Raw genomic sequence first — 60,948 nt, forward strand, 5'->3', positions numbered from 1 at the left:
ATGCGTTTCGATTTGTTCACTACTTTTTCTCTCGTATGAGACGCGTTTGGATTCGTTCACTATTTCTCCTCTCGCATGAGACACGTTTGGACTTGTTCACTATTTCTCCTCTCGCATGAGACGTGTTTGGATTTGTTCACTACTTCTCCTCTCGTGTGAGATGATTTTAGATTCATTCACTACTTCTTCTCTCGCGTGAGACACGTTTGGATTCTTCACTATTTCTCCTCTCGCGTGAGACGCGTTTGGATTTGTTCATTATTTCTCCTCTCGCTTGAGACGCGTTTGGATTTGTTCACCATCTTTCCTCCTTTCGCGTGAGACGCGTTACGTTGTTGATTTACTCAATTAAAAACATCAAGTGCGCCTAATGTTCACACCATCTTTCCTCCTTTTGCGTGAGACGCGCTAGGTTGTTGATTTACTTGGTTAAAAACATTAGGTGCACCTGGTGTTCACACCATCTTTCCTCCTTTCGCGTGAGACACGTTAGGTTGTTGATTTACTCGGTTAAAAATATCAGGTGCGCCTGGTGTTCACACCATCTTTCCTTCTCTCGCGTGAGACGTGTTTGGATTTCAAGTTCATCATTTGTGTTGTGGCACTTTTGTATGCGATGCACCCTTCTTTCAATTGTGCGGTATGCACATTTGTATGCGATGCACCCCCTTCTTTCATTTGTACGGTATGCATATTTGTATGCGATGCACCCCTTCTTTCATTTGTGCGGTATGCACATTTGTATGCGATACACCCCCTTTTTTCATTTGTGTTGTATGTACATTTGTATGCGATGCACCCTCTTTTGTTTCATATCATTTGCACGAAGCTTGCCTCTCATGTTGTTATCTTCATATCTTTATCATCACTCCATGACATTGCATTGCATAATCATGAATTTTCAAACAACTGGCTTCGCGAAGCGTGTAAGTCCAACTTTCAAATTGCATTTTGAGCATGTCATTTTGCATGCTGCCCCTGCACTACGCAGGTTTGATTCCTTGCAAAAGGATACGTAGGCAACCCTCAGGTTCAACCACTTACATTGCATCTTGTTTGTTTGCCCAAGTCTTATGGCCTTGTCAAAAGGGTCGTGTTCAGGCTTTGACATTCACTTACGTCATGAAATGACTTCGAGCTCTGTCAAAGAGGGACAACTTTAGACACCCCATTTTGACTAGCCCTAAGACTTGTGTGCTTTCTGTTGATTACCTGATAATGACAATCAGAATGTGTTTCTCATAAAATCCTCAGTAAAAGAGATGGAATTTGAACTTTAATTTCAACCTTTACACATTTTTTTGGCCAAACTATTTTAGTCCTTAAAACCCTCTTTTCAAAATATTTTCTCAAATGTTTCTACTACGATGTTCCGAGGCTCCCATTTCAATTAAAATATTGCACTTTTCCGTAAACCAAGTAAGGACAAAGTGGAAATAAATTTTTAAAGGGAGGTGAACTCTTTTAAAAAATATTTAAAAAACATCTTCTTTATTGGTTTGGATAGGTTTGGATTTGAAAGAAACAGGAGAGGATGGAAGAAAACTGGTTTAGGGAAAGAATGAGCATCAAATCATTAAGAAGGAAATGAGCAGCCTTTACTAAATTAGGCATATCTCTTTGTACACTTTGAATTTAGATGTGAGGCTATCACCATTAGAAATTAGACTTCTGGGGCTTCAATTTACACCCAAGAACCACCTAAAACCAAGTCCGGATAAGAGAGATATGCTCATTTGAAGTTGGGCTTAAAAGCAGATTTTGTTGACCTGGCCCGGGGGAAATGAACAGCCTTCACTAAATTAGGCATATCTCTATGTACACTTGGAATTTACATCTAAGGCTACCACCATTGGACATTAGACTTTTGGGGCTTCAATTTAGACCCAAGAACCACCTAAAACTAAGTCCGGATAAGGGAGATATACCCATTTGAAGGCTTAATAGCAGATTTTGTTTACTCGACCCAAAACAGCAGCATGCCCGTTTTCCTTGGTTTTGGTTCGGTTGGGACACCCCATTTACCTATTTCTTGATCCATTCAAGTGCATCCATTTATCCTCCATTATACCTAATCATCCCCCATTGTCAAAAAAAGGTTTTGTTTGCATCTATAAAGGAATATCCCATGCAACCACCTTAAAAATTTGCCCTCCTATCACATTCTTGTCTCCCACCTTCTTTTTGACCTTCACTCTCCCTCATTGCCTATATAGAATGATCATATTGTATAAGAGAGAGAGAGAGAGAGAGAGAGAGAGAGAGGACCACGAAATTGAAGAGAAAATAGTGAGAAAAGAGTGAAAAAAAAGAGAAATTTTGAGTTTTTGAGCCAAAAATACTCCTACCTTCCATATACACCCCATACCCTCCATAGCTACTGAAATTCCATCTTTCATACACCTAAAACTCCTCCAAAAATTCTGAAATAGCTAAATTTCAGTAGTGATTGATCAAAGGATAGAGTGAGTGTTGTTGCAAGTGAGAAAAAAATAAGAGAGTTAACCACTTTTTCCACCATATATACCCAAAGTTCCATTCTAGTTTCAAATTGAGGATTGAGAATACACTTCCTAAACTTGAGGGTGATCAAGAGGAAGTTTGGAAATCAAGAAGTTCAATTTTTATTTGGCAGGTGAATTTCTAGCCTTTTATTTTCTTATATTTTCTATCTCATATTTATTTTCTTACTTCTTATTTCATGGTGTTTTGTTATAATCCAAGTGGTTTGTTTATCTCATATTTATTTGCTTATTTTATATTTCATAGTGTGTTGTTATAATCTAAGTGGTTTTTTAGCTCATAATTATTTATTTATTTATTTATTTATTTTTATTCACTTGCTTTAATTTCGTATTAGTTTTGTTGTAATCTTGCATGTTCTACCTCATATTTGTTTTGTTGTTTTAAGTTCATGTTGTACTCTTGCATGTTTTGTCTTATATTTTCTTTCTTGTTTTAGTTTCATAGTAATTGTTTTGTAATCTTATATTTCCTAACTTATATTTTTCTTATATTAGTCTCATATTAGTTTTGTTGTAATCTTGCATGTTCTACCTCATATTTGCTTTTTTTATTTTAGGTTTATGTTAGTTTCGTTATAATCTTGCATGTTCTATCTTATATTTGTTTTCTTGTTTTAGTTTCATAGTAATTATGTTGTGATCTTGCATTTCTTAGCTTATATTTTTCTTATATTAGTCTCATATTAGTTTTGTTGTAATCTTGCATGTTCTACCTTATATTTGTTTTCTTGTTTTACGTTCATGTTAGTTTTGTTGTAAGTTTGTACTTTTTTTATTTTATATTTGTTTTCTTGTTTTTATTCTAACCGGTAGTGGTTAGTTGAGCCACCTACATATTTCTTGTTTGTTCCTTTTCTTGGTTTCGCAATAAGACAAGTTTTGCTAGGCCTAGTTGACCGGCCGGTTAGCTTTACAAGATGGCGTAATCTCCCAATGTTGACCAATTTCCACCGACGATTCCAAGGAACATGAAACTTTTATTTTATTTATTTTTATTTTGAGTGTTTTGCGAGGTTTTTATTTTGATATAATATTCTCCTCATCCCTCTCTATTTTGATTTGTAATTATTATTTCAAGTGTTGTAATAATTCTTCATCCCCACTTCTTATCTATCCCATTCTTTAATCGTTTTCCATAACTGTGCATATGTATATATCTTACATACCATCTATGCTTATATATACATGATTCATGCCTAGATCCGGCTAAATTTGCATCTTTGTGCTTTAATTGATTATTACATAATTTTGTGTGCTATTGCATGTTTTGCAATGTTTCACATGTCATGTTTTAAAAGTCGGATCTTTAGAAGCATTCTTGTGTATGTATTGCATTAGGATTTTGTATATAGGATCATGCATATTTTACTAACTTTGTTCTGTAGCTGTTCGCGGGACGTCGGTAAATATGTAAGTTGTTATGCTTTAACATCCCACTTGTACATAATTTTTTTTATTATGTTTAGCATCTTACCATGTGGCTATTTGCTTATGTGATATAATTATATGAATGCCAGTGGATGGAGGTTGTGTCGCTTAATTTGTAATGATCCTGATTTTCATGTTTGTAAACTCAATTTATTTGGATTGTACATCTCCAAAACTCTTTCAAAACTACATGAAATCAAGTTGTTCCAAAGTGGGTGACATAGTCTATACTTATATGCTTCACATAGTAAATTTTAGGATTTATTAAATTATTAGAAAGTAAATTCATATCATGGTTAATAAAGGCCGATCTTTTGATCGGGTGAGCGGGGGTGCTCAATTAATGACCTTCCCTTCTCATACCTAAGGTTCCGAACTGAGACAACTTTGGTTATGACGAACAGTGGCCTTGGCATGAGTCATGAGTTTCCTAATTTCCCAAAATATTAGGTGGCGACTCTGAGATCTAATGACGTAGTCCATTTCTGGCAAGTGATTTTTGCAATAAAATGAATTTTTTAAAAGTTGCCAAACCTGGACTCTCATCTATGTTTCACATTGCACTCGTGAGACTAGATCAAAGTGATCTCGGGAGTCCGAACTGTTTAACGCGAACGGGTGCCCCCCAGGCATGTTACAACGTCCTATTCCAAAACCAACATAATACTAAATAAAATGGGTAAATCTCCAAAACAAATACACCTTTCACGAAAATTTCGTCCGTGGGAAACCGTAAGCCGGCACCCATGTAAACATAAACTATACAAGCACTATTATTGTTATTTTACGGAAATTTCGTCCAAGGGATTGATACACATGTATACACACGGTTTTTAGGACTTTCACCATGGATACTCAGGCCAACTTATTTCAACGAGACAATACTTACTTCCCAGATTCACCATTTTATTTACCCTTTACAATAGTACAATACATGTAACTCTAAATATTATTTTTTTTTTTTTCAAAACAATGCAAATGTTCCAAAACATAATGTGAGAATTTTCAAAACCTCTTTCTAAAACATATAGTTTCCATTTTCAAAATTCATTACATGCTCCATGATATGAATGATTTCAATTTTCCTAATCCACATGCAATTTCTAACACACGGTACTGTTGTCCTCCACTGATAACCAAAACAGTTATCACTAATATAATGGTTAAAAGATAACAACACAGATATATTTTTCCAAAAGAGTAATAATGCCCATTGTTTCAAAATCCAACAATCATTCCCTTTTTATCTCTTTCCAACCAAACCACTTACCAAAAATAACTTCAACTCCCAAAACAATATCATTTAGGGTTTTTTACAAATTGGGGTTTTTCTCTTTTAGAAAATCAAATGCAAGTTTGTTTACTAAAAATAGATTTAATAGCAAAATCATAACCAAACAACTCCCAATTTGTACAAACCCTCAACCCACAATAGCATTTCAAGATCAAGCAAATGACTACCAAATATAAATAACAAAATACGTCACAAATATGCTACCAAATTCATATTGAGTTTAAGAAATAGACTCTACCTCTTGAAGTGAAGAGGAGACAAGAGAGAGAGAGAAAGAGAGAGAAAATTGAGAAACCTCAAGGATGCCGAAAACAAACTTTCCTATGATCAAAAGAAAGCTCTCAATGTGCTCTACCTTTCTGTCAAAGAGACTAGGGTGAAGAAATCAGTGGATCTAAGTGTATTTTTAGAGAGAATGTGAGTTTTAGAGAGAGAAGTTCTAGATCTAAGATTTTTAGAATGTTTAGAGAGAGAAAGAGAGAAATGAAAAAATGACTCAAAAAGGTGATTCTGCGATTTGATATACATGCAGACCGCTTGAGCGCAACAAATGTTACTCGAGCGTCCAGACACAAAAGTGTGACCACTTGAGCGCAGGAAGCGATTGCTCGAGCATAGAATACAAACTCTCAGAAGTTTTGCAGACAGAAGACCATCGCACGATCACAAAAAGCACTGCTCAAGCGAAAAATGCCAACTCCCAGTATCTCTGTAAACCTGCAAAATTACTGAAAGTTCACAAAGACCGCTCGAGCACAAGAAATGCCGCTCGAGCAGAGAGGCAAAATTCTGGGTAAAACGGTTTTGAAAAATAAGCTACCAACCTGTTCCAAATGCAACCAAGACACTCCAATAACCAAACTCAGTGAGGAATAAAGAGAAACAAGGCATGAACAACCATATAAGACAATGTAACCCGGATTCAAAACATCAACGGGTCGAGTCTAAACCAGAATCACTATAAAAATGAAACACATAAATTAATATAATCAAAGAAAAAATATAATGAAAAATAAATGGGATTAAACAAAAACTTCCTTCAAACTCGAGAATGTGTCTCAAATACTCTTCTCAATTGGTAAAATTTTTCTAAAAAAAACAGTGTGAACTCCAATTTTGTCGCAAAACATCACTCTTTGTGTTGATCTTTCAGCCCATTCATTTCCACCACTATTTTTTTTTTTTTTGTACGTTGTACTTGTAAATTTTTTTAAAAAATAAACAATAGATTTTGGAGGCACAATCGCATCTACTACATTATTATAATTTCAACAACTAACTTAGATTAAAAAAATTAAAAATTAAAAAAAAAAACTAAAACTAGAACTAAAACAAAGTAAAAATGTCTGCAAAAGAAAAAAGAGAGCAAAAAAACATTATGAGATTTCAAACATGTGTTTATTTTCATATAAGATGTTAGAAATTTTGCATAATTGGTCAAATCACCTGTTTAAATGCTCTGCAAGATTATTTTCTTTTCCAATCTTTTTACCCAATTTCATATTGTCATAGAAGTTGGGTTTTGAGATTTATAAGTTTAATTTTTTGTGAAATATATTTGCTTAAGATATAAATCTGATAAAGGAATTTGAATTAGAATCAAACTGATTTTTTATCTCTAAAATATTTTGAAAATCTCTTATCCATTTTGAATTTATATTTTGAAATGAATTATTATACTTTCCATTTAAAAGTCATGGCATATAAATGTATTACTTACTATTTTTTTAAATGATTCAATAAAAGCTAGCCAATAGAAGATTTTTTTAATTATTTAAAAAATAAGAATTCTAGAAAAATAGCATGAAGGTTTTAAACTTCATAAGAATCTTCTCATTAGACACACTCTTTTTCTTAATATATATATATATATATATTATTTACTACAAAAGTCTCGTGTTACTCTAGTGGCATGGTGTAAGGATATTATATTAGAGGTCTTGGTTTCGAGACTCTATAGAATGATGTTTGCAATTTTTAAGAACAATTGAGCACATATTTAAGTTAGGCCGATTCTTTCAACACGCTACTGGTTGGTCGGTTCATGTGACATTTTGTTCCAAGCGCCAGCTAGAGCGGAGGAAGTTATGCTCGAGCGGAGAATTGTAGCTCTTAGAATCTCGCGAGTTTGCAGGTGGGTCGCTCAAGCGCAGGAAGTTGCGCTCGAGCGGAGAATGTTGGCTCCCAGTAATTTAACTGTAGCTCTAAAAAACTCTTGGGATTTGTCATTTTATGCTCAAGTGAAAGATTTGTCGCTTGAGCTTCCGAGTTTGTGTCTTATGCTCGAGCGGCCTGCACGATATCAACAATTTAAAAAGGACATTCTAGATCATTTCTTTACCTTTTTATCTTCCATCTTCCCCCCTCTCTCCCCATTTCCAAAAAACCCTATACTCTTACTCTAAATACCATCCATTTCACTAAGATTTGGCCAAGATTGCTTAAAAAGTGAAGAAGACTTGAAGATATCACTTTTATATAGATTGAAATCTGGAATTTGTGAAGGATTCTCCTAGAAGCTTTGCTATCTTGCTTGATCATTGAGGTAGGGTTACCTATAACCTTGTATTTCCTTGTTTTGAAGAGGTAATGGTGATATTGTTGTGGCTTAAGATGAAATGTTGATGTTGAATTGAAATAAAACCTTAATTTACCTAAAGTAGATTTTCCCTCACTTTTAATTGAAATTTCTCAAACTCTTTTTTTTAAATATGCATACTGTGGTAGTGAAAACATGTGTAAATGACGAAGCGGAGAAAACCCTAAATGTAGTAAAACCCTAATTTTGAATTTGTATAGAGAATGGTATTTTAATTGAAGATTTTCTTTAAAGTACTAGGATATTATGAGATATATGGATATTATTGTGGAGACGAAATTGTGTTTTGGGTAGTGGTTCCATTACATGTTATCTGATGGTGAATGCTTGACAATGTTGAGTGTTGATGATTGAATGGAAATTTGATGAATTGTTTATTAAGTATGAGTCAGGGTAAGAGTCGGTTTTGATGTTGTGTAAGTTGTGTTGGTACCCACGCGGGGGAAAGTTAAACGTGCCCAATTGCCCTGTCTAGGCTTATTGGTAGACAATGTGGGAAAATGTTTTTAGGTATCCACTAGTCCTACCGTATTGTAGTCGGCAAAAGTGGGAAAACGGATGATTTTGGCTGCCCACTTCCTGCTGTATAATAGTCGGTAAATGTGGGAATGGTTTTTAAACAAAAGAAACTTGTGTTTTGACATAGACTCTTACATGGGACTCATGGGTTATTTTCTCTTAATGTGATGATAAATGATGTGGAATGTAAATGTAATTATTCAATTGTTTTGATGTTTACATGGTTGACCATAACTACATGTATACATAAACTCCTTCTTGTGTTTTGTCTCAATGATGTCACATGCTTGCTCAACCCTATTTTATTTTCAAGAATTAAGGATACACGACATCATTATTAAGTTGGAAAAGACCAGCAGTAGTTCAATTTGGGGAAGATTGATTTGAGGATATTTTGTTGTTAATGTAGAAAACATTGTACCTAAACTTTTGAATTTTTTTTGTTATTTTGTATGCCCTGGAGGCTTATTATTTTTGTAAGGCCATCTAGTTTATGGAACAAGAGAGTGAACTCAGGATGTTTTGGGGAATGTAAATGTTGAATCATAATCTCTTAAACCTTAGTTCAATGAGAAATATGACCTTGGGGATATATTATGGTGTTTGCCTTAGTATGTTCCGGTATGTTTTAGCAGGGCGTCACAGTTCAACCACTAGTTTCATCGATTATTGGCAACTTTAGCTTTTTTTTAGTTTTTAACTTTTTTAGGTCACATTATTTCTCTACTTTTTTATACGCTTTTTCAAAATAAAATAATAATAATAATAATGATGATTTGGGAAGTTGGTTAAAAGCTGGTTTTTTGACTCTTTTTTTTTTTTTCTTTTTGTGGGTAGAAAATGTGAGAGGGGATGTGACCCAAAATGGTTGCCAAAAGATCCCAAAAGTCAAAAAGTCAATTTTTAACCTACTTCCCAAAACAACTCAAAATTAAGTTAGTTTCGAATTAAAACAAATTTATGAGTTAATCCGGATTAAAGCGTAGACAGGTTAATCGGTCAAACAGGTTTGTTTAGTCCAATTTTCAAAACATTATTAGTACATTGTGAATTGCAACTATATTCTCTTTCTATAAAAGGGAAATTACCCCTTAGAAGTACCTTCAAAAATTAATTACAAACTCATAATAAAGTTTATGATTTACATTTTAATGTTTACAAAATTTATCACTAATTTGAAAATATTTTTTCGTGTAAACTCTCTTTGATTGACGATGAAGAATGCCCACGCTTATGAACCCCCTTGATCCGTCAATTGGTCACAATGGGGGAAATCAAAATGGGTTTGGGGCCCAAGTTGTATCTCTATTGGGCACAAATGTGTCCAATTTGAGTAATTGGGTTGACATCCAGGCAAGAAAGTCGCCGGCCGGGCTGGTCATTGGTGCTACATGTGGCTTCTTCCCCAAATACTAACAGTAAGAAATTTGAGGAGATAAAACATTATTTATTTAAATTATAATTTTAAACTATAAAATAAATGAGAATCACACACAAGTATAAATAATTGAATAATATTAAAATTAAAAAAAAAATTCTCAACAAAGACATGTAGTTATTATCTTTAAGAATGAATTTATGTTTCTCTAAGTACGTGATCCAATAGAATAATTTAATGATGTCTTACTAAGATTCAACTGTCGTTTTTTCATAAATGTACACTCACAATATAGAGGTATAAGGAACGATTTATTTGATTGTCTCAAATATCAAATAAAAATAATATATATGAGGAAATATTTCATGATCTTCTAAATGGAGGATGAGAAGATAGAATAGAATACATCAAATGAAGGAGAGCACGAGAATTTATAAAATTGCTTGAATAGAACAAAATTTGATTAATATTGGATTTGAAAGCATAAGTTACACAATGTTTTGAGACCCAACGATAGAAGGATATAATTACAGAATTACGGTCTCAAACGGTGAGAATAATAATATATTAAATTCATATTAAAAATCAATATTATTTTATTTTTTTAAATACATTCTTTTGAAAAATTATAACAATAACATGTTTAGTATTCTTAAGAGCCAGAGCCACATTGAGACAAGAAGGTCACGTGCACCTTGAGTTTTTCATATTTGTACTATTTTCCTTATATATGAAGTTTCCATCTTATTTGTCCTTTATAAAATATAATAGTATCTCTCCTTAAATTATGTAAAATTCTTTTATATTTTAAAATTTTTAAAAGTCCGCTATTATATATATATTTTTTGTCATTATTTTATACTTTAAGTTGGAAAGTTATTGGCAAGAATTGAATTAATTGAATATTTCTTTTATATTATGAGATTTGTTTAGTTGATTATTTTTCTCTATTCCAGGTTTTTCTTTTTTTTTTTTAATTGTTGATTGTGGATTTCTAAACTATATTGATAAAATTATCATGATAATTATAATATTGAATTTTAACAACAGATCCAAAAGAAATATATAAATTTAATATTATTTCAATATTTATTATCATTTTTTTTTCTTTTCAATAATATGAGTAATATGTACCTTTCTATTTTTAATTTTTGACTCCGCCACTAATATTCTTAGGCCCTGTTTGTTTTGGGAGATAGAGAAAAGATTGAGATTGGACTGAGGTGAGACTTACTAATATTGTGTTGTTTTAAGAGATGGAAAGAGGATTCATAATCCCCTTCAGATTAAGATGGGCATCGGGGAGAGGATTAGGATGGAGGCTTAGGACTTGGTATTACAAAATAGTCTATCAGAGTATTTTTTTTATTTATTTTTTATTTTTTACATATTGGGTATTTTTTTTTTTTTTTTGAACGTTAATGTTTAATTTTTTACATTTTTGGTTAAGTAAAAATTATAGTTTTATTTTATTTTTTATTGTTTTTTACATGTTAGGCATTTTTTTTGAACATTAATGTTTAATGTTTTTATATTTTTTATTTATTTTATTATTTTTTATTTATTTTATATAAAAATAATTTCACAATTCCTATATTAATAACTATCATCAAAAAAACACAATTTTACTTAATATCTTTAATATCAATTCTTTCATTATAAATTCTCTCACTGTTAATCACTTTTATTTTAAAACGAACGGCCCTTAATGCCTTATCTCATGAATTAACGTCATGACAGGATTGTTGGTGATGACCCCAAAAAAAAAAAAAAAAAAAAAAAAAAAAAGTAAAAAATGATGCTTGGCTTGTGAAAAATCCTCCACCTCACAGTCTAATAAGTCAAGTCAAGCTCAATTAAATGCTCAAATCTAAATAGGAGTGGACTCGGTGTTTTAGGACCCTGTCCATGGCCTACCAATGAATGGTGTGGTAGATATCACATCGTATTGAATATATTTTGCCAAAACATGAACTTTCTTCATTTCAATTAATCTTACGCTAGAATCTTCAAAGGAGGAAGATTGGTGAGGGATAGGGTGGTAAAAATTGTCTGCGAGTTGTAAGCGGTCTAAAACTCATCCATAGTTTAGGGTGGGCTCGGCCCAATTAGGCTCAGGCCTGAACGTAGTTCGAGACTCTAGACTTATGCATGGATCATCATTTTAAAACCTGACCCAATTTATCAGCCTGAGACCTGGCTTGCCTAGGACCTAGTGCCATTTCTATAGAAAAGAATAAAATTTTGATAGAAAAAATTTAAAAAATATTAAGGCCCAGCCCGCCCGAGACTTGAATACTCCTTGGGCCTGAATTTAATTTTTTGGCCTATGGTCCAGTCTAAATTTTAGCCTCGTAGTCGAACATGGATCGAACCAAGCCAAGCTAAATTTACACCCCTAGTAATGGGTGATGCTCAATTTGTGATATGGTGTTTTCATTGTCTCAAATGAGCCAGAAAATATAGAAAGGAGAATGTTTAATACCCATAAAAATTCTCGTAATTATATCTACAATTCATGTGATATCATGTGTATTAATTTTTTATTTGTTATACATACAACAGTGAAGTGTTTTGAAAAGTTGGTAAAAAATTAGTTTTTAATTTTTTACCAAGTTTTTTGACTTATTTAGAAAGTAGTTTGGAAGATTGATAAAAAGTTACTTATTGCCTTTTTGAGTTAATATTTGCTTATAATGTCACATCATAATAAAATGACTAAGATATCTCCACCCAAATTAAGAAATTTACCCTTAACTTCTAAACATGGAGTACCGTCTTGTAATTTTACAACCTGCGTTTTATGATTTTCCCAAATGATCAACCTGCGTTTTCAGCTGCTACATGCTGCGTTTTTGAGCTGCACAAAATGCAACTTTTTTTGAAGTTTCCAAATCACCACAATATAGTGCCGAGTTGCCTACTCTATTATCATATTACTATAGATAAATTTGTCAATTTAAAAATGCAAATCGCTAACCTTGCTAACATACCGTTAGTTTTAAGTTGTCTAACATTCATTCTCTCAAATGATTGATCAAAATGGCCACTTATTTCCCATACTAAACCCCATTTTAAAACAATTTCTAGCCATTTCCACACTTACAAATGACACAAAACATTGATCAATTTCACGATGTATGATTCATGAATCCACCGTCCACAACAAGGTCATGGCCGGAGACAAACGCAGAGTCGTCGGAGGCGAGAAACAACACAGCATCAGCAACATGCTCAACTTTCAACACAATCCCTTTCAATGGATTCATCGCCGCAAAAGCCTCCTCGACCTCCTCCGCCTTCTTCCCGTGATTCTCACACATCAACGGCGTCGCCACCGCGTACGGCGACACACTATTCACCCTAATCCCATACTCCCCAAGCTGCTGACTCGCTGCCCGAACCAGCCCCAACACCGCGTGCTTCGACATCGTGTAATCCACGCGCCTCTTCGTCCCCTTACTAGCCGCCACACTCGCCGTGCACACAATACTCCCCCTCACGCGCCGCTCCACCATCACACGCGCTGCGTGCTTCACGCAAGCCGCCATGCCACGGACGTTGACGGCGAAAAGGCGATCGAATTGTGGAAAATCGAGGTCGAGGATTACCTGATCGGAGCTGCTTACGATTCCGGCATTGCTAAACATGATGTCGAGCTGGCCATAAATCTGGACCGTCGATTCGACCGTGGATTTGACTTGGTCTTCGTCGGTGACGTCGCAGTGGAGGTAGATGCAGCGGTGTGAGCCGATGGTTTCAGCGAGTTTTTGGCCTTTTTGGTCTTGGATGTCAGCGATTACGACGGCGCGTGCACCGTGATGGGCGAAGAGACGTGCTGTGGCTTCGCCGATGCCGCTTGCGCCGCCGGTGATGATGGCAACTTTGCCTTGTAGCCTGTTTGTGTGAGATAGAGTAGTAGTAGTATTATTGTCCGCCATCTTCGCAATGGTGTGGAAGATGGAGGCTTGTGTTTTCTTACTCTTCACTGCTGCACTATGGCCAATAATACAAGACTACGGTGTAACAAATTTTGGACTAACACCATCTACCTTACGTATGATTGTAATGAAAAATGTCTATTAGAGCATCTTTTTAAAAGAAGTAGGTTAATTATTATAGTTAATTTTATTATTTTCTATTCTATTTAAGAGTTGACTATTCTAATAGTTTTTTTTTAGGGGTTTTTTTTTTAAGGTCCTTGATATTATGATTTTATAGCATAAAGGACATCAAATATTTTTATGATGTCTAAGGTCCATCAACAATATTTTCATAATGTCTAAGGTCCCTCAACCTTGATCCAGAGAAATTTCAGTCCAGAGAAAATTGGTTCAGAGAAATTTCAATCCAGAGAAAATTGGTGCAGAGAAATTTCAATCCAGAGAAAATTGGTGCAGAGAAATTTCAGTCCAGAGAAAATTGGTCCAGAGAAATTTCAGTCCAAATTTCTCTAAAAAATCTAATTATTCTCAGAAAATTTTCAGATCTGCTGCTACTTTTAGCATGCAAAATGCCCATGATTTTGTTTGGTGTTGATTAGTACTCTTTCTCTCTGGCAGTTTTTCCCCCTTGTCTTAAGTTTATGTCCAGAGAAAATCTGTTGGTTTTATAGGAAATCAAAAAACTAAGGATAATGAAAGAAGCTAATTTTTGAGACTGCAGAATGTTACTGAGAACAAGATCATCTTGTTCAAATGGTAAGCTAACATAGATCGAATGCGATGAATCGGATACTTTAACGTAGAACCCATGTTTCGGCCATAGATTCTTCTCATCAAGATCCGCGGGGACAATGTCGGTCAGCTGCACAAGCGAGCTCCGGTGCTCACTCGTGGGTTTGACCCCTGTATTCATTCCATTGAGAAGCTTCAGCAGAACTCCAGGGGCTAATGTTGCCATGGTCGGTTTTGAGTTAAACCCAGAAACAATTGAGTGATAATGACAGTAACAGAAAAGAAAAAATCCCCCAAATTGAGGTGTGAAATCAAGAATTCAATCAAGATTCGATGTGAAATGGGATAAAGTAAAAAGAAACCCAGAAAAGTAAGAGCTAAAAAGCTTATGAATTTCAACTCCAAACAACTACAATATCAAGAAAGAAGAAAAGATTGGATCAAAGAGTCAAAGGGGTAAAATCTCAAGAGAAATTTTGTACTTGAGAGACCGAACTAGGGTTTCAGTTGCTGAAGCATCTCTCAGTGCTTGAAGGGCAATCTTTTGTGCTGTTTCCCTTCAACACAGCTGAGAAGAAAAGCTCGACTCCACCACCGAGTTTGCGGAATGCAAGAGTGGCAATTTCTCTCAACATGGGTGGAGATGCACAGAATTCATCAAACTCAAGGGTGACTTCACAATCAGAGTCGTCCCAATCTGCTAGTTTGCCCTCCAATGACAACAACACTAGTCTGGCCCTGAATTTACCCGAAAAACTAAGCATTCTGGGCAATGGCTGGAGGAAGTTGAGGAAGCAGCTTATGATGCGGCTGATCTATTGGATTTGATGATAGCAAACAATAATTTTTGCAAAACCTTGTTATCCGGAAGCTTAATTCTATCACCTGTGTCTAATTTATTGGGTATGGGGGGTGAGGGACCTTAGATTACAAAAGAATATATTGTGGACCTAGTCCATTACTAAAAGGTGGATAGGGACCTTAGACCGATTTTCCCTATTTTTTATTCTATTTTCAATTTTTTTTGAAATATGAATAAATGCAATTGAAAAGAAATATTAATAGTGAAATTCTATAAATATAAAATAAAGATAAAAAAATTAAGTTTAAATTTGAAGATAAATTATAAAAATATATAAAGAGAAAATCAGATAAATTCTTAAAAAAGAATATACTCAACTAAAAATCAAGAGCAATAGTAGACTCTGTAACTTTTTAACTTTTAAACTAAAACTATTACTTCTCAAACGAGGCCTAAATATAAGATAAAGATAAAAAGATTTTAAAAAAAAATCAAGTTTAAATTTTAAGATTAAGTATGAGAATATAGAAAGGAAAAATTAAATAAATTGTAGAAAAATAAGGTAGAGAGAAATTTAGTAAATATCAAATGAAGATTGAAAAAAAAAAATCAAGTTTAAATTTAAAATTCAAAAATAAAATAAATAAACTTGCAAAAAAAAATCTTAGTATGACTCTAATTATAGAAGAATAGAAGAGGATATCAATTTAAAAATTAGATAAGAGTGAAATGTCACATATAATTTTTAAAATTTGTAAAAAAAATCTCAAAAATAAGAACTGAGGTGTAGTAAGTTAAAAATTAGATAAAAGTTAAATGTCATCTATAATTTTTTTAAATTTAAATTTCGTATAGTTAAAAAATAAGCATTTATGATATTTTATTATATAACTTTAACTCTATTTTGTGTCTAGTTCTTATAATTTTTAACAATTTTTGTATTCCAAAGCTACTTAATTAAAAAAATAAATCAAATCAACGGATCATCTTTTTATTTCATAATTTCGTTATGTGTCAATTTTTAAAATAAAATTAATTTTTGTATTCTGCAGCTACTAAATAAAAAATAAATAAATAACATCACTTTCTTTTTAAATTCTCAGTTAGTTTTATTTATATGATAATATAATCATTCATTTTAATTTTGTTTTGTGTCAATAACCTATAAATTTCAAAAAAATTTGTATTCTGAAGCTAGTAAACAATAAAATAAAATAAAAAAAATAACACCACTATTCTTTTTAAAATCTTAGTTAGTTTCATTTTTACTATGTATTATATGTTAATATAATCATTCATTTTAAATAATAAGGTCTTAGGCATAGATGCGCATGACTTGAATGTTTCTTTGGTAGTGACAAGCATTATGCATGTGAATATAAAATTCAACAATCATTAAAAATAAAATAAAAAATAAAAAATAAAAAACTAAAAAAAATTTATTACCTATGATTTTTGTCTAAATACATAAAATATATTTATTTAAATAAAGTATTAAAATTTTGATTGTAAATATGTAATGTGTTTATAATTTCAACCCAACATAGTTGAATAATAATTTTGTTTATAAGAAATTAATCAAACTTTTATTGAAGTACTCACATATTGAATTTAATCTGTTTAAAAATTACATGACCTTCAATAATGTAATTAAAATTAACTATTCAATAAAAATTAAGTAAAAAATATATATATTGAGTTTTTGTTCTTCAAATGGGTCCAAAAGACCCTGTCTACAATTGGTTTTCATTATATATGTAACGACTATTATGAGTTGAAAACAATATAGTTTATTTGTATATTTATTAAGAAATTTGAGATTCATTCATTTGAAATGCTCCTTTGTACAGATGATTTTTTATTGTAAAAGAGAAACCTATCATTTAAAAACCTAGTTAATTAGTGTACTCACTCCATATATGCAAATAGACAAATTTAAACCCATGAAGATCTCAAATAAAAAAATAAAAATGTAAGCAAAAATGTTATAGAGTCATATAATTAAGTTTAATTATATTTGGATTTAAATCAAGCATCCTCCTTATATATTACAACAAAATGGAACACATAAATTAATATAATTGAAGAAAAAATATAATGAAAAGCAAATGGGATTGAACAAAAACTTCCTTCAAACTCGTGAATTTGTTTCAAATACTCTTCTTGATTGGTAAAATTTTTCTCAAAAAAAATGTTTGAACTCCAACTGCATCTCAAAGCATCACTCTTTGTGTTGATATTTTAGCCCATTCATTGCCACTGCTACTTTTTTCCTATACATCGTATTTGTAAATTTTTAAAAAAATGAACAATAGATTTTGGAAGAACAATCGCATCTACTACATTATTATAATTTCAACAACTAACTTAGATAAAAAAAAATTTAAAAATAAATAAATAAACACCAAATAAACTAAATCTAAAACAAAGAAAAAAAATCTACAAAAGAAAGAAAAAAAAAAAAAAAAAAAAACCAATATGAGATTTCAGACATGCATTTCTTTTCATATAAGATGCCAAAAATCTTGCATAATTGGTCAACTCACCTCTTTAAATCCTCCTCAAGATTATTTTTTTCTCCCCTCTTTTTACCCAACTTCATATTGTCATAGAAGTTGGGTTTTGAGATTTATAAGTTTAATTTTGTGTGAAATATATTTGTGTAAGATATAAATCAGATGAAGGAATTTAAATTAGAGTCAAACTAATTTTTTATCTCTAAAATATTTTGAATTTAATTTTGAAATTGATTAATATACTTTCCATTTGAAAGTCATGGGATATAAATGGATTAATTACTATTTTTTTTTAAATGATTCAATAAAAATTAACCAATAGAAGATTTTTTAATTATTTAAAAAATAAGAATTTTAAAAAAATAGTATGAGGATTTTGAATTTCATAAGGATCTTCTCATTTAGAGGTTTGAGATGAACTACATAAGTGCACTTTTTGACTTTTTAGATTAAAAAAAACAGAGGAAAAAAAGATAATTGTGTGGGATAACTTTTTGAATTTTTACGAAAAAATGTATATTAAAATATTATATAAAAAATCAAAATTACCATATTACCCCTATGCCTTATGCTACTGACAATGACGGTTGAATAGTGCAGTACAGATTGCTTTGAAATGAGATGGTGCCTTCAGAAGATATATATATATATAGGATGAGGCTTCCCTCCAGTCCTTCATCGGACTGGAGGGTACTATTGGGTCCGTAAGGGTCTACCACAGGTCCCATTTCAATAATCCGAACTGTTCAATGTGTAGAACTTGTCGAGTATCATATGCTTATAAAAAAATAAGTTGATCGGATATCGATAGCTATGTGATCAAATCAGTTTTGTATGAAAAAAATGAATAGTGAAAAATAAATGGCTGACAAAAATCTGATTTGATCACATAGCTATCGATATCTGATCAACGTGATTTTTTTATAAGCATATATTACTCGACGAGTTCTACACATTGAGCGGTTCAAATTATCAAAACGGGACCAATGGTGCGCCCCTACGGGCCCAACAGTACCCTTCAATTCAATGAATATATATATCTAATTTTTTCATAAGATATATGAAAAGTATCCCACGAGCCCACACGTGAGTGGGGTACAATTTTGGCTTGTACTTTTTTTTTATACTTTTTTTAGTGAATAGTGATAACTTTTAGACTTTTTATCTTTTATAGGCTATGCCAAACAAGCACTTAATATATATATATTATTTACTACAAAAGTTCCGTGTTGCTCTAATGGAATGATATAAGGCCATATTTGTTTGGCGGATTAAGTTAGATAGGATTGTTAATGAAAAGATTGTTAATATGGGAATTGCGAGTAGGGAGATTAAGTAAAAGTGTGTTTGTTTTGATGATAGTGTGGGAGATGATTACTGATGGGATTGTTAAATTATTTTTATATAAAATAAATAAATAAATTATTTCTATATTAAAAAATTAAAATAAATATTAAAACACACAGGTGCAATTGGTAAAAAAAATAAAATTTTAAAAATAAAATAGACTAAATCCCTTTACTATTTTCTTAATCCCACCTAAAATTCACTCAAACTAATCTCCTTAGGGAGGGGGATTACTAAGCCCCTCCACACTAGCAATCCCCCCTCCCAAATTAATACCAAACAAGCTATAGGTGAGATCCACAGTTATCTTAATCCAATCCGGCCTCCCACTCCGCCAAACAAACATGGCCTAAGGGTATGTTTGATTGGACGGATTGGATAAAGGGGGATTAGAATCTATCGGACTTGAATCTTAAGACTGTGAATCTCCCGAATTATTTGGTTAGATTGGATGTGTATCCCGTGTTTGTTTTCTCAAGGGATTAGATGTCTGGAAATGACTATTTTTAGTGAATCCAATATTTGGTTGGACGTACTAAATAAGGATAAATGTTCAAAAGACTATTTTACCCTTGTAATTTATAATTTATATATTTTATTTAATATATAATTTGTAATTTGTAATCTATAATTTATAATTTATAATTTAACAACACTAAAAAAATTTAATTTATAAGACCATAATTTATAATTTATATTTTTATTTAATATATAATTTTAAATTAAACAACACTAAAAAAGTAATTTTATTTAATATATAAATTTAATTTTTTAACAACACTAAAAAAATTTAATTTATAAGGTCATAATTTTTAATTTATTATTTTTAATTAAATTAAATTTATAATTTATACTTTTTTATTTAATATATAATTTTAAATTAACAACACTAAAGAAATAATTTATAAATGTTCAAAAGACTATTTTACCCTTTTTCCAATTATTTACTAAGTAATAGCATGAGGGTAAAATGGATATTTCACACATTAGTCCCATGGGATACCAATCCCAGTGAAATAATCCCAACCCCCACCCCAAGATTGTTTAGTCCCGCATATGGGGGATAAGGAGTCCGGCCGGACTCCATGTTCAGCAGACTGGAAAAAAAAAAAAAAAAAACAAAAACAAAAAAAAATTGGAGATAAGGCTTCCAATGGATTACAATCCGCACAGTAAATAGTCCGCCTTTATCCTCCCAATCAAACAGTGTGCTTGATTGGGGAGGACTATTTACTATGCGGATTGTAATCCATTGTAAGCATATAATCCGGCGTTTATTTTTTTTTTAGTCCGACGGACATGCAGTTCAGCCAGACTCCTTATCTTCTATATGAGGGATTACACTATCCCCGAAGGGGGAGGGCGTGGGACAATTTTCATGGGATTATTTACTGTTGGGATTAGGTGATGAAATGACTATTTTGATCATTTGTTATTTAATTATGTATTATATTTAGCAAAATTCAATAAAATTTAAATGTCTCAATTTAAAAATAAATTAATTTTATTTAACTTTTTATTGATGTTTTATTTGTTTAATTTTTTAAAATAATTTTTATAGATATTTTATTGATTTTTTATTTTAAAATTTTGTTTATATTTTATTTAAATTTTAATAGATGTTTTATTTAATTTCATTATTTAATTATTATTTGTTTTTAAAATAAATTTATTTAAAATTTTAATTAAAAAAATAACATATATTTTTATTGATATTTTATTTATTCAATTTTAAAAAAAAATAAATTTATTTAATTGTGTAAAAAATAAAATAAAATAATTTTTTATTTAATCTAGCTAAAAATAATTAAAATATTAAAGATATGCTTAATATTGCTATTACTTAGTAAACAATTGAAAAATTATAAAATAGTCTTTTGTTTATTTATCATATCCAATCCGTCCAACCAAACATTAGATTCACTAAAAATAGTCATTTTCAGACATCTAAACCCATGAGAAAACAAATACGGGATATATATCTAATCCAACCAAATAGTCCGGGGGATCACAGATTCAAGTCCAATAGATTCTAATCCCCCCTTATCCTATCCGTCCAATCAAACACACTCTAAGGCCATGTTTGTTTGGGTGGACTGGATTAGGTTAGATTAATATTTCTATGACTAATAGTCCGAGGACTACGAGTCCTTTTGGATTGTGTATCATATCCTATTTTTGGATTGAGCTGTGATTATAAGAAGGGACTAATAGTCCAGACTTTGGCTTAGTCTTCCAATTTATATCATACCCCCTTCTGTGGAATTGAATAGCCCATCATATGTGAGATACCATATCTGGATAGATTGTTAGTCCGTACTTCAATTGTTTAACCAAATATCAGATTAATAATTTTGTTGGACAATTAGTCCAATCCCAAACTCATGTCCATCCAAACAAACATGGTCTAAGGGTATTATATCAGAGGTCTTGGTTTCAAGACTCCATAGAATGAGTTTTGCAATTTTTAAGAACAACTGAGAACATATTTAAGTTAGGTCGATTCTTTCAACACGCTACTGATTGGGCAGTTCAACTAGGACGCTTGTGGTTCATTTACGGTAGGGGAAATTTCAATCCATCGTTCGTTCGTCAGATTGGCAGATTGAAAAAAATCAATCTGCATCCATTCACCGAATTGAAGAATAGATGCAAATCGATTTTGCGGTTTAAATTTTTACAAAATTTGAACATTATACAATAACTTGTCAAATATATTTTTTTTGGATAACAATCCAACCCAACATAACCAAAAACTTGTCAAGTAAATTGTCAAATATCAATAATAAATATATATAAGAAAATCATGCATCATCAAAACTATTTCATTACTTTTTTTTATTCAAAGTATTTAATTTGATTTTTTTAAAAAAATGACAAAATTAAGTCTTATATTTTTCACCCAAAAATATTAAAGATCAACACTTGCCATGTGATAAAAGGATTTCCAAATTGAAAAACACAACAGAGTATCTAAACTCTTCTTCAATTGACAACACAAATAGAATATCTAAATAAATTGAAATCACAAAGTCTTACAAATTACTAAGGGTGCTCGTGGTTTGGCAGTTCGGTTGCTTCCAAAGGAACTTCAAATCTGTCATCTGTCCAAAACTAAGCGAATTGGAAAAAAATTAATCTGCAACTGTCTGCTCATCATCACACATCCGTCCAAAATGTGGCGGATTAGTTCGGTTCGATTGGTTTTGGTGGATCGAAATATCCGCTGAGCACCCCTAAGTTCAACCACTAGTTTCATCGGTTTGACAAAACTAAGTCAGTTTTGAATTAAAACGGATTTGTGAGTTAATTCGGATTGGAGCCTAGACAGGTCAACCAGTCGAACCGATTGATTAAGTTCGTTTTTTAAAACATTATTAGTACACAATGAATTGTGACTATATTCTCTTTTTATAAAGGGGAAATTAACTCTTAGAAGTACCATCAAAAATTTATTACAAATTGTAATGAAGTTTATGATTTACTTTTTAATATTTATAAAATTTATCATTAATTTAATTTAATTTTTATTTTTTTCAGTATAAGCTCTCTTTGATTGACAATGAAGAATGGTCAATGCGACCACGCTTATGAGCCCCCTTGATCTATCAATTGGTCACTATGGGGGGGGGAATCAAAATTGTTATCCCAGATAGGCAACCCAAGAGGGGGGGTGAATTGGGTTATTAAAAATTTTACAATATTAAAAATAACACAATATTCAGAATTTTTATAAATAAAAAAAAAACAGAATAATAATTATCAATATAAAAGTAGAAGAGATAGAGAGAGAAAATCAAACACTGCGATTTATAGTGGTTCGGCACGCCAGGCCTAAGTCCACTCCCCAAGGAACCTCCTTGAGAATTTCTTTACTATCAATTGAATAAATACACCACCAAGCTTGTGGATTTGGCACAGGACTTACTCTTATCTATTGAGCCTCACTCAACAATAAATGCCTTACCCTTACAAAATCTCTCACAAAAATAAGGAATAAGAATAAGTGGTAATTGAACCCACTTTTACAATAATTCTCTCACAAAGAGTAGATATGAAAGTGTAAGAACAAAAACTAGACTTAGATCTGAAAGTAAAAGAGCAGAATACTCAGAATTTTGGAGCTCACAGAAATATTTTCTCTTCAAGTTCTTGATTTTTTCTCCACATCCAACACCTCTATTTATACACAAAAATATACCCGTTGGACGCTCCTTGCTGACGTCATGGCTTACATAAGCACGCTCCTGATGTCATCGCTTACATAAGCAGGCTCTTGATGTCATTGCTTACATAAGCACACTCCTTAAATTTAAATAGTCAGCAAATGATAAGAATTAAAAAGATAAAAATAAGATTGATTTTTTTCTTCTTGTTTTTTTCAAACATGGAGCCACCGTTTTTGTAGACAATTTAATACAAAGTTCACAACTTTCAAACAAACAAATAATTTTCTCCATCTAGTTTATAATATATATATATATATATACATATATACATAACTCCATCTTTTTCTTCTTGTTTGATTATAATATAATATAATCAATGTAGTGTAAAAAATTTAATAGCGCACGTGATGTATTCTGTATATAATGTTATATAAGTTCTAATCAAAATTTTGCATACAGAAAAATCTCTATAAATAATATTTATGATGGATCTGAAAATATATGTCCTCTTTAAAATATTATATATGTTGTAAAGATTTTATACTAAATATTTTACCACTCCATATTAATTTTGTCAAAATAAGACAACCCATAAATATCAAATTTGTCAAAATAATACAACCAATCAATCATTTTTGTCAAAATAATATAATTAATCGATTTGTCAAAAGATGAATAGTAATTAACCCTATTTTTCAAAAAGTGAATAGTAAAGTTTTTGAAAATATTTAAAATAATCATTTTTGTCAAAATAATATAATTAATCGATTTGTCAAAAGATGAATAGTAATTAACCATATTTTTCAAAAAGTGAATAGTAAAGTTTTTGAAAATATTTAAAATAATATTTAACATATATATTTTAAAAAGATAATATTATTTTATTTAAATAATATTTAACAAATATATATATTTTAAAAAGATAATAATTTGTGTCAAATAATATGTATATTAACTAATATATTTTAGACATCATCAAAATTAAATAATATGATTAACAAAAATGTGTTTGGGGCCCAAGTTGTATCTCTATTCGGCACAAATGCATCCAATTTGAGTAATCGGGTTGATGTCCAAACAAGAAAGTTGCCAGCCGAGGAGGTCATTGGTGCTACAGAACAAATGAAAATTTTTATCTAAGATAGATGTGGCTTCTTCCCCCAAATACTAGGGGTGTAAATCTGGCCCGGCCTCGCCCACCCGAGCCACGCGGGCTCCTGCCAAAATTTGGGTCGATCCGGGCTAGCCTACAGGCCAAAAAATTAGGCCCAGGCCTAGGGATATTCGGGCCTTGGACGGGCCTCGGGCTTAGACGAGCCTACTTTTTTTTTGTTTTTTTAAATTTTTTCTACTAAAATTTTATTATTTTCAACTAAAAAAGACAATGGGTCTTGGGCCGAGCCTTGAGTAGGCCTTAAGCGGGCCACGGACCAGGCTAAGCAAGGTGAGCTTCAAAATGATGGCTCAGACCCAGGCCCAAGGGCTCAGGTTGGGCTCGGGCCTGAGGCCAAACGGGTCGGGCCCACTCCAGGTCGTCCACAGGTCGCGGGCCATTTTTACACTCCTACCAAATACTAATAGTAAGAAATTTGAGGAGATAGAACATTATTTATGTAAATTATAATTATAATTTTAACCTATAAAATAAATGAGAATCACACAAAAATAAATCATTGAATAATATTAAAAGTTAAAAAAAAAAATTCTCAACAGAGACGTGTCGTTATTATCTTTATGTGATCCAATAGAATAATTTAATGATGTCTTACTATTTAAGATTCAACTATCGCTTTCTCAAAATGTACACTCACAATATGGAGGTATAAAGCAAATATTTCATGATTTTCTAAATGGAGGATGAGAAGATAGAATGCATCAAATGAAGGAGAGCATGAGAATTTATAAAATTGGTTGAATAGATCAAAATTTGATTAATGGTATACCAATCATAACACAACATTATCAATGTGGTTTTGAAAATGGAAACATAAGTTACACAGCACACCCGTATTCAGTTTTCTGTTTATATTTACAAAAATTTTAAAAACTCAAATAAAACCTTATTTGGTAAAATTTTAATTTATAAATCAGTGGTTTCAGTTTATAAATTTGGTCAAAAAATGAAAACACAAAAAATGTGTTTCCGTTTTGAGTTTTCAATTTTTTTTTTTTTACCACCCAACACTAGCCACCATCCGCCACCACCAACCACCTGCCACCCACCCGCCACCATCACCCACCACCACCACCATCACCCACCACCCACCCGCCACCCACCTGCCACCACCACCCATCACCCACCACTACCACCACCACCATCCACTCGCTGCCACCTACCACCTACCACCCGCCACCGTCACCCACCTACCCACCACCACCACCACCACCACCACTCGCCACCATCCGCCACCCACCTGCCACTACCACCCACCACCCGCCGCCACTACCACCACATACTCGCTACCACTCACCACCTGCCACCGTCACCTACCTACCCACCACCACCACCACTCGCCACCTACCCGCCACCATCACCCACCCGCGACCACCCACCACCACCCGCTATCCGCCACCCACCTGCCACCACCACCCACTACCCGCCGCCACCACCACCACTACCCACTCGCTACCACCCGCCACCCGCCACCATCACCCACCCACCCACCACCACTCGCCATCCGCCACCCACATGCTACCATCACCACCGCCCACCACCACCACCACCGCCGCCCACTTGTTACCACCCACCACCCGCCACCGTCACCCACCCACCCACCCACCCACCCACCCACCACCACCACCCACCTACCGTCACCACTTTCTACCACCGTCTTCCGCTGCCACTTGCCACCACTTGTCATTTCTCACTCTTTTTTATATTTTTTAAAATTTTTAAATATTTTGTCAATTACCAAACGCGTTTGTAGTTTATGTTTTTCTAAAAATAAATAAAAAAAAAATCAATTTATAAAATATTTATAAATATAAACTGAAAACGTAAACGTTACCAACCACACCCACAGTGTTTTGAGACCCAACGACCCAACGACAAAAGGATATAATTACAAAATTATGGTCTCAATGCTCACCTAATAAAGTTGGTGAAGCCTCCATATCATAATATTTGTTACAAAAGTCACAAACGGTAAGAATAATAATATATTAAATTCGTATTAAAAATCAAATTTATTTTATTTTTTTAAAAATACATTCTTTTAAAAAATTATAACAATAACACGTATTCTTAAGAGACGGAAGCCACATTGAGAGAGGGAGGTCACGTGGGCTCCTGAGTTTTTCATATTTATACTAAAACTCATATTTATACTATTTCCCTTATATATGAAGTTTCTATCTTATTTGTCCTTTATAAAATTATAATAGTATCTCCTTAAATCATGTAAAATTCTTTTGTATTTTAAAATTTTTAAAAGTACTCTAATATTTTTTTGTCATTATTTTATACTTTAAATTGGAAAGTTAATGGTAAGAATTGAATTAATTAACCCAGGGGTGAGTGGCAACCTGGTAAGGGCCTGGAGTTTAAGTCCCTAGGTCCTGGGTTCAACTCCCCTCTGGGCCAATCTCCTGGGCGTAGCACAGTTGGTTAGGAGGTTGACCTCAAGGATGCCTTATTAGCTACTTGGTGTGGGTTTAATTCTCCCTCACTGTGCGAGTCCTGACTTAAGCGGAGCTTGCCTTGGGAGGTCGGGACAAGCTTCCAAGTTATAGCCTCTTACTCGGAACGGACAACAGGACACCCTGGTGATCTCCTCAAGGGGCGCTGCCTTGGACCTGCGGGAGAGTGGGAGGATTTTCCTGTAACAAAAAAAAAGAATTGAATTAATTGAATATTTCTTTTTTATTATGAGAATTGTTTAGTTAATTGTTTTTCTCCATTGCGGAGTTTCTTTTATTGTTGATCGTGAATTTTTAAACTATATTGATATAATTATCATGATAATTGTAATATTAAATCTTAACAATAGATCCAAAAGAAATATATAAATTTAATAGTATTTCAATGTTTATTATGAATTTTTTTTCTTTTTAATAATATAAATAATATATATCTCTCTATTTTTAATTTTTAGCTCCGCCACCAATATTCTTAATGCCTTATATGAATTAAAGTAATGACAAGGTTGATGATGATGTCCAAAAGAAAAAAGAGTAAAAAATGATTTCTTAGCTTGTGAAAAATCCTCCACCTCACAGTCTAGCAAGTCGAGTCAAGCTTTTTAAATCCTCAAATCTCAATACGAGTGGACACACCGTTTTGGGACCCCATCCATTGCCTACCAATGAATGGTGTGGTAGACGTCACATTATATTGAATATATTTTGCCAAACAAAAATATTATAAATCTTAAAAGTTCTATTAAAATTTTTACTAAATATTTTATATGGATATGAGATCCATATAGAATGCACATGGTGTGAATTATATACCTATATGAGACATTTAGTAGAAATTTTGATAAAATTTTTGAGATCTCACAGCAGGAATTTTTGGCATTAGCGACGTTTAAAAAACACCACTATAAGTCTTAAAAACGCCGTTAAAGGATACAGTGGCGTTTATAACTTGCGTCAAGGATACGGCCACCGTCTTAGGTATGTGACGTTTGTTAAATGTCACTAATGACTTTAGCCAGCGCTTTTTAAAACGCCGTAAATTCTCAAACATTTGTTATGTAAAAACCGTCACAGTTAAACGTGACGTCATATGACGACATTTAGTGACGTTTTTTAAAAAATGACGTCTTTTCCGTTACAGTTAAACCCTGATATCATATGATGACATTTAATGACGTTTTTTCAAAAACGCCATCTTTTCTCCTTATTTTTTTTAAAATAATAACACTGCTATTTATAGAAAGAAAAAATATAAAAATAAATTTCATTTGCACTCACTAAATTTGCAAAATAATGCTTCTCAAAAAAAAAAAAAAAAAAAAAAGAGCAGCAAAATAAGAATTCAATTGTCAAATTGCACTATTAGCTAAATAAGGTCAAATCTAAAAGTCAGGGATTCTATACAGAAACACATAAACTAAAAATAAACCAAACAAGTTTAATTCCTCTTCCAAATTGCTAAAATTTTACATTTGACAAACAACAGAAGAAAAATTGTAACATTTCCTACCTATTTATATTTAACCACAAACCATACCCCAAAAAATGTTAAAAAACCATCAAAATATTGGATAACTCATTCATGGGCCAATGCTTGTTTCAAGGAACAAGCTGGGCGATGCTCCTACCAAAAAAAAAAAAAAAAGAACACTGGAATTAGTCATAAAAAAATTAAAGAAACTAACCCAAAAAAAAAATTAAAAAAAATATAAAGTTAGCAAATTATAATCATTGCCAATAATAAAGTTAGCAAAAAGTTAGCACATCAATCACAAGCCAGGTTCAAAACTCTCACCTTCACTTGCAAGCACCACATTCAAACTTCACGTTCATCACATAAATATATACTCATAAGAGAGATTACAGATAGTTCGAGTATGGACAGCACCACCAGAACTTGTTAAAAGGTAAAATAATGTTATTAATGCAAGAACACATTAATTATGTAGAAACAATAATAAAATGAAGTGATTGTTTCACCACCGACAAATTATTCATTATTACTTGTGAAGATCAATTACAGCCTTCTTAGAGGCACTAACAACGCAACTATATAATTAGAAAAGCCTAATAATGTATTTAGCAAACTAATAAAATATGAATTTTTCCAATTTAGATATATTATATTAATATTTATTTCATTTTAAACATTGTGAAGTAATATATATATATATAATTATAGATTATGCTAAATAAAATGAATCTTGAGAATCACGATTTGATACGAGTCATGATCCACTATTTTAGCAAAACAATTTACGATTCAATTTGTGATTTGACAATAATGGTCAACAAGTCTTCGCCTATGGTCTCATATACTTACTGTAAACTCGGACACTTGAATAGAGTTGGCATAAGGACCAAGGATTCCCACCTCTTTATACATTGCCAAAATAAAGGCTACGCATGTTGTTGATTTCCCATCATTGTAGACCCAGTCATCTTGTTCTGGAATTGTAAGTAATTGATCAAAGGTTATGCCTTGCCTTTCAGTCCCAGCTAGAATTCCATACAAGTCCAAATCCTAAGAGGAGAAAGTAAAAGCAAAATAAATAAATAAATAAATAATAAGAAATAAGGTGCAAAATGCAAATGTGACAACCATCACAATAACTGAAATGGTTCACAAAAATAATTACTGCTATTAGAAATTAAAAGGCATACTGTTGATTCTAAGTCAACTTAAACAGCTACTAATGCTTCAGTTTTCCATACTAAATTGTACAACATGTGGTTCAGAATATATATTGACCATAACAAAGTTGGTTTTAGCGTTATAACTATATTTTAATCTCTTTTTTTCTTTGGTTGAGATCATTTGAAGTGAACACAGTTTCTCCCCCATCAAAAGCTTCGCATCAAACCTAACTGAGAGTGTTTCCTTTGCTTCCTTCTACAAGGAACATAAAAATATAGGTGCAACATTGTGCTCAGAGTCTCAAATCAAGTATTATTCAATCATTTCCTCCTTCCTAATGCCAACATGCGTAGTTAAATACAACATAATTTTTTCAACTTTATCCCACTTCAGAGGATAAAAGTCCCATCTGTATGATAAATACCCATTGAAATTTAAACTGCCTACCACAAAGATGGAAGTAATTTACCAATACAACAATACACAGATTCTCATCAACATCACGCTACTGGGTGATGAAGGGTTGGTGTGTTGGGAAAGATGAAAGGGTACTTTGTCATTGCACAACAGTTTTTTGCATTCAAGAATAGGAAAAGTACCTCAGTTCCAAGCCGCTTATTTAGAGCTTCATTCCACATATTTGCAGCATATGCTGGCTGCACTCTAGTCCACATAGACATGATAGAAATGACCTATGAACAGAGTCTGCCAATTAGAAATTTAGCAAAGTTCTCAACATCCTCGCATTTATTCACACGTAATGCAAATGAATGATGGTATCAACTACATAGAATTTTTTCGCCGACAAAAATGAAACAGTGAAGATGACTGTCAAAGCACAAAAAAATAAAATGAACAAAAAAAGCAACTCCTAAAATTAATAATTCTGGCAAACTATGCATAGTACAAGTCATGCTAGGCTGCTCATCCATTTGCCATTTGTTATTCTGGCAAACTATGCATGTGCATTTTCAACGCACTATCCACATGTTACCTATATAATGAAACCATTATAATTCCAAAGCAATGACCATAATAGAACCATATCACCAAATCCAATCAAACCAGAAGGCTTCTAAGCCAAAATTTTATAACAGATTTCTATAGAAGAATAAAAATAAAAATGATGAACACAATAATACATATTCCAGCTCTGCTTCTTCCTCCCAAGATTCAAATTTCAAAGTATGGTCTCGGGCAGAGAAATAATAATCCCAAGTAATCTTATACGGTGTTGCAAAAACATACAGATCCATACAGGTCCATTTGTTACTGCCTCCCAAAAGAGTTTCACCTACATTTGTATATGCTTTCCAAAGCCTGTAAAGGTTTGTTAAAACAAAACTCACCTAGATAATGGCCAGATTTATTGGAAGAGTGCTTGGTTTACACTTATTTAAGTTAAGCATCATTACTTGCTCCATCAATAAGCCTGTTATCCACCCGGCCGATCGTCTTAAATTACCAGAATCAAAAGTCAAATCATGCCCCCGAGTAGAAGACTTTAACAACTAAAAAGTTCCACATGCTTATATCTCCATGTTTAAAGTGAAACATGTTACTCTTTTAAATCCAATAAATTGGATGGTATAATAGGTAGTTAAAATGTGCACATCCAAATGCACATAAAGGAAATCATGCCCCCGAGTAGAAGACTTTAACAACTAAAAAGTTCCACATGCTTATATCTCCATGTTTAAAGTGAAACATGTTACTCTTTTAAATCCAATATATTGTATGGTATAATAGGTAGTTAAAATGTGCACATCCGAATGCACATAAAGGAAATGTTGAGAGAGGGCCTGTGGAGTTTATTCCCCTTTTGCAATTCACTTGATATTTGTGTTACTACTGTAAGACATATTGAGAGAGGGCCTACCTCATTTAAGTTATAACTTGACTCTCAAAGTCTCTCACTCCAGAAATTAATGTCCTAATGGGTCAATTCTTCAGATTCTACAGCGCCTTGACTTTTAGCAAAATCTTTGAGCTCCTGCATGTCTTTGATAATTGAAAGAACAACCAGGAAAAAATAATAATTAATAAAGAGGTTGTTAGGGAAAACTTTCTTTTTTGGTCATGAACAATTCCATAACTAGAGCATCAACCAGAGAGCATCCACGATATCTATATGATTGATTGCTATAATCAGGTGAGTGAAGAAAGATTAATTGGCCAGCTTACCATAAGGGCTATAGTAATTAGCCCTATTTCATTAAAATTTCTATATGAATCATCATCGAACAAAATTTATGAATCAAACCAAATTGTGGCTCCTAATCATGTCTTACAACTAGAGAAAATAGATTAATTGGCCAGCTTACCATAAGGGCTTTCAGACAGAGAAGCAAAACCTAGACACCTTAAATAAAAACAAAACCTTTAATGTGGTTTTTGGCTTTAGAATCATTTACATTTCCCTGCCTGGTAAAACAATGACCTCTTTTCCACGCATTAACTAATTACCCTTGGAAGAGCCTTTGCTCAACCTTTACTAAACAGAACTGTATTGAACCAAACTCACTAAATAGGTTCTCTCATTTAAGACCAAGGATTGGCCTAAAAGATGAGGCATTCCCTCACCAAGTGTAATGTTCAATTGGAATCCTAATGCAGGTTCACTATTTATGGCTATTATCTTGACAACGAAGAATATTTCATTCCATTGCTTTAATTTTATCCTAGTTGACACTAATTTGACATTAGAAGTACAATGATCTCAGCATTCCCATAAAATATTCATTATTTTTATGGTAGGTCCTATTGTGGACCCGACTTTCTTCGCGTGCCCCTCTTTCGGAGAAGGCGCGAATTGGTTTCCTACAGTTTGGACTCTTGTCATGGTTCTGAATCTAATCTTACAAAGTACAATGTGAGACTAATAAACATCAAAGAGTCCAATCTGGCAAATCAGATTTTGAATCAAATAATGCCAAAACTGAACTACTTTGCCAGATTACAGAGTCGCCACCTAAATATTTTGTTTTGGAGAAATTTAGGAAACCCTTACTCGTGCCAAAGGCCACGTGTCCGTCATCACCAAAGTTGCATCGGCTCGAGAACTTGGGTACGAGAGGGGAAGGTCCTGAAATGAGCACCCCCACTCGCTTGATCAAAGGATCGGCCTCTACTAAGCATGATATGTTTTTTTTAAACACATGTGTTCTTGTCCGGTTATTAGCTAACTTACTATGTGATGTGCACAGCATACAAGTATAGACTAAAATCGCAAGAATTGGAACAAATCAACTCATGCTTGTTTTCGAAAATGGTTTGAAAGTGCCACCCTCAAGTGGGCTAAAGCGCGGATTTGCCACCCTCAGATGGGCTTTAAAACATGATGATTTGCCACTTCGCAAAATGGACTTAAAACTCACATTTGATGAATTGTTCCAATTCAAGCAATAAAGCCTTCATCCGTAGGCATTCATGCAGTTTAGCAATTAAGCACATAGCCTCATGGAAAATATGCTATCATGGCAACACTCACACTCATGCAAGTATGCTAAAGTGTAAACACTTACAATGTACTCCAAGCCAAAACAGAAAACTAGTTAGAAATAATGCATGATCCTAACTATGCAAAATGCCTAATGCAACACATGCAATAATGCGATTAAATAGGCTCGGCTATCTACTATGGCATATGAATGCAACACTTTGATAACATGTATTCAAAGAAATGTATTGAAATACGCTGCAGTTTGAATGATGTGCCGAGACCAGTGCATGCAATACAGATGAATGATGCAAACATGCAAGCATAAGGTATGCTAATCAAAATGTTCCCTAATCTAACCACCGAAAACAGATAAATAAAAGGGAGAAAGACGTGGGGTTGGAAGACATGCACACACACACGCACGCTAATTACAATATTGCGCCCTCTCGAAGGAGGGTCCGAATAAATCAGCTAAGCTACGCTAAGCTAAGCTAATTATTACAAATCAACTAATTAACTATTCTAAGTTAATTAATTACAACATAATTGAAATTGAATAACTAGCTCATCTAAGCTAATTAATTACAAACTGAATCAATTAATTAAACACTTAACTAATTAATTACAAAACGACTAAGCTAATGAACTAATTAGCTAAGCAATTCAAATGAAATGGCCTTGGGAAGCGAGGGGGATATGTATGCTCGTTGGCTTCGCCTCGAAAATCCACCACTTTGCCTCTAGATGCCTCTGTTTGCACATCTGTGGACCTCTGAAAATTATGCAAACTTCCAGACTGCTTCTGTTTGGTCTAAAGAATAAACTGATGGCTGATCGGCTAGAAATGATGGCCATCGACCACTACCGATGGCCGGTCGGCTAGGACATGTGGCGATCGGCCACTGCTTCCCTGAAATTTCTCCTTTTGCTATAACAGAGAGCAAAGAGAGGCATGTCAATGTATTTGCAAGGAAATGTGTGTACTACCACCTTCCTTATCATGTCTCAAGCTCAAAGGAGTATGGCGCTTGGCTCTCAAGCCACCAACCAAGTATCTTCAGTGCATGATGGCCAAAGAACCAAGCTTGTACAAGCTTAATGAATGCACACACAAGACTTAAAAGGGCCACCACCCTATCATGCATGATCAATGGTGACGACGACTAAGAAACATGACATGTTTCATCACTATGAGTATGAAACGTCCCACATTTCTTGTGTTTAGATTAACGTCCGATCCAAACACATGCAATGCAATATAAAGGCTTATCTCGTGCAAGTTTTACTTGATTCAATTCTTGTTTACACATTTTAGCTTACCAATTAGTCCTTTAACCGGTTAAGTTCAATGTGAAAGTCCTCTAATTGCAAAGATGGCCTAAGCCACAAGTGCCTTGAGCATGAAAGAAGTCTCATGCTGTTGATTAGGAGGAACCCTTAAAAGAGAGTTAAAACCATTAGGCATGAGAAACTCAATTTCATGCTCAAGCCAACAAGGGGCTCAAGACCACTTTCAAAAGCAAATTCAAAAGTGAAGAACAAAGAGAGATTGCAGACTTTCAGTGCTGATATGGCATGCTAAAGACACTAAGTCACGTAAACAACACATGCAAGACATGCTAAGGGCCAAAAGCATTAAAACTAGTAAAGAGCACTACACTAGAGGCATGCAATATCAAGATTAAATGACCAAACCAGCTCTGCACAAAGCTAAAACATGCCAAAATAATAGCTAAAACATGCAAAGATTAAGGCATAGAAAGTAAGAGAAACATGCTCACATGTTGGCTTACAAGCAAGGCTTAAAGCACAACTCTCAAAAATAATGAAAGAATGAACTAAGTGAGAGTGTGGCAGAGATATATGCTTTGAAATCACATGTAAAATGATGCTATATCATGCAATCATCTCATGCAAAACATGTTGGAGGCCTTAAAACACAAAGCTAGTGATGGCATTTACACTATAGCTATACAATACAAGGCTCAAAAAGGACAAATAGTCCAAAAAAGTTCTAAAACAACTTAAAAGAAGTCCTAAAACATTCTTGAAGTCAGCTAAAAATAGGTAGAATGAAAGGCTAACACATAGTACAAACTAGACTATTAAGCACCATTGCACTACAAGCATACAAAGCAAGCCTCAAGTAGCCGAACCAGCTCAAAATAGAGCTAAGGCAGGTAAAAAAAGTAGCAAAAACATGCTGAGATCAAGTCACAAAATGGTAGAAAAACATGCTCACGTGTTAGGCTATCTACTCATGCAAACAAGACATAAGGAGGGGAGGCCAACCCCTCCTATTTTGGACCTCAAAACATAGTTTTTGTCATTGAAAATCCTCTGCGTTTTAGTGGTAAAAAGGCCTAAAAAGTTTGATTTGAAAGTGGTCAGAAATGGTGTAAAAAGGTATACAAGCTAAGGAACAAAAGGGAGAGACAACCCCCTAACACAAAATAGGCTCAAACCACCATTTTTAGGACTGAAAAACAAAGGTTTTTTTAGTTGAAAACCAGGCCAAAAACAGTTTGCAAAAGTGGCAAAACAAGTGTGCAAAATATGCTTAAAGAAGGTAAGTGTTATACCTTTGAAGCACAACACTTAAACAGCCACTATCTAAGCCAAAACCAGCCTTTAGCAGCCCAAAATAGGTTCCAAGGGACCTCAGCCCAAAGATATGCAACTTTGATGAAGGATGTCTAGGTAAACTAGAAGTGTTTTTCTACTTCTATGCACAAAAGGGCAAAAGAGAGAGAACTCTAGAGAGAGAGAGAGAGAGAGATTTTAGAGAGAGAGAGAGAAAGAGAGATTTTAGAGAGAGAGGCTCCCAAAATTTTCTCACCTTCCAAAATATGAGATATGGCCTTCATATATAGCAAAAATGAGAGCCTTGGTCGAAATATTTCAATATAGAGACAGCTGGAGCCTTTGGAAGATAGCTGGAGCAAAATATCTGCAAATTCTAAGCTTTCTAGACATTTCTGGCCGACCGGCCATCTTGGTGGCCAACTGGCCACTTTGTTGGCTGACCAGCTACTAATGTTGGCCGATAAGGATCACTTTTGGCCGACTGTCACGACCCAAACCCGGCCCTAAGGGTTTAGCACCGTAACCGGCCAGTAATCCGAGATTACCGAAGGCCTGCAGAACAGCAATACAGTAAAACAGAGTACAGGGCCTGGCGGAAGCCAATACAGTAAATAAATAGTGTCCATTGAGCTGTGACAGTCTGAATGCAAAAAGGCTTTTCATACATTTATACATAAACAGTACAGAACAGTATACACAATATTTACAATCATTCAGACTAGGGACTCGACCCTAGATAACAGTACAGTAACACTCGGTCTATACAGAACAGTAAAACAGTACAGAAGGGGGAAAAACAAACAAAACACCCCCAAGCCATAGCATGGCAACTCGGAACCTCACAGTGAGGCACAAAGGCTGGCTTGACAAAACTGGAGTAACCCGGACGCCTCTAGCTGCGGTCTGGTGCCTGAACACCTACATATATATATGAGCAGTGAGCTAAAGCCCAGTGAATAACATAAAGCGTAAAGGGGTTTAGAATGAATGTCCTTACAGTAATGAAAACAGTTCAATTCAATCAGTATTTCAGTCGTTCAGTACAGTAAACAGTCATATGTGGTACATCCATTAGCATAACAGTAACAGTAGGTCTTGAAAGACCGAACAGTAATGATGGCCATCAGTCAGTAAACAGTAGTGGTTCCACGAGGGAACCGACAGAGATCTCTGTAACAGTAACAGTAACAGTAAACAGTAGGTGCTAAGGATGCCACAGTACAGTTCAGAAATAAAGGACATACATTCATTCAGTTAACAGTAATCAGTTCAGAAAACAGTACAGTTCAGTTGTTCAGAAAATAATCATTTGTGAACATATCTTTACACAATCGTTACTCACAGAGTTCTGGGCTACAGTATGCTAGAGCGTGTCTCCCCAGTCGCCAACCCTACACAGTTAACAGATTGAACACACACTAAGCTACACAGTTGGGAAACATCATAACTTAATCCCTAATTTGCCTTGGCGTGTTCTACAACGATATCCTCATTAAGATGTCTTAAACTAGGCCTAACAATGCCTAGAATGGGATGAGGATGCAAAGATGCGACCAGAAAACAGTTTCAGAATTTTCAGAAAAACAGAGTCCCGCTCGAGCGCAGGTTTCCCCGCTCGAGCGGTCATGCAACAAAGGTACACGCTCGAGCGTAAACTTTCCCGCTCGAGCGTACTGTGAAAGTACTGGATGGGTGAAATCTCCGCTCGACACACGCTCGAGCTTGAGACAAACTCCGCTCGAGCGCCCAATCCTCCGCTCGAGCGTACAGTAAAACAGTGCAGAGAGATGCTGGATGCTCGGATTCTACGCTCGAGCGGCATTTCCCCCGCTCGAGCGGAAGTGCGAAATCTGGAAAACCCAGATTGCACCTCCAAGCTCAAAACCAAGTTCAAAAGCATCAAAACTCGACCTCTTGGGCTAAATTTCCAGAAAACACATGTAAACTCATAGTTAAACATGGTTCAAAACTCAATTTGAAAAATCAAAGCCCAAGGGTGTTTAATTCAAACCCAATTTCAAATCATTTTCAAGAACAATCTTCAAACATGACATGCATGATCTTAAATCATTTTCAAAGCTTCGATGCTGTTTCAAAAGAGCTCAAACCTTCAAAAACAAGATGAACTCATGGAGTATGACCAAAAGATGGACATGCATGTGAGGCATTATGAACTACAACCTCAAAACTTCAATATATATACATGCATGCAACAATTAAGCTACAATTCAACATCTAAACCATGTTTTGGCTCTAAACTCCATCAACATGACATGAACCATGCAAGATTCAACTTAAAACATGAATAAGAAGACAATGGAGCTACCTTAAGTCTTGTATTTCAAGAAGGGAGTTCAAACATGCAATATCCTCAACAATTTCTTCAATTCTCTTCAAATTCTAAGCAATCTTGAGATGAACTCAAGACTCTCACTTCCTCTCTCTCTAAGTCTCTTCTTGGTCGGTTAGAGGCAACACAAGGACTGATGAAAATGTGTTATGTGAGTGTAATGAGAATCAAAGATGACTCAAGTAGTGGGCCACTCATGTGACAAAATGGTAAATAAGTCCAACTCTTTTATTAGCTTATTTTAATCTAATTTAATCATACCTAATCAGTTTTCAGGTAAATATTCCATAAAATTACATAAATTATGTTGATCATAAAACACCGATCAATTTCTAATTCGGCCGCCAATAAGGCCTTCAATTAGCAGTTTAAACATATAAGCATGAACAGATAATCATACAGTCAAACAGATAGAATGCAATTTAACTAACATATACTCAGTCAATTCGGTTTCCAATTTTAGTCAGCCAGTTCAGTACTTTAATCAGTTCAATTATCAGTCAGTTCAGTTATCAGTCATCATCAGTTCCGTTTAGCAGTAATCGGTGATTATCGGTAATCAATCAGTCCCTAATCAGTAAACAGTATGAGGGTTGTTACAGTCTCCCCTCCTTATAAAGAGTTTAGTCCTCTAAACTCGAGTTACCTTCATTCTGGAAGAAAACAGGATTCAGTGGAAACAGTTCAGGATATCGTTTGGCCATGTCATCTTCCCTTTCCCAAGTGGCATACACGCCACCGTGGTTTTGCCAGTCAACTTTCACTAACGGGATCTCTTTGTTCCTCAGTTTCTTGATTCGTCGGTTTACAATCTGTATAGGCCGTTCCTCGTAAGTGTAGTCATCACTCAACACTATCCGAGTAGGCTCAATCACATGGAAGGGATCCCGGAGGTAATCTCTTAACATAGAAATGTGGAAGACGTTATGCATATGCTCCATTTCAGGAGGAAGCGCAACTTGATACGCCACCGGATTGATTTTCTCAATGATCTCATATGGTCCGACGTATCTCGGTACTAACTTGCCTTTGACTCCAAAACGAGTCTGGCCTTTCATTGGTGTCACTTTCACAAAAACGTGATCACCCACTTCATACTCTCTGTCCCGTCTCCTGACATCTGCATAACTTTTCTGTCTACTCTGTGCAGTTTTCAGTCTTTGCTGTATCAGTTTCACTTTTTCAGTTGTTTCATACACAATCTCGGGCCCAAGCAAAGGCCCATCTCCAACTTCTGCCCAGCAGATTGGAGATCTACATTTTCTGCCATACAATGCCTCAAAAGGCGCCATTCCAATACTCGAATGGTAGCTGTTGTTGTAGGCGAATTCAACTAATGGCAGATGACTTTCCCAGTCTCCCTGAAAATCAAGGACACACATTCTCAGTAAATCCTCCAGAGTTTGGATGGTCCTTTCTGATTGGCCATCTGTCTGAGGATGATAGGCACTACTCAGTCTCAGTTCAGTACCCAGTGCAGTTTGTAGGCTTTGCCAAAACCTCGATGTAAACTTCGAATCCCTGTCAGAAACAATAGACACAGGCACTCCATGCAGTCTTACAATTTCATCAATATAGATAACAGCCAATTTGTCCGCATTATAGATTGTCTTGACAGGTAAGAAGTGAGCAGATTTGGTTAGTCTATCAACAATAACCCAAATTGAATCCATACCTTTTCTGGAGCGAGGTAATCCAATGATAAAATCCATCGTGATATGCTCCCATTTCCACTCTGGTATGGGTAGGGGTTGCAATAGTCCGGCAGGTCGTTGATGTTCAGCTTTGACCTGTTGGCAATGAAGACATTTGGATACAAAATCAGCAATTTCTTTCTTCATTCCCGGCCACCAGAAATTCTGTTTCAGATCTTGGTACATTTTCGTATTCCCCGGATGGATAGACAATTTCGAATTGTGGCCTTCTTGCAGAACTCTTCTTTTCAGTTCAGTATCATTTGGTACACACAGTCTTTCTTGAAATTTCAGTACATTATTCTCAAATTTGAATCCCGGTCTCTGTTTGGATTCTCTTTCCTCGATGATCTTCTTCAAGAAATCATCCAGTTGCTGTTTTTCTTTAACCTCTTCAATCAGTGCCGGTTGAGCAGAAATAGCAGCTAAGATTCCACCTTGTTTTCTCAAAACAATTTCAATTTCAGATTTTTCAAGGTCACAAAGCAACTCTTTCTGTCCTGTAAGCAGACAGGCTAAGTTTCCAATCGATTTCCGGCTCAATGCATCGGCAACGGTATTGGCTTTTCCCGGATGGTACAATATCTGTAGGTCATAGTCTTTAATCAGTTCCAGCCATCTCCGCTGTCTCATATTCAGTTCTTTCTGTGTGAAGAAATACTTTAAACTCTTGTGGTCGGTGTATACTTCACATGTCACCCCATACAGATAGTGACGCCAAATTTTCAGTGCAAATACTACTGCAGCAAGTTCCAGATCATGGGTCGGGTAGTTCTTTTCATGTGGTCTCAACTGTCGGGAAGCATAAGCAATAACTCTCCCATTCTGCATTAAAACACATCCCAAACCCTTATGAGAAGCATCACTAAATACAGTATAACCATCCGTACCTGAAGGTAAGGTAAGAACTGGTGCAGTCACTAATCGAGTTTTCAACTCCTGGAAGGCAGATTCCCTTTGGTCAGTCCAGTCAAATGATGTCCCCTTTTGTGTTAACTGAGTCAATGGTAGAGCAATTTTGGAGAAATCTTTGACAAATCTTCTGTAATATCCAGCCAATCCCAAAAAACTTCGGACTTCAGTCACATTTGTTGGTCTAGGCCAGTTCACTACAGCTTCAATTTTCTGTGGATCAACAGAAATTCCATTTTTGCTAACAACATGCCCCAAAAACATAACATGGTCAAGCCAAAATTCACATTTAGACAGTTTAGCATACAGTTTCTGTTCTCTTAAGGTTTGTAGGGCAAGTCTCAGATGATGTTCATGCTGTTCTATACTTTTGGAGGAAATCAATATGTCATCGATAAATACTACAATGAAGTCATCAAGGTATGGTTTAAAAATTCTGTTCATGAGGTCCATAAAAGCAGCAGGGGCATTCGTGACTCCAAAAGGCATAACCAAAAATTCGTAATGTCCATACCTCGTTCTAAAAGCAGTTTTATCAATGTCATCTGGTTTAACCTTCAGTTGATGATACCCCGATCGGAGATCGATTTTGGAAAACACTTGTGCACCCTGTAACTGATCAAATAAATCATCAATACGCGGTAATGGGTATTTATTCTTCACAGTTACCTTATTCAGTTCACGGTAATCAATGCACAGTCTCAGCGAGCCATCTTTCTTCTTTACAAACAAAACAGGAGCGCCCCACGGCGAAGTGCTAGGCCTGATAAACTTCTTATCCAGCAGTTCCTGCAGTTGCACTTTCAGTTCTTTCAGTTCAGTTGGGGCCATTCTGTAAGGAGCTTTCGATATCGGCTGCGTACTCGGAATCACATCAATGGTAAATTCAATCTCCCTGGCAGATCATCTGGAAATACATCTGGGAATTCTCTGACTATAGGAATACAGTTCACATTAACATTATCATCAGTAGATGCAGTCAGTACAGAACACAAATATCCCTTACAGCCCTTTCTAATCAGTTTAACAGCCTTCACAGATGAAATCAGATACGGGGGACGTACTACTCCAACCCCATTAAACACAAATTCAGGCAGACCAGGTGGGCGGAAAACAACTTGCTTGGTCACACAGTCAATAGTGGCATGATATTTTTGTAACCAATCCATCCCCAATATTACATCAAAATGATCAATGTTCAATGGCAGTAAATCAATAAACAGATGCATATCCCCAACCATAATTTCACATGCGGGATACATATATGCACAGGTCATAGATCCTCCTACGGGTGATGATACGGCTAGCAGATAGTTCATAGGTTCTAAGGGTCTATTCAATTTCCCCGAAAAAGCATGTGATACATAAGAATGCGTAGACCCCGAATCAATCAATACATATGCATTTTGCATACAGATAGAGAGGATACCTGACACAACGGTCTCAGTGTTTTGCACGTCTCCCGGTACTAGTGCGAACACTCGGCCTTGCCTCACAGGCTCTTTCCCGGTAGCTCTGGGGTTAGGCTTTGGTGCTACAGTTGATGCTGCTGCGCTTGGTGCAGCTTTACTACTGGCTTGTGGAGCAGAGGGGCAGTCTTTAACCATGTGGCCCACCTTGCCACACCTGTAACAAGCTCCAGATACTCTGTAGCAGACCCCCTTGTGCTTCTTGCCACACTCAGGACAGGGTGGTATGAACCCACTCCCTTGGCTGGGGCTAGTTGTCGACCCTGTATTCTGTTTCTTGTTGGCCGGGTTATGCTTGCCTTTCTTGAATTTGAAACCCTGCCTTTTACCATGCCATTCAGCTGTTGGTGTTTCAGATTGCTTCACCGCTGCAATGTTCGACTCGGCCATCAATGCCCGGTCGAGAACACCCACAAAAGTCGGTAATTTCAAAACATTTATCCGGTCAAGTATTGCCACATTAAGGCCACCTTCAAATTTTCTGGCCTTCTTATATTCAGTATCCACCATGTGCGGCGCATAACGGGCAAGTTCAGTAAATTTTGTTTCGTACTCTGCAACGGACATTGTGCCCTGCTTCAGCTGTTCAAATTCAGTCACTTTTCTATCCCTGACACACTGAGGGAAGTACTTTTCAAAGAAGGACTCCTTGAACTGAGCCCAAGTCATAACAGTATTTGTATCACGGATCAACATCCACCACCTTCTAGCCTCTTCTTGTAGGGTGAAGGTAGCTAACAATACTTGTTCGCTTCTGAGCACGGAAACACTTCGAATAATTTTTCTGTTTCCAGAACCCAAGCTTCAGCTTTTAACGGTTCAAGGCCTCCCTGAAAGGATGGCGGTTTCATCTTGCTGAATTTATGGGTGAGAGCAATAATATCCCCATCATCCACATTCGCATTAGGTTCCGGCTGTACCGGAGGAGGAGGAGGTGGGGGCTGTTGGTTCTGTTGTTGTTCCAGTCTAGCAGTTATCAGTTCTATCATTCTTTCCATTCTTTCCATTCTTGCCTCAGTAGATGAGGACTCAGGTTCATTTGCATTGTCCATTTCACTATAAGCAGTTATAACAGTTTTAAACATAAGCAGTCATTTGTTTACCAGTTTAACACATTAACAGATATTCAGTCACAACATAACCACACACTTATCATGCTCATGAGATGCCCTAATCACTTTTCTAGGACACTCTATAGCTCATTTGGACACGTGTGTGCGGTATAACTCGTGGTAAGTATCGCTCTGATACCACTCTGTCACGACCCAAACCCGACCCTAAGGGTTTAGCACCGTAACCGGCCAGTAATCCGAGATTACCGAAGGCCTGCAGAACAGCAATACAGTAAAACAGAGTACAGGGCCTGGCGGAAGCCAATACAGTAAATAAATAGTGTCCATTGAGCTGTGACAGTCTGAATGCAAAAAGGCTTTTCATACATTTATACATAAACAGTACAGAACAGTATACACAATATTTACAATCATTCAGACTAGGGACTCGACCCTAGATAACAGTACAGTAACACTCGGTCTATACAGAACAGTAAAACAGTACAGAAGGGGGAAAAACAAACAAAACACCCCCAAGCCATAGCATGGCAACTCGGAACCTCACAGTGAGGCACAAAGGCTGGCTTGACAAAACTGGAGTAACCCTGACGCCTCTAGCTGCGGTCTGGTGCCTGAACACCTACATATATATATGAGCAGTGAGCTAAAGCCCAGTGAATAACATAAAGCGTAAAGGGGTTTAGAATGAATGTCCTTACAGTAATGAAAACAGTTCAATTCAATCAGTATTTCAGTCGTTCAGTACAGTAAACAGTCATATGTGGTACATCCATTAGCATAACAGTAACAGTAGGTCTTGAAAGACCGAACAGTAATGATGGCCATCAGTCAGTAAACAATAGTGGTTCCACGAGGGAACCGACAGAGATCTCTGTAACAGTAACAGTAACAGTAAACAGTAGGTGCTAAGGATGCCACAGTACAGTTCAGAAATAAAGGACATACATTCATTCAGTTAACAGTAATCAGTTCAGAAAACAGTACAGTTCAGTTGTTCAGAAAATAATCATTTGTGAACATATCTTTACACAATCGTTACTCACAGAGTTCTGGGCTACAGTATGCTAGAGCGTGTCTCCCCAGTCGCCAACCCTACACAGTTAACAGATTGAACACACACTAAGCTACACAGTTGGGAAACATCATAACTTAATCCCTAATTTGCCTTGGCGTGTTCTACAATGATATCCTCATTAAGATGTCTTAAACTAGGCCTAACAATGCCTAGAATGGGATGAGGATGCAAAGATGCGACCAGAAAACAGTTTCAGAATTTTCAGAAAAACAGAGTCCCGCTCGAGCGCAGGTTTCCCCGCTCGAGCGGTCATGCAACAAAGGTACACGCTCGAGCGTAAACTTTCCCACTCGAGCGTACTGTGAAAGTACTGGATGGGTGAAATCTCCGCTCGACACACGCTCGAGCTTGAGACAAACTCCGCTCGAGCGCCCAATCCTCCGCTCGAGCGTACAGTAAAACAGTGCAGAGAGATGCTGGATGCTCGGATTCTACGCTCGAGCGGCATTTCCCCTGCTCGAGCGAAAGTGCGAAATCTGGAAAACCCAGATTGCACCTCCAAGCTCAAAACCAAGTTCAAAAGCATCAAAACTCGACCTCTTGGGCTAAATTTCCAGAAAACACATGTAAACTCATAGTTAAACATGGTTCAAAACTCAATTTGAAAAATCAAAGCCCAAGGGTGTTTAATTCAAACCCAATTTCAAACCAATTTCAAATCATTTTCAAGAACAATCTTCAAACATGACATGCATGATCTTAAATCATTTTCAAAGCTTCGATGCTGTTTCAAAAGAGCTCAAACCTTCAAAAACAAGATGAACTCATGGAGTATGACCAAAAGATGGACATGCATGTGAGGCATTATGAACTACAACCTCAAAACTTCAATATATGTACATGCATGCAACAATTAAGCTACAATTCAACATCTAAACCATGTTTTGGCTCTAAACTCCATCAACATGACATGAACCATGCAAGATTCAACTTAAAACATGAATAAGAAGACAATGGAGCTACCTTAAGTCTTGTATTTCAAGAAGGGAGTTCAAACATGCAATATCCTCAACAATTTCTTCAATTCTCTTCAAATTCTAAGCAATCTTGAGATGAACTCAAGACTCTCACTTCCTCTCTCTCTAAGTCTCTTCTTGGTCGGTTAGAGGCAACACAAGGACTGATGAAAATGTGTTATGTGAGTGTAATGAGAATCAAAGATGACTCAAGTAGTGGGCCACTCATGTGGCAAAATGGTAAATAAGTCCAACTCTTTTATTAGCTTATTTTAATCTAATTTAATCATACCTAATCAGTTTTCAGGTAAATATTCCATAAAATTACATAAATTATGTTGATCATAAAACACCGATCAATTTCTAATTCGGCCGCCGATAAGGCCTTCAATTAGCAGTTTAAACATATAAGCATGAACAGATAATCATACAGTCAAACAGATAGAATGCAATTTAACTAACATATACTCAGTCAATTCGGTTTCCAATTTCAGTCAGTCAGTTCAGTACTTTAATCAGTTCAATTATCAGTCAGTTCAGTTATCAGTCATCATCAGTTCCGTTTAGCAGTAACCGGTGATTATCGGTAATCAATCAGTCCCTAATCAGTAAACAGTATGAGGGTTGTTACACCGACCTATGGCCGGCAAGCTCCAATTGTGGCCGGCACACTCCCCCAGAGGCCGACGGCAAAACCTAGTCCCAGACCTCGACTTCAACCAGGCATAACTCCTTCATCTGGACCCCTTTTTAGGTCATTCTTGAGCCTAAACTGTAGCCCCGGAAGTCATATTTCCAATGGTAGTATCCTCACATCAAAATTCCAGGTGTTCTAAGAGATATCCCCTCTTTTAGTGAAGACTGCTCAATTTCGGTCCAACCGAATTGATGCCTAACTTCAACCAGCCATATCTCTCTCATCTAGCCTTAGCTTGAGGAGATTCTTGAGTGCAAAATGAAGCCCCAGAAGTCTTCTTTCCAATGCTGGTAGCCTCATATCAAAATTCCAAGTGTACAAAAGGATAGGCCTGATTTAGCGAGGGCTGCTCAACTCTCTCTCGTAACGGTTCACGCCCATCTTCTTCCCCAACTAGGTTTCTTCCCTCTCTTCTTCTTTTCTTCAACCCCAAACCTCTAAACAAGATGTTTTAAATATTTTTTCAAAGAGTTCACCTCTCCTTCATTTATTCCACTATGTCCTTGCTCGATTTACCGAAAAGCGCAACATTTAACGAAATGCGAGCCTTGGAACATCGCAGAAACTTCTTTCAAAAATGTTTTGAAAAAGAGGGTTTTAAGGTCTAAAATCATTTTGGTCAAAATAGTTTTGGCCCAAAAATGGGGTGTAAGGTTTGGGATTTGACGCTCTCCTCTTGCCAAGGAAATCGAACCTTTGCACTGCACAACTTTCATCACCAAGTAAACAATCAGAAGCGCCCAAGTCTTAAGGGCGGTCAAAAATGGGGTGTCTACAGTTGCCCCTCTTTGACAGAACTCAGAGTCATGAAATGACGTGAGTGAATGTCAAAACCTAGAGACGACCCGTTTTTGACAAGATCGAAGACTTGGACAAACAAACAAAATGCTGATGCGGAAACAGATGGTTGCGCCCGCAAACTGCCTACGTATCCCTTTGTAGGGAATCAAACCAGCATAGTTCAAGGGCAGAATGCAAAATGATATGCAATAATATAACAAAACAATGTAAACGATATGCAATGCAATTGCATTATCAAACCACAAGCAGTGCAAAACTACACAAATATTATAAAGGGATGGAGATGCAAAATCAAACTACGTTTAACATAGAAAAGGTGCCGGAATCCTCAAACCACAATTCTCTTAGTGGAATAAGTGCATGCACATGCAGAACTATGTGTTTCACAGAAAGAATACAAGTAATTGGGTGGGATGATATAAGTGAGGAATGATCTGCTGAGGAAAGATCGTGATCCTACATGCTAAATGCAATGCAATAGATACAATGAATATAGTGAATAAAAAGAAAACAATGCAAAATCATACCTTTCCAATAGTAGATGCTGATGCTTGAAGTAGCCCATTTCTCTCCTCTAAGCTCTTTTGCAATCTATACATCTCCTCCTCCATCTTCTTAGCTTTGGCCTCTGCCTAGGGGAAAAAAACAAATAAATAAAAAAATAAAATACACAAAATTAGAGAAGATCTCACAAAGAACATCACTTTACAGAGAAGAACAAAAAGGTGAAATGAAATGATTTTATTTCCAAAGTACACACAGATGCAAACAAATATACATAGAAACACATAAACAAATATACAAATTCACATGCCTGTCTTGTTAGGGTTTGGAGAGCAAATGACTGCTCCTGTGAAGCGAGACGGCTTTGGACCTCCATTGCGATCTTTCACTCCTCCGTACTCGAATCCTTCTTCTTTGTCTCTTCCTTTACGAGTTCATATAACTGATCTCTATACTTCATCGCCACCTACAAAGAAATCAAACACCGATTAACACTTGTTAATGAAAAACAAAATAAAAATGACTTGCTTTTTCGATTTCGGATTTGCGATTTGTGTGAGAGAGATCAGATCTAACAAAATGCAAGAGAAATCAGATCATATCATATCAAATTAGATCAAATCGAGTTCGGATTTCGATCATGTTAGATCGACTTTCTTTTTCGATTTCGGATCTGCGATTTGTGTGTGAGAGAGAGAGAGATCGAGTTCGATGAAGAACAACTAGAGTGAGAGACATCGATATTAATCGCGAGAGAGAAGAGCAGTTTATGAGAGAGATTGTGTGTTACTTTTGTAATTGGAATGGGGTTAAGTGTCTGTTAAGTTAAACAAACTTGGCTCATTATGACCATCAACAAGCATCACGCCTTGAAAAACGTGTTGACTATTGAGGTATACCACAACGTTTTTAAAACATCTTGATTCAAACGCCGTTATAGACCACTTTTCTTGTAGTGTCTCTAGCATTACTGTTTGCCAAAACATGAACTTTCTTTATTTCAATTTATTTTATGGTAGAATCTTCAAAGGAGGAAGATTGGTGATGGGTAGCAGTGTAAAAATGACTTGCGGTTTATGGGCGGTCCAAAATTTACTCGCGGTCTGGGGTGGGCCAGGCCCAATTAAACTCGGCCCAGTTCGGGACCCTAGGCCTAAGCCTGGACCTGGACCTGAACTGTCATTTTGAAGCCCAACCCAATCTATCAGTTCGCTCAAGGCCCACTCAAAGCCCAGCCAGAGGCTCGCCCTGCCCAAAGCCCAGTGTCATTTCTTTTGGAAAGAATAAAATTTTGGTAGAAAAAATAAAAAAAAAAAATATTCAGAGCCACCAAGGACCAAATACTCCTTAGGCCTGGGCTAAATTTTCAAGGTTGTAGGCCAGCCCGAATTTTAGCTGGAGCTTACGTGACCCGACATGGGTCAAATTTACACCCCTAGTAATGGGTGATGCTTGATTTGTGATATGGTGTTTTCTTTGTCTCAAACAAGCAAAAAATACAAAAAGGAAAATGTTTAGCACCCATAAAAATTCTCACAATTATATTTACAATTTATGTGATCAATAATACTTTGTAGCTCGAAAAAGTTGGCCCGAAAGTAGCTCGAATACCAAAACGACGTCGTTTTGGGTATTCTTTTTTTTTTTTGCCCCTCTTTCTTGCTTTTGAATACAGACAGAGGGAAGAGAAGAGAAGAGGTGAGAGAGAGAGAGAGAGAGAGAGAGAGAGAGAGAAAGGAGAGAAGAAAAAAAGGAAGAGGAAGAGAGAAGAAGGAGAAAAGATAGAGATGGCGGTGATGGCGTTGTTTGTCCCCCCTTACCTCTTCTCCTCCTCCTCATCGATATCCTTTCACTGTAGCTTTGTTTTCTAATCTATATTCAAACCTAGGGTTCAACTTCCAGAGCTCCCTCTTTTTAAATTTGTTTTGCCCCAACTTCTTAAAATAAACAAAACCCAAAAACAGTTTTTAAAAGTCTTGCTTTCATTTTTTTTTTATAATTTTCTTGTTTTCTCTTGCTTTTGTTTTAGATTTTACATTTTTTTTTTTTTTTTTTTTTTTGGTGTGGTGATTGTTGGTTGTTGATGATGATGATGATGTGTGTTGTTGTTGTTGATGATCTCTAGTGGATCTGGATCTAAAGATGAAGGAAAAAGGAAAGAAAAAAAAAAATTGTCGATGATGATGATGTGTTGACGAAGATGTTGTTGATGATGATGCCCAACTCCCTCTTCTCTCTTTCTTGTCTCTTCTTTTTCATCTTCATCTTCAGAAAAAAGGGAAAGAAAAAAAAAATTCCAAAACGATTTTGTTTTGGACTCGGGCCATTCGAGCCTTATTATTTTCGAGTTACCAATCGGAACTGTTATATAATATCATGTGTTTTAATTTTTTATTTGTTATATACAATAATAGAGTGTTAACTTTCTTATCATATCATTATAGGTAAATTTATTAATTTAAAAATATGAGTTTCTAACATTGCTAACATATTAGTTTTAAGCTGTCTCTAACAATCTTCCTCCCAAATGATTGATCAAAATGGCCACTTATTTCCCATACTAAACCCCATTTAAAAACAATTTCTAGCCATTTCCTTTTAAAAACAATTTCTAGTCATTTCTTTTTCTTTTTTTTTGGATAAGTAAGTCCTATTATAATTATAAATAAAAAATAGAATAAAGATTGGAACCCCCTTTTCCCCCACTCCCTTTGACCCCTTTTTTTTTTGATTGGTCACTTTTTCTTTTTTTCTTCTCCTCCAATCACCATCCGCCACGTGTGTGTGGGGTGGTGGGGGTTGAAGTTTGAGGGGTCTAAATCACTGCTGTAAAAAATATATAGTATATATAATGAAAGTGTGTGGGGTGGTGGGGGTTGAAGTTTGAGGGGTCTAAATCACTGCTGTAAAAAATATATAGTATATATAATGAAATTCAATGCAAATTTCGGTTTGAGTTTTCTTCAATCATTTATTTATTTAATTATTTAATTTTTTTTTTATAGTCTTTTCATTATTGGAATCATTTAGAGATGGACGCCTTCTACTTTTTGGCACAACAACTCTATTTCTGGCCATTTCCACACTTACAATTGACACAAAACATTGATCAATTTCACGATGTACGATTCATGAATCCACCGTCCACAACAAGGTCATGGCCGGATACAAACGCAGAGTCGTCGGAGGCGAGAAACAACACAGCATCCGCAACATGGTCAACTTTCAACACAATCCCTTTCAATGGATTCATCACCCCAAAAGCCTCCTCAACCTCCTCCGGCTCCTTCCCGAGACTCTTACACATCATCGGCGTCCCCACCGCGTACGGCGACACACTATTCACCCTAATCCCATACTCCCCAAGCTGCTGACTCGCTGCCCGAACCAGCCCCAACACCGCGTGCTTCGACATCGTGTAATCCACGAGCTTCTTCGTCCCCTTACTAGCCGCCACGCTCGCCGTGCACACAATACTCCCCCTCACGCGCCGCTCCACCATCACACGCGCTGCGTGCTTCGCGCAAGCCGCCATGCCACGGACGTTGATGGCGAAAAGGCGATCGAATTGTGGAAAATCGAGGTCGAGGATTACCTGATCGGAGCTGCTTATGATTCCAGCATTGCTGAACATGATGTCGAGCTGGCCATAAATCTGGACCGTCGATTCGACCATGGATTTGACTTGGTCTTCGTCGGTGACGTCGCAGTGGAGGTAGATGCAACGATGTGCGCCGATGGTTTCGGCGAGTTTTTGGCCTTTTTGGTCTTGGACGTCAGCGATTACGACGGCGCGTGCGCCGTGATTGGCGAAGAGACGTGCTGTCGCTTCGCCGATGCCGCTGGCGCCGCCGGTGATGATGGCAACTTTGCCTTGTAGCTTGTTTGAGTGAGATAGACTAGTAGTAGTAGTAGTATTGTCTGCCATCTTCGTAATGGTGTGGGAGATTTAGGCTAGTGTTTTCTTACTCTTCACTGCTGCACTATGGTCAATAATATAAGACTACGGTGTAATAAATTTTGGACTGGCATCATCAACCTTTTATATGATGAAAAATGCTTTGAGGGTCTAATTTTTGAGCTCTAAAGGTAGCTTTAATGAGTTGGCAGTGAGTTCTACCCACAGTAATGTGATGTTTTGGTCTTAATTTGTTTTTATTTTATTTTTTTTATTCATTGTCATGTCATTAGTGCTCCATTAGGACGCCAAAATTAGTGATCTAAATCATTGCTGTTATATGATTGTAATGGAAGATTTCTATTAGCTCCGTTTTCTATTAGCTCCGTTAGTCTTCGGAGGTAAAATAGAAGGAATTTATAGTGAGGGAATTAATAGTGAGGGAATTATTAGTGAGAAGATTAAGTAAAATTATGTTTGTTTTGATGATAGTTGTTAGTTTAGAAATTGTTAAATTATTTTTATATAAAATAATAAAATAAATAAAAAAATATAAAAAATTAAACATTAATATTTAAAAAAAAAATCTCAATATATAAAAAATAAAAAAAATAAAAAAATTTATAATCCCTTCACTATTTTTTTAATATCATCTCCACCTCCTCTATCTCAATCCCCCTTACAACCTCCATCTATATCACCTCTTCCATCATAATCCCCTCTCCAACTCTATAAACAAACACAACACTAAATAATTTCACATCCATCATAATCTCCTCCCATCTATTTAATCCAAAATAAATGGGCCCTCTATTAGAGCATCTTAAACAAGCTTTTTAAAGGTAGTATGTTAATTATTATAGTTCATTTTACTATTTTTTATTCTATTTAGCTTGATTTGATAATAGATTATTTTAATAATTTTTTAATTTTTTTAATTAAAATGTGATGTATAAAAAATTAATATATTTAAAATAATTTTTTAATTTTTTATAAAAAAAATGTAAAAAAAAAATAATATAAAAATTGCTAACTTGATAATTTTGCCCTTGGCGTGTTCAACCCATGACATGCTTGTAACGTGGGAGACCGCTGCCAGCCTGTAAGTGGTCATTTCATGTTGGTAGCTGGTTTTCTCCTTTTTAATTTTTAAATTTTTTTATTTTAATTTCAAACAAAAATGGACTTTAACTTGAAAACACATGAATAAAACTATCGACCCCCGCGGGGGTGTGTGATGGGATCGGTTGTGATTGGCCAGTAAATTTTTTTTTTTTTTTTTCCAGCCACCCCAGGCCGACACGTGGTACTGGCGGGGTCACTAAGGGTGCTTTCAACTGAGGGTTTGAAGCAAAGTTCAAAACACATATATATATCAATATATACTTCATTTGTCTCAAAATAATATTTTGTAATGAATAATTCACTTTTTTTGTATAGTATAATAATTGCACTTGAAAAAAAAAGATTGTAAAAAATTATTGTTTGATAGTACAATTTTTTAAAAATATCAATTATCATATCATAACTATATTTTATTTGTTGTTAATGTAAAAAAGGGGCAACATAACAAGTTTATCTTATGTTTTTCTGTAATTTTTAAGAAAGGAATAACTGCTTTTCCGTTGGCCTTGGCTGACTCTCTTCGTCGCTTGCTTCCTCTTCCTCTTCAGAGCAGAGCTTCCTCGATGTTATGGCCTTGAAGGAAGGGGCTTCTCTTTATTCATCTTGCGTGTTTGATGGTGTTCTTTAGCTCTGTATAGTACACTCTCTCTGATGACTGTGATAGCAGTCCATCAATGAGGGATAAAAATGTCTTTTTACACTAAATTTGACGCACTTCACGTGAATGTACTGTATGTAAGTTTGTAGGGTAAAAATTATAAGTTTTTTAAATTTTTGATAATTTTTTTAATTTTTTTGGCTAAAATTACTATTTGCCAAACAAGTTCTTAATGGATTGACTATTATAATAGTTATTTTAATAAGAGCATCACACTACATTCAACAAAATTTAAGTCAAATTACAACTTAAAATCCACTTTTGTATTTTAGCTAATCTCTTTTATATGTGTACACTCAATAGACTCTCTATTTTAAAATTCTATTTTATGAAAATATTTCTTTTTATTTTGTTCCTCTTCTATAATTTTTTTATTATACTTTATTTATAATCTTATGTATTGACATTGTATTCTATTTCATTAAAATATTTTTTTTATTATATTTTATTTATAATTTCATGTGTTAATACTGTATTAATAATAAAGAAAATTTATTTATAAATCTCATCTTGAGGAATGATGATTCATTTAGTCTCAAATATTTTCTTATAGACCAATTAGTTCCATTTATTTTGGAAAAGTAGATTTGATATATTATTTGGAAATTAGATTTAAGGTTATACCCTTATTTCCATTATGTTTCCTTCTCTTTTTTTCTTTTGTGCTAGAAAGGTAAGATACACAATCTATAAGATTCAAATTTGAGATAAATTTTTATATGATAATCTTTTTCATTTAGAAAACATTTCAAATGGAGTATAAAAATGACTTAAAATATGAAAATTTTCAAGTATTTCAAAAAGATGTGGGATTCTTCAAACATTTCAAAAGAAATACAAAAACTCCTTAGTAAATTTTGGGCAAATGTATAATTTCAAACTGTAATACTCAGACATAACACTTCAATGTAACATTTCAAAAAAAATTCTTAATGCATTTTTTCTAAACGTAATACTCCAATATAATACTCCAAAATAACTCCTTAGTGTAACACTCTAATGTAACATACAAAAAAATTTCTTGGTGTGTTTTTTTCCAAACGTAACACCCCATAAAATGGATGTGGGATTCTTCAAACCATTCGAAAATGAGCACAAAAAGTTCTTAGTAAGCTTTGAGCAAATATATAATTTTAAATTGTGATTCTTACGTTTGAAAAAAAAAAAAAAAAAAAAAAAAGAAGAAGAAGAAGAAGAAGGAGCTTTTTAGTGTTTTTGTGTGTGCTAAATTGGAATATTACATTTTACATTGATTGGAGTGTTGCGTTTGGAAAAAAAATATACTAAGGAGTTATTTATTATTATTTTTTTGTGTTATATTGGAGTGTTACGTTTGAAAAAAGTAAATTAAAAAATATTTTTTGAGTGTTATATTGTTACGTTTGGAAAAAGTACATCAAAAAGTTTTTTTAGTACGTTACATTGGAGTGTTACGTTATTGGAGTGTTACATTTTTGTTCATAATGTTAGATTTGTTCTAGAACGAGAGAAAATCCAAAACTTCTATAGTGTGGATTGTCTAAATATATAATTTTATACCCACTTTTATTCTTAAAAAATTAAACTCAAACATGTAAGTGACTACTCTTTTGTGTAATTTTCACTTTAATGATACATTTGTTGGGTTCATAACAATAAATAGAGGATTAAATAGTGAAATCTAATAACAAATATAAATAGTGAAATCTAAAAAATTAATACAATATTAACACATATTTATTGTTAATATAGTAATAATTGATGAAATGATAAATAAAACACAACATATTAAATATTTTACTACCTAAAATTATTTGTTGGGTCATCTTTCTCTAACTACATGTAAGTAGTGGTTTGATATTAAAATAAAGTAGTTAGTCCAAAATTGCGTTTGATGGAGTATGTTTCTATAGTTTTGTGTTATTAAATAGGCAAAAGAATACTCCAATGAGCTTGATAATGGTGCTCTAAAATTCTTACAGGTTAGCTATATTTGGAGTCTGAGGAGAGTCTTTAAACTTTGTGTATATAAATATGTGAAATCAATAATAGCATTGGAGCACCTAATAAAAAGTTAATTAGGTAAAATAAAGAATATACCTTTTTCATCATTTAGGTGGTGAAAATTAAAGAGTAGCATTAAAGTTGCTCTAAAAATTGTGAACTAATCATGTCAATTTACCGACATTTTAAATTTAGAAAGAATTACAAGTCATTCGATAATACAATAGAATTTCTCTACTACAATTTTTTTTTTGGGGGGGGGGGGGGGGGGGGGCGGCGGTAAGATTTGACTCCCTATTGCAACTTTGAAATGAAGAATCACAATCAGTAAATTTATGTAGGTGATCCTATATATATATATATCAAATAATTACACATTATATATTTTTAAATAAAATATGAATAGTGTCAGTTAGACCCATTAAATATAATGATCTCTCTACTTCAACCCTTGTATGTGTTGGTGAAAATACCAGAAAAAATTATATTTTATTGTTAAATGATGCAAAGAAAATGAGATACAAATAGATCAGGCTGAGGCACGGATATCTCGTTTTCTTTAAGGAGATCAAGCCCACTGCGGTAAGAAGAATTCCAATACCGATGCAGTAGTCACAAAACTATGACTTGTCCCCTCCAGGATATAACAGCCCGACCACTTGTCGTATGGTTCAGGCCAACTCTACACAAGATGGTGAACCCAAAGCTCTACCAAGAAAAACACTCTTCTTTACTAGTAATCTCTCTTATATAGAAAATAGTAGATGAGAGGAACTATTTATAGGCCACTAGGACCTTACAGTTACACCAAAAAAATAAAAACCATTAAATAGGAGAAAATGGAGACTCCAAATAATAAAGAGAAAATGGTTACACCAAAATAATGACCATTAACCAAGATGAGAGGTTACCAAAAATAATGACCATTAACCAAGATGAGAGGTTACCAAATCAATGAAACCCCATTTATGACCAAGATATATAAATAAATAAATAAATAAAAGACATTAAAATGGTCCAACAATCCCCCACTCATTTTAATATTAACAAGGATAAAAGAGAGTACCAAACAAAGATAGATTAGTATGCCTCATGAAGGTGTGTTCTGCATTGAACCTTCATTAGTGAAACAGCAACCTCTACTCCAGAGTCAGTAGTGGTCTCAGATTTGAACTATGACTGCTTAGGGAGAATAAAGAATTACTGCTCACACATAATAATCTAGGTGTTGACATGAGCTTTAAATAGCTAGCACATTACGACCTTGTGCTAATCTCAATTTTCATAAGCATATTCGAGAATAAGCCTTGTTCTCATAGAAAACGGCCCCACTTTCATGCTCACATAGGTGAAATCTATCAAGGATGTTGCTGTAATTTACACACCCCACGCAACAAGAGCTATAGAATTTCATTAAGAGGATAAAAACTCAACCCTCCAACATTACAGGACAAATGCACTAACATCATAGGGATGGATAACAAAATATTAAAGATTGCATTTTTTACAACCACTATATGATTCGTTCTTCCCATTGAACCTAGTTACAGGATCTCTGGTCCCTAGGTTGGGTATCCTCATACATGGTTTATAATTTTATAGGCTTCAAACCCATCCCCCTCAATGTATTCCAGACTCTATCTCTCGCCAAGGCCTTGGTTAACGGATCCGCAAGATTATCACAAGATCTTACATAATTCACAGTTATGATGCCATTACTCAAATAGGATCTCACATTACTATGTTTCCTTCGAATAGGTCTGGATTTACCATTATAAAAATGATTGTTCACTCTACCAATAGTAGCAGTGCTATCACAACGAATTAACACGGGAGGAATTGATTTTTCCCAAAAAGAAATTTCATGTAACAAATCTCTCAACTAATTTGCTTCCTCACATGCTGAAGCTAACGCTATAAGCTCAGCTTCCATTGTAGAATTAGCAATTATCGTCTGTTTTTTAGACTTCCAACATATAGCACCACCACCCAAGGTAAAAATAAAATCAGAGGTAGAGAGAGAATCACCTGACCAAGTGTTCCAATCAGCATCACTATATCCCTCAAGTACAGCAGGATACTTGTTATAAAACAAACCATAATTTTTGGTTCCAGATAAATATCTCATAATTCTTCCCATGGCTAGCCAATGATCTCAACTTGGTTTGCTAGTAAACCTGCTAAGTACTCTAACAGCATATGCAATGTCAGGTCTAGTACAGTCAATAGCATATCTCAAACTACCAATCATACTAGCATATTCCTTTTGATTAATTACTTTCTTTTCATTTGTTACAACAGATAAATGTATGCTTGCATCAAAAGGAGTAGCAACATGTTTACAGTCTAGAAAATTATATTTCTTTAACATTTTCTCAACATAATGCGACTGATCAAGAAAAATACCATCATTAGTCTTGGTAATTTTAATTCCCAAAATAAAATTGGCTTCACCAAGATCTTTCATATCAAAGTGGCTATTAAGCATATTTTTAGTCTCATTATAATATGCAAATTAGAGCCAAAGATAAGTAGATCATCCACATATAGGCTAATAATCACATGTGCATTCTCATAAGTTTTATAATATATGCACTTATCACATTCATTCGTCTTGTAGCCATTCTCAAGCATGCAGGAATCAAATTTCTCATACCACTGTTTAGGAGCTTGTTTAAACCATAAAGGGATTTAGTTAGCTTACACACCTTGCTTTCTTGGCCAGGCTCCACAAAGCCTTCGGGTTGGTCCATGTAAATCTCCTCATCTAGATCTCCATTTAAAAATGCTGTTTTTACATTCATTTGATGAATTTTTACATCATGAATTGCAGCCACTGCAATCAACAATCTAATGGATGTAACTCTAGTAACCGGAGAAAAAGTATCAAAGAAATCAAGATCAACTTGTTGCTTAAAACCTTTAGCAACAAGTCTCGCTTTATATTTATCTATAGTTCCATCCGAGTTAAGTTTTTTATGAATGACCCATTTACACCCAATAGTTTTACAACCTGGAGGTAAATCCACTAGCTTCCATGTTTTATTTCAAAGTAGTGAGTCTATCTCATCATTTACAGCCTCTCTCCAGAAAATAGCATCAGGTGATGATAAAGTTTCTTGCACCGTAAGAGGAATTTCTTCCACATTGTAAAGATAATAGTCAGAGCCAAAATCTTTTTCAACTCTAGCTCGTTTACTTTTTCTTGGTTGGATTTGAAAATTTTCTTTTTCTTGAAAAACTTGAGAAAGAGTAGAAGGACTAGGCATAGATAAAATATTTTCAGAAATTATTTGACCCCCACTATTTCTAGATTTGAAAGAAAATTTATTTTCATGAAAAATAGCATCACCTGATTCAAAGATAATATTATTTTTCATATCAAAAAATCTATAAGTTGTACTATGCAACGCATACCCAAGAAAAGCACAACTGGTAGCTCGTTCACCCAATTTAGGTCGTTTAGGATCTGCAAGCCTCACAAAAGCTAAACAACCCCAAACCCTCAAATAACCTAGATTTGGTTTATGCCCCCGCCACAACTCATAAGGGACAATTTTAGTCTTTTTGTGTGGCACTCTATTTATCACATGGCAAGCTGTCAAAATAGCCTCGCCCCAAAGATTTGAGGGAGCACCTGAATCAATAAGCATAGCATTCGTCAAGTCAATTAACGTTCTATTTTTTCTTTCAGCTACGCCATTTGATGAAGGTGAATATGGTGGAGTAGTCTCATGAATAATTCCCAATGACTAAACAAAAAAGTTGAATCCTAGATATTCATACTCCCGGCCTCTATCACTTCTAATTCTTTTAATCTTTTTACCGAATTGATTTTCCACTTCAAGAAGGAATTCTTTAAATTTCTCAAAAGCATCGCTTTTATTTTTTAATAAATATATTTTTTTTATTTTGAAAAATCATCAATAAAAGTAATAAAATATCGATTACCACCCCGAGTTAAAATTCCTTCAAACTCACACAAATCAGTATGAAATAATTCTAGCAATTCGGTAATTTTTCCAACACTCTTGCTAATTTTTGCTTTGCTGCAAACTTCACAATTCTCAAAAAAAATTTGTCACTTTAGGAATTAATCATAAATTACTCATGATTCCCACATATTTACTGTTAATATGACACAAGTGAGCATGCCAAAAATTAATAAAAGACAACATGTAAGTGGTGTCATAGTAATAATCATAAAATTAATAGCCACTTTTGCATCATGTGCCTCGTAGTTTTCATCATTCATCTCCTCGGTTGGGATTTTGTTTGGATTCTTTTCGGTAAGAACATATGCAACTTTCAAAAGGCTAAGGTAAAAAAGAACTTTTCCTTTTCACCTCTTAAAATGAACTCTTTTGAACTTGAAAGGCTTGTTGAGATCTCCAATTCCATCATTGGTTTTTCTAATACTTGTTCCATGTTTGATCTCCTTAAAATTGTTGGTGAAAATACCAAAAAAAATTATATTTTATTGATAAATGATACAAAGAAAATGAGATACAAATAGATCAGGCTGATGAACGGATATCTTGTTTTCTTTAAGGAGATCAAGCCCACTGCAGCAGGAAGAATCCCAATACCGATGCAGCAGTCACAAAACTATGACTTGTCCCCTCCAGGATACAACAGCCCGACCACTTGTCGTATGGTTCAGGCCAACTCTACACAAGATGGTGAACCCAAAGCTCCACCAAGAAAAACACCATTCTTTGCTAGTAATCTCTCTTGTATAGAAAATAGTAGATGAGAGGAACTATTTATAGGCTACTAGGACCTTACAGTTACACCAAAAAAATAAAGACCATTAAATAGGAGAAAATGGAGAGACTCCAAATAATAAAGAGAAAATGGTTACACCAAAATAATGACCATTAACCAAGATGAGAGGTTACCAAAAATAATGACCATTAACCAAGATGAGAGGTTACCAAAGTAATGAAACCCCATTTATGACCAAGATATATAAATAAATAAATAAAAGATATTAAAATGGTCCAACAGTATCCATCTCAATTTTTTTTACTGTTGTGTGGAAAAAAATTAGAGTATGATTATGGAGTGGAAGACAATAATCATCTAAGAGTTTACTGCTTGGATTACCTCTATTAATAGCATCAACTACTCAACTGTTATTATTATTATTATTTCTATTAATTTGACTTGAGATCCTTAGGTTTAGATTTCTATTGAAATTTCACATGATTCATTATTAATTTTAATTTATTTTTTTTTTGGGACAAAATGTAAGATGTAGTAAGTTATTTAAGGGAATTATTGTAATGTTAATTATGATATTTGTCACGCCCCCCCAAAAAAAACATACTATTGAAATAATAATATTAACCATAGCTCTTAAGAGATACCGGAATTATTTCCATATATTCCATTACATAATCTCAAATGTTTATACAAGAATAATCTCACATGCAAACATTCACTGAATCCTAGTACATGAATCTATAGCATGTAAAATCATTCAATCAAAATAAGTAAACGCCCTCAAGGGCTTACAAGTTCCAAGGCCTAAGCCCAGTTACACAAAAATAGTCTCTCGGACCCATACATGAATATCCCTTGGCATTACAAAAATTACAATCACAAACAAAATAGAACCTTGTGCTCTCAATTCATACTTCCACACCCTATTTCAGCGGGTTCACCATGTCTTTTCCTGAACCAAAATCCCATAGGATTGAGCATAAAGCCCAATAGAGAACTCTTAACAAAGTATATATATTTATGCAAGATTCTCAACATGATATGCACATGCCATGCTATGCTATGCCCTTTAAAAAAAAAAAAATCTACATTTACATCTTTTAAAAACCACCATGCTCAATGTTAACTTGATATCTCCACAACTTGGGAATTTACAATTTAGTTCAATGGGGCAGCAAATACAACTCAGGTAATCCCTAGGTTGGTGTCTGCAAGTAGGCATAACTAGCACTACCAAAAACCCCACTTTACCGGTTGCTAACCGGAAGGAAAGTGGTACCTCCTCCGCGCGTGTTTTCGATCTTTCATCTCGGACACTCGGGCCAACTTATTCAATTTCATCTACACCTCCTATCCAGACTTACCAACGTATTTACTCCAAAATATTTCAATGAAGTCATTTCACAAAATTTCTTTCTTAATGCAAGTTTCAATCCCAAATACGGTGTTTACAATAAGCAAGGTATT

At 34.8% G+C, this 60,948-nt stretch overlaps 2 protein-coding genes across 2 annotated transcripts; both read right to left on the minus strand.

Annotated features, from left to right (window-relative positions):
- Positions 1 to 12,738: 12,738 nt before the first annotated feature.
- Positions 12,739 to 13,857, minus strand: LOC114259807 ((-)-isopiperitenol/(-)-carveol dehydrogenase, mitochondrial). The gene has a single exon (XM_028199834.2). It carries the CDS (start codon positions 13,682 to 13,684, stop codon positions 12,875 to 12,877), a length of 810 nt encoding a protein of 269 aa, XP_028055635.2. The 5' UTR covers positions 13,685 to 13,857; the 3' UTR covers positions 12,739 to 12,874.
- Positions 13,858 to 50,136: 36,279 nt separating this feature from the next.
- LOC114259806 ((-)-isopiperitenol/(-)-carveol dehydrogenase, mitochondrial) lies at positions 50,137 to 51,593 on the minus strand. The gene has a single exon (XM_082909942.1). It carries the CDS (start codon positions 51,015 to 51,017, stop codon positions 50,205 to 50,207), a length of 813 nt encoding a protein of 270 aa, XP_082766068.1. The 5' UTR covers positions 51,018 to 51,593; the 3' UTR covers positions 50,137 to 50,204.
- Positions 51,594 to 60,948: the final 9,355 nt, after the last annotated feature.

This window comes from Camellia sinensis, chromosome 15 (assembly GCF_055761805.1).
Source record: "Camellia sinensis isolate YWXY chromosome 15, ASM5576180v1, whole genome shotgun sequence".
NCBI lineage: Eukaryota > Viridiplantae > Streptophyta > Magnoliopsida > Ericales > Theaceae > Camellia > Camellia sinensis.

Bases quoted from the DNA above. Each gene is read 5' to 3' on its own strand.
- LOC114259807 (XM_028199834.2), bottom strand. From the start codon at position 13,684: ATGGCGGACAATAATACTACTACTACTCTATCTCACACAAACAGGCTA.
- LOC114259806 (XM_082909942.1), bottom strand. From the start codon at position 51,017: ATGGCAGACAATACTACTACTACTACTAGTCTATCTCACTCAAACAAG.